Here is a 72,089-nt window from a genome sequence, read left to right on the forward strand (position 1 = left end):
TGCAAGTTTGTGGGGGTGGGGTGAGATGGGATGGGATGGGGTGCAGCATACTGAGTGGCCTCACTGTCCATCACTGAATGAAAGTGCCAGAGGACTGCAGTCCGGGCTGTAGTCAGGATTTCACTAAGGTCATGTGTCCAAAATCCTCCAGAACGAACCTGTCCACCTCAGAAATTGGACTTGCTCATTCAAAAAATAATTTTATTTTAATTTAACTGTTCACTGACGGTCACAGTAACTTTCATAGTCTAAACATCTCTTCTTTCTTTTTTTTTTACATTCGGTCCAGAAGGAGTTAGAGTCCCCTAAACCAAACATGTAAAATATATGTCTGATTGTGAACTGTAAACCCTCCATATTCCTATAAACTGTTCCACAAGAAATGATCTCAGTCCAACGTCCAGTTTGGTGCAGGAAGATGCACTGGTGGACAAATCTGCTTGAAATACTGTATGGCTTTGCTTTGAAACTTATATGATAATATGTTTATATATATTTATATACAACTAAATACGATTTTTATCAGTCTAAAATCCCAGCACCTGGCAGCAGACAAAATTAGAAATCAGGGAATTTGTTATTGAGAGTAGCAGCTAAAGAGCTAAATGTTCTCCTCAGGCGATAGGGAACAGTTTTTGTATGGTCTACCAATAATATATGTTGAAATTATGTTAATGTTTTCAGCTTGTTCCATCACTTCCAAGTGGCCGGAAACATATTCATGCTGATTTACATATAGGAAACCGAAACATTTTGGCTAAGATAAAGGTTGTGTTCTTCGGTAAAAGAAACCCGTGCTGACAGTTGGAGACGCGTTCTGAGGAGCCGTCTCTCATATCAGTCACACGCTTTGTATGGGATTTAGTGTCAAAGTTGTTTGTACCGTATGCCAAAGCATCCACCCCAGTGTACCTGTGACTTCTCTGCAAGATGAAACTTAGATTTAAAAAAAACAAAACGAAAATGCAAGTCAGTGACATTCAGCAGCTAAATATATTTAGCAAAGTAAATTATAGCGGCCTATACAGAGTTACTGTGTCGGAGACAGGGTTGGAGCCAAGGACACAGGTGGCAGTTATGTTTTACTGACGTTGCACAGGTATTGAAGTGGGCTTCATTTTAATAGCAGTGCTACAGCTAGTGCTAGCTGTCTCTCCCACCTGTTTGGTATGTTGGTGTTCAGTGCAGAGATGGCACAGAGCACACAGGTGGGAGGTGGTGCGAACAAGTGGGCGATTTATTCAAATCAAGCAAAGCAAGTTGCTGGTGTTTTGGAGGAAACTGAGTCTCTGCTGGAAATTTGGGGATCCTGTCAAAAAGGGCGAGCAAAACACTGAGAGGGAAAGCACCACAAGGTACCGAAAAGAGCCCAAAAATACATCTAAACAAGGAACAAATATTTAAAAAGACAATTTTGAATAAACACTCTGAATCCAGTAGATACATTTAGCATCACATTTAAATGTGTATCATACAGGATGTCAGCTGTGATCTGTGAAAACCTTCTTTAGTTCCTTAAATTACGTGAGAAATGATCTGTCCTGCTGCCCTGAGATGGCAGCAGGGATTCATCATATACGATAAACACAGCCTCCAGTTTGAGAAGTGTCATCACTCACGATGATCGACTGTGTTTACCTTGATGGAAATGACACCGGGCTGCACCTCTTCACAAACTGTTGGGTTTATGACTCAGTATTCTGCCAGTTTGTGTAGGAGATGCCAAACTCATTAATCCTGTGTGTTCACGGCCTTATTTTCAACCTTTCTGGCAAAAGTAGGTTTCTTGTTTTTTTCTTAAAATTCATTTGAATTTATGTGATTTATATATATGACATTATTAAATTTTTCTCCACAAACTCCATCTTTAGCTGCAGATATGTTCCAGCGTGCACTCAGGCCTTGAAGCTCTCCACCGTCCACACAACAATGCTTTCTCGAAAAGAGGCCTTCCTATTGGGTCAGCCACTGTGACTGGCAAAACTGTTCTAGTGGTATACGTTTAAGTTTATTTATCGTAGCTGCCATGTACAAAAAACATTCATCTCAAAAAGAGAGGAGATGCGCTGTACCAAAGTTAGCTACTAGCTAATTTCCATCTGCAGTCCCTAGTCAGTCCCCAGTATGAGACCAGTAATGTGACTGGCTAAGAGGTGAATGGCTAATCACCATGTCCTTCAATTCATATTGCAATTTACCACCCCTGGTGCATTCGTAGCTGCTTTGCATCCTCCAAAGTGTTGTGCTGAGATCTCAGAATGTGGCAACATCGCTAACAATACGTCCAACAAGGCCAAAAAAACACGAGCAGCCAGATAAAAAAAACCCGTTATAGAACGGTTATAGTTAAGACATGTTGACTCTCAGTTTAAAACAGAAAAACTAACAGCTGTAGCCAAGTCCAATGTTTTGTCGACCTCTTCCCTGTGTGGACTTACGCTACCTCCTTTGCTCCTGTTATATTTACTATGGCCACTAGAGGCTTCTGTCACAATAAAATGCAAATATATAAAATGTAAAGCGGATGTAGCTTCCTGGTCTGAAAAGAGAAGCCAGTACAGAAGCGCCTTAATGTGCAGTACCACTGAGGGCCAGTGGGGGCTGAGTCCAAAAAGCCTCCTGCTTCAATAAACTCCCATTACACCTTTTTCTTGAAATACAAAGCTAATAACGTTTGTTATCATACCGTCGCTGGCTTCTCAGTTAGATCCGCCCCTCACTCCTCCCCCATTCGTCCAAATATGGCAACGTCTGGCTCCGAGACACCACATCAGAAATGCAAAACTCCAGGCTTCAAAACGGCAGTTCACAAACCAATGGATTACATCACAGGGGGACCCCCCCAAAAAAACAAATTTTTCTTTAAAATGGGGCCTCAAAATGCAAGTAATCAGTGTGCCTGCATTAAACATACATCTTATTTCCCACCAGAGAATTACAAAGAAAGTGTAATGGATAACCTAAAAATGAGGCGGACTTGTGAAACGCAGATGTATTGAAGAGAAAACAAACACTCACATGGAGACTGCCTTGTTGGGCCGAGATAAATCCATGTTCCCTCAGTTGATGTGTGGACGTGCAATCCAGCATCGAGTTTGTAAGACTCTGAAATGAAGAAATGGAACTTAAAAATGATCAATCCTGAGTAAAATGATTTATTTATTGTTCAAAATAAACAAGCTCAATATTTTGATCAAAAGAAGAATCACTGGAGCTTCAGCAACCCCATTTTTTCAGCGTCTCCATGTGCCTCGTTCAGAACGGACAAACACTTCAGTACTTGTGTCCCAAACAGTAACGAGGAGTTTTAAGCACTACAATCTTCCTGTTTGTGCTCTTGAGGGAAGAATCTTTAGCCCAGAATTTACCCCGAGTGTTTTTCTTTTTTCTCCTGAAGTTTCTTTCATGGAGTCTTGGAGACAAACTTTTGGTTGTTTGGCTGCTTGAGTCGGACTATTACAGGTGCTCAAGAGCAAAAAAGGGGGACTTTAGAATAAAAATGGTAATTTCAGTGTGGTAAGTGGCATCCTGTTCTTCACTTAATATATGCAATTACCCTGAGTCATAACTGTATTGCTTATTAGAGTTTTTCATTTCCATTAGCAAGAGCATTAAAAAAAAAGATAACGTATGTCATTGGAAAAAGGACTTTTTAAAACAACAACTTATGACATTTCCATCAGCCACACTAAAGATGGTGAACACGGTAAATATTATACCTGCTTAACATTATGCTACACTCACGGCATATCACAAATTACATGTTTCAAACTTGAATGTAAATATCCAAGTTTTAGTTATGACTGGGAAACAGATTTTTGTGAAAACTCAATTATACCCGAGTTCCCACTTACTAATATGAAAGTGCCTGAAAATCTAACAAACACTGATGTTTCACATCAGTCAAAGACTGTTTTCATAAACAAGGTTTAGTATTGTCATTGCATTGTATTTTAATCCTCCCTCAACCCAGAACCATTTTCAAGTTGAAGACTCTTGTTCCTGTAAACGTTCCGACTACGTCCTTGTTTGTCTCGCTGTCAAACTCTCACTGACCGTCAGTTACTCGACAGTTCACTCCATAAAGTGTGCTCTACACCTCGCCTGCCGTGTTTCTCTATCACCTGTCCGCACACACACACCAACCCACCAGATGCTGTAGAGGATTTCTGCTCCTCTGTGGCAGGTGATAATTCTCCAAGCAGCAGAGAGGGGTTAATGAGGGGTCAAAGAGTTCAGATAAGAAACAGCAGTTTTACGGTGCCCACCGCAACCTGCAGCGCACTGATAGCTGTTTGAAGTGGCTGACCTTTGAACCCTGCTGGGTCAAGTGATCAACAAACCGAGTCGTTTAGATAGGTCAGATTGGAACATGTGAGGGATGTGTATGTCACGGCAAGATGTCGCGGAGGCCTAAATAAATTGTTCTTAATGATTATAACCCTCCTCAATTTGTTTTCAGAGCCATTAGATGGTTGTCAGTTATCAGACTGTTTAATGTGTGGGATACATTTAATTCACTTGTCAATGCATTGCGATTAAACATTTAGCTGATTGGATTCTTTACTAGTATGTGCATGCATATGTTTGTATTTATTAATTTGTGCATGTTTTCCCCGAAGACTGTATTTGTTTCATGACAACCATATCTTTAAAACCACAGAGTTCCATACATTCTGCTTCACTATTCTTTATTTATTGACTTTTGACATTTGATATCCCCACAAATCAATATCCTCTTGTTTGTCCATCTCCCTCTCTCTCTCTCTGTCTTTCTCTTCCAGCAAAGTGATCATCGTGGCTATCACCAGTGGACGTGGATCGCTGTGGAGGGACTGTGATTAACGGATAGCACCTCGTCTGTTCTACTGGCAGGGCATCATTATGTGGAGCACTGGGAGATGGGTGCTGTGGGCAAAAAGACCTTTTAGAAAATGTCAGTGACAGTCAGAGCCCTAAATTTCCTCCATTAACTCTTTCCCCTGTGATGCTACCTTCTCTAAACCCCTTAATTACACAAACCCTTTCTCCTCTAGCCCAGTGTTTTGTATCTAGTGATTTCAGCGCATGTGGATTTTGTTTTTTATTTTTATGTGGCTTACCTGAAGATTGGACATAACAAAAAAATAACAACCACAGCCCCATATTTCACCCACAAAAAAAGAAAAAAAACTGCAGTGCCTGCATCAGCTCTCCTTCCCCGGTCTCTTTCATTGGAGCCAGCTTAACTGTCTTAATACTCTTAGTCCCTCAGTTGGCATGTTTTCCAAGAACCCGCTGCATTTTCAGATTTGTAAAATCCGTTGAAATGCCTGTAATGAATATTTCTACAGCCTTGAGTGTGTTTAATGTGCTGTTTGACCGGCCCAACAGAAAACGTGTAAAGATCTGGCGCTAGGTCCAGAGAAATCAGTCGGAGCTTTATTGTCTGTCCCTGTTCGGCCACAGCTCTCCATCAGTGTGGTAACAGTGTGAAATTTCCATTTGAACACAAACCTCTGGCAGACTGTCTCTTATCAAGAGAAGCAGAGAGGATATAAACATTTCTTGTTTGGATATGCTTCTAGGTTCTAATTAACATCTTTCCTGTGCATGAGTGTACATGTCATGTAAATTTCTATTTAATTTCTTTTAAAAAAAAAACAAAAAAAAAAAAACAAACAAGAAACAACTGTCTTTAGAGTTTTTTGATGGATTAAATGTCATTTTGTGAGACAGGTCTTTGTTATGCACTCACATCTTAAAGTTTGTTGTTTTGTTTTACAGCTTTCGCTGAAAAAAAAAAAGGCACATTAAATAAACTCTTGCATCTTACTGCCTAAGAATAAAATATTGTCATTTATTTTCACATTCAATTATAAAGGTAAATTATTATTTTAAAGTGAGAAGTTACAGAAAAGTTTTAACATTTAAACAATGTATTAATTTCAAGGCCTAAAAGCGCCCTCAATTATTTTACCATTGCCCCTAAGTAATTGATTTTGTGTAGAGAAAAAGCGAGAGGTGCAGGGGTGATGTGTGTTGATGTGTGAAAATCACAAAGCCAATAAATGAAAAATAACTGACGTTGTAATTGCGTAATTGAGTTTTGTAACCTTGCTTTATTGATTTATTTATTTTTTTTTTTTTTCATCAAGGCATTTGGTTAACATCAAAGTTGAGCCCGTAATAACATAAATTGTTTCACTGCTTTCTGGAATAATTTATATATTTCTTTCTCTCACTTTAGCCTCTCGTTCAGGTGTGTGCCACCTGCCACACAATAACAAACACTTGAGACTCGTCCAGCGGTGTGTGCCGAGGTGCGGACTCTGAGCAGACAAAGACAGAACATGTACAGAGACTAGATAATGAGCATCTCAGGTGACTACATGCAGTGATTACCAGGTTGCTGGTGTTATATAGGACCTATATCACATAAACATACACTCCCACTCGCTGCACACGCGTTCAGACGCACACGTACTGTATACACACACACACACACACACACACACACACACACACACACACACACACACACACCAACACACACTCCTGAGAGATCCTTGGTTATCACACCCTTCCAGATTGTTCTGAACTACTTATGGAAAACACACACACGTCTCAAGATGTGGCCACTCTTGCCAATATGAGCCCAGTGTTAAGAACAGTTGTTGTCGTTGTCGTTGTGTGTTTTTTTTTAGCATCTCTAAATTCCTAGCGTTGCTAAGGTGCTTTGGGAGGGGATTAACAGAGGCTGGCGCCGATGAGCAAGCCTTGCAGATTTCCAACCAGCAGGAAAAAGACAAAGAAAGAGGGGAAAGACGGAGGGAAAAAAAACAGCAGAGGGTTAGACAACAGGGAAATGGCAGTAACAGCTTGTGTAAACATGATGACTTGAGAGAGGTAAAGAGGTAGAAACGATTCAGGGTAGACTAACAGAAAGTGAGACTAAATAATAAGTATCCTAAAGAGGAGGCCTCAACTTTCAAGTGGGAAGACGCTCTCCCTTTTCTTTTATTTTCTCCTCTGTCCTCTTTACCTCTGCACATCTACTGAATTTTTCTTTACCCCTGCTTGCATCTCCACACGCCGTGTTCACTCCTCTCTATTTCTTCCCGTCTCTTTATTCCCCCAAGGGCAACAGTCTCAGATCCAGACGCTTTTGTCTCTCTCTCTCTCCCTCTGTCACAACTTCAAACAGTGCCGGCGTTCAGGTCATACTGATGTGCCCGGAGCATCAGTGACTGTGCTGTCTCAGGTGAACGTCTCCCAGTGTGTCCTTGATGACACTCTCTCCCTTTCTCCCATCTCGCCGCTTTTAATTAGTGTAGTGAGCAGTGGCGGCAGCAAAGACAGCTGAGCCACATTTACCAATTATCGACCTGCTCGTTGGTACTTCTGCTTTTAATGATTCTACAGCTGAAAAAGAAGGACACTTGTGCATGAACAGACCTTCATTTTCACTAAATCTCTGGATGCATGCTCAGAGAAGAAATCCAAATGTGTTTTCTAAAAGTGAAATCTCCTTTAGCCAAAGAAGGTGCACCAAAGGGAGGGAGGTCCACAAGCTTTTCTTTGAATCCTCTCCTCAGGCTCAGCTTCTCGGGTAAAGTGTAACTGGATGCGGCCTGTTTGTGGAATACAAGGCACTTGACCAAGGGCCAGCACTGCTCCTCCCTCGCCTCCCATCCCCTCCCTCCGCTATCCTTCCCCGACCTGGGTCAGGTTACCCCTCAGCCCCAACCCCACCCCCTTCCTCCTCTCCTTTCCTTTCCTTGAGTGGTGGCAGGTAGTGTGTTTTGCAGCAGTGTCTGTGGATGTTGAAAAGCATGTGTCTGTCCGTTTGTACTCTGCCCAGACAGGTGTTTGTGACCGTGTTTGGGCTCGGCAGCTGGGCTCCTGTAACTGTGCCCGTCTCGGCCGCACTGGCTAATGTGACTGGGTTGGCTGAGGTGCGGAGGCGGCTGTCTTTCAACCACTGATCCCTCAGAACTACTCATCTGATCAGGCTGGATCTGCGCTTCACGGCTGCCGGGGTCACACAACCCAACCCCGGGGCCAACCAGCTAATTACAGACCCCTGTGTCCCCCCCGTCTCTGTCACCACCGGGGATATGGGGAAGGTGGGGCGAGAAGAAGGCTGAGTGGGGAAGAAAAGAAGAGAGAATATTGACATTTTTTGATCAAAAGGTCAACAGTGAGGATAACCAGGCTGTATGTTTCTCCCTCCTCTGAGAAAAGATGAGTGTGAGGCTCTGGTTTGCAGCATCTTGGTCACACCCTTCCCAGCCCTCAGGCAGAGACGGAAGCTTAGACCCATGAGACCAGAGCTGCGTCATTGTATTTATGTAACAGGCTCATAACTTTACATTCTCAGCTTGTGCCAGATTCTCTCTGTCTGTTTTCCTGTCTTTGTTTTCCAGATTTACTGTCGTGGCCCAGTATATTGCCCCTATCACAACTCCATGCCAAGAAAGACTCTATTGCTAAGGGGAGTCCATGTGTTGTGCGTGATTTCCTCTCACCTGACCTTTAGCTGTGACCATTGACTGAGCTGGGATTTAAAGGATGCTTTACACTGGTACCAAATACGAACACACATGCACACACATGCACGTGCACATTAAAAAAAAGAAAAGAAAGTATCAAACCACTATTATTTTATATTATATTAGGCTGCGGGTTCATTAATCACAAATGCGAGGACTTCTCAGCCAACGTAGGAAATTAATCAAAAAAGAGGACATTAATCACATGCATGAACAGCAGTACTTACACCTGTGACAATGCCATCTGATTTAAACGTGTTACTCCAGCCTGTGTTAATGATGCCACCCAGGGCCAGGCAAGGCAACCTCTCTGCCATCACTGAAACAATAATGCACTAACTATGAGGCAATTTTCCCACATGTAGTGAAGAGGTATGCTGATGCACATTGCACAGGGGTCAGTGGGTGTTGCAGCAATTACCAGGTGCAGTGTTTTCCTCACAGCTTGACCACTGGGTTTTTCACTCTGACTGTTGAAATGTCTGTTGAAATGATATTAGTCATACTTCTTTCTTTCTTTTTTTGGCCTTTTTTTTGGGGGGCCCTGACAAACAGATTATTTATTTGAAATTTTAAAAAAAGTTTCTAAAAGGTTTGATGAGCAAAGATTCAGAGTTGACTCAAAATATGTGTACATGATGTAGACATTGTAATATTGTTTATTTGAGAAAAAAAAGGCTGAAGAAATAATGGAAAGCATCCAGCAAACCCTGCATGTGTGGTTAGACTGCCCTCTTTTGAATGCACTGCAGTGTATCCCAGTAATCTGCTGCAGGGGTGGAAAATATAGAAAGTAGAAGTAGCGATGTAAAATTTATATTTTCTAAATCTCCCACAACTAAAGGTGATTTTAAAGACACAGAGCAAATGAACCCTTAAATGATCAAGTAAAAGCAAATATACAGTAGCTTGAATATTGCACCAAAACTATTACATGTTCACATACAAACATTTTTTTCAGGACAAAAAGGTTCCAAGGAAAATAAATCATCATCAATCACTAGTTTCTTCTCTATTTCTGGAAGGAACAAATGTAACTTCATGGATAACTTACTCTGGTTCTGAGTTCATTGCAGTAATATTCAGACTCTTCTGTCATAACTCCATACATTTAAAATAGGAAATTGAAGATGCAGTAGCTACTCCTAAACAAACACATAGATTCTGCAAACACTGACATTATGTTAAGTGTGAATTTTGTAATTTTCTTTTAACTGTCGGAAATTTTCATTGTATGTAAAACAGTGGAGATAAGAAAACCTCAGGACTTTCCTTCATTCAACCTTTATTTACATTTTCGGGAATAGATTTCAGGGTATAGCCCTCATTTACAATGATGACAAGATTAAATCAAACAAAAATAAAAGATTACATCAATAAAATATGTAGTAAGCATAATAGAACTTGACACTAAAACAAATTAGTCAGAATTAAAACTGTAATGAAAAAGTTTGGATTAAGGAAGTTTGTGATCATGGATTTTAATTGTCCATAAGGTGTGTAGAAGATTGTTCCAGGAAGAGGTGCATTAAAACAAAAGGTTTGTTTTGCCTATAGTTCAGACCGCTCGGGGGACTTGAAGCATGAGCGAGTCAACTGAGCAAGTTTGATGAGTTCCAAAGTTAAAATTTTGCAAGGATGTGATACAAGGTGGTGTTTTACCAAAAATGGCCTTATTATTTAACAGAGACCAACACTTGCTGTGCCTCTCTTCCAGGGATTTAATAATAAATATTTAATTCATTTTAATAATGTGTATTTAATACACACATCCCTCATTTGATTTACCTAATTTATTTAGCAATCTGCTAAAATAAAGAGACTTTAGGCTGCACATTTCTCAGAGTGTGTAATGGTATCAATGATTAGAATGACATCAACTCCAGCCATTAATAATGTATTAGGCTATAGATGTTTAAGTACATTACATTAATAAATGAAACTTCATGGATAACTTACTCTGGTTCTGAGTTCATTGCAGTAATATTCAGACTCTTCTGTCATAACTCCATACATTTAAAATAGGAAATTGAAGATGCACAGTGTAAAAGATGCACCAAGAAAAAAGAAAATAGTTAAGAAGACCTGTACTTTGACTTTCGTAAGAGAGGCCAACCTTTCAAGTATCTCTTTATTTATCATGTATCATTCAGAGGCTGCAGAATTAAAACGACCAATTAAACGAGAAGGAAAGTGTGGCTGAAGTGTTGATCAGATTATCATCTTTGTTTTATCTTACTGATCACACTGGAGGAGGTCATATGAAGACAGACATTATACTGTGTTGAGTGTCATGTGTCACGTTCAAATAGCACATGCTTCGAAAAGAAATGATGCAGATCAGTTGAGAGATACAAGATAATAAAGTTCACAGGGAGCCTCCTTCTTCTAAAGACATGTCGTCAACAGAAAATGCTCAGCACAAGGCTTTGCTTTGAAAATCTGTGGAAGCGTTTTTATTTTGTGTCACATTAAGCAAAGCATGAGATGACCTTTAACTTCCTTTAGTCAATTTCTGAGTTAAGTAAAAGGTCTAGTGGTGTTAATTTGCTGTTGTAATGGTGATAATAATTAAACTGCTGTAATATAATTTAGTTGTCCCATAAAGAATGTCTGTCTCCTGCTGAGGCCTTTGGAAAAGATCTCTGAACTAGAAAACAAAGTGCCTCAGATAGGATCTCTTTTAGTTCTGATCGGTTAGCTAAAGACATGCTTCTCTCTTATGGCTGCGTCTGCACCGAGGCTCAGGCTGCAAGTCTGGTCCACCGACACCGTTCTCTGACCCCTGCAGCCTGACAGGCAGCTCTGATAAACTCATATCACACATGGCAGGGAAACCGAAGACCTGGCCTAATTAGCAGGCGGGACAAGAAAAATGGAGAGAGAAGGGGGAGAGTGGGGAGGGAGGAGAAGATTGAAAATCAAAACGAGGAAGACTTTATTAACAGAGCTGGTGACCCCTGGTTATTTATTCATGGGATTACTAAAGAGGACTTTGGAACAGAGCGCCCTGCCAAGTCCCCAACAACCATGTTGTGCCTGCGTACTGTTGTGCTCCTGATCGGTTGCTAAGCATTACAAACTGCCCTCTCTATATTTCTATCTTTCTCTCCTTCTCTGCCTCTCATACAAACACATACATGCACTTGACACCTTGCTCAGTAGACTTACCTGTCCAGGTATTCCAGTAATCCAGGCCAAGCCTTGTCAGGTGGAAGAAAGTCTATCCCAGGGCGGAGACGGGAGGGAGGATGAGGAGGAGGAGGAGGAGGAGGGGGAAGAGGAGGAGGAGGAGGAGGAGGAGGGGGGAGTTGCAGTAAGTCTAGCCGGTGATGGGGTGGAGGAGGGAGGGTGAGGACCAGAGACAGGGGGCAGGTAAAGCGGATCATATTCAGGCTCCTGGGGACAGGAGGCTTGGCGTGGCACCGCACTGCCCACCCAACATCAACACTCTCAGGTTCCCTGGCTCAGATGGGCCAGATAATCACCCTCTCTCCACAGGGACCATCTGGAGGCAGGGAGGGAGGTGAGGGCCATATTTTATTTCCATAAAACATAAATTCACTCATCTGCTGGTGAGATTAATAATAATTTTTAAAAAAAAATTTAAAAACACGAACTCCTTTTTTGTTTTTTTATATACGCTCCCTGTACCTGACATCTGATTCACACAAAACATCCACACACGAGCGCAACGTGTAACACCCGGTCCGGAGAAAAACATCCCGCACGTGTTCACGCTCAAAGCAGTGCTCCCTCTCATCCCCGAGCGTCCCCAGTTTGATTGACGCTCCTATCCCTGTAGAGATCAGAGGACGGCCACTGTGATTATCATCTCACCGTGGTAACCGAGACACCCCTAATCCCATAATAATCCTTCACAGTCAGTCAACACAGGAGTATCCTGACCTCCTGCAAGGAACGCACATGCACACAAATACACATGCACACACACACACATACACACACACACACACACACTTACACGTTTCTAAAGAAAGCAAATACTAGACAACGCACACTGTTTCCAGTTCCACTTTAACTGGAGCTGCTGAAAAGTACAGACACAAGCCAACACCTCCCGAGTACTTTATCATTTACTGCATCATTTTGTCCCATACTTTTCTGATATCTGCAGACACATTAGTAAGAGGAACAAACTTTACTGAGACACACCTCCAAACAAGAAGTACAGCCTACCTCTGAAACAGACACTCGCCTGCTGCCTCTCATTTTCAGCGGCAGCGGCTGGTGTAGGTGTATTAGCTGGAAGGTTTGAAAACGTGTCAGAGATAATGTTGCACAGTTTGCAGAGAATTTAGCCACAGCCTGGAAATAACTTTACATTCTTGCAGATAAACATGAAGTTGTTAGTTTTAGCATAGTGCTGCTTTACCATTATTGGACTCAGTATTGACAGAATGTTTTAAGAATTATCAAAGTCAGTGTTACAAAACCAGAATATAATCTGTCTATATTCCGTACATTCCTCTTCCTGATCAAAATCTGGTATCTACAGTACATTACCCACAATGCAACTGAACCGCTGCGAGTTCAGTAAGAGATTCTCACGTTGTGCTCACAACGGCTAAAGTAACCTGAAGCTGCTGGCCAAGTCGAGGTAAACTCACTTAACTGCACCCTCCCAGACCTCTTCCATGTATAAATGTCCTCAGCCCTGACTCAAGTGACATCACTTGAGGCATTTCATTGGATTTTGAAAAGCTCCCTCTGGATTTCCCCTTTAAAACTTCTCCAATGTACAAATGGTATTTTGAAATTTCCTCTTGAATTGGGCTCGACACTGTAAGAAAATTGGAGAAAACTAATTTCTAAGATATTTATTTCTGGACAAAATAATAAAAAAAAATAGGCAGAGTAATTAATCAATATATAAACACCCACCGGACATATTGGTAGCTGTTGATAATAGTCAATAAACTGAAAGCTTGAAATTGCAGCAGTATCTCTCATCCTGTGAAAAGAGAGCTGACGTTGACGGGCATTTTTAAACGGCATGATAAACACCGATTACCCGATAAACTGATGCATACGAATTCTTGGTGATTCAGTTATTTGTGCAGGCATTTTAGGCTGCCACGGACATAGCAGGTTGCCATCTATCCAACTCCAACATCCTCCCTCACAGACTTTATCACACTTTACTTTCCAGGACCAGATGAGGCAAAGCACGACTGACACGCAAGTGTGAAGTTTGTATTTTCTCCCTGTGCCTGCATATGTTTCCTCCAGGTGCTCTGGCCTCCTCCCGCAGTTCGACGACATGCATGTTAGGTGAATCAGTGACTTGTTTAGGATGAAGTAGATGGATGGATATTCACAGGGTACACGCATACTCTGTGAGGCAGTTCGAGTCAGTCACTGTGCAGGAACTGCAGCCTTCCTGAGGACGTGGGGTGATAGCTGGTTTGTGCTCATGAAGCCCTGACTGCCGTTAGATGTACTCAGCAGGGGGTCTGTGAGTCAGAAGATGTCACTGCTGCTGCTACAGCACTGTCATATAGACGAGAAAAACTGCAGACAGGACAAAGAAACATTCAGACATGTGTTCCCCTTGAAGTTGCCAATATGGTTAGCAAGCTGAACAGGCACACACCCAATGCACACAGTAGGGAGTCCCGATTGTTCATTCTTACTCCTCACGGGAGGAAATTGGTTGCCCTCTTTAAATTTGTATTTTTTTGTCAGCAAAGTGACAAAACAGTGACATCTTCTGACTCACAGACCCCCTGCTGAGCACATTTGACTCAATGGACATCCAGATATACAAAATATCCTCCAATTACATCTGACCATTTGAATTTTACAATAGTTGAGAATCCTTTTTTTTTCTTCTTCTTCTTCTTTTTTTTTATCCCTGATAAACATGGGGAACAATTAACATAAGATTTTGTAGTATTTTATAATTTCCTGTACGAGGTTTATCTTATAGGTTAGAAAATGTTACTAAGATTAAAATGACTGAAGTGATCAACAATTTGTGAAATTTTCATCTATTCTTTTTCTTTTTCTAATTTTCAAGTTGCAATTCAAGTGCTACAGTGACTGAAATGGGCCAACGGTGCTAAATAATACCCTGGAGTAGTGACTTGAGGCGTAAATGTAGAAACACGACCAACCCGCCAAGCATTAAAGATGTCTCTAATAACAAACATTGAATTAATGTTCAGACCCAGTTGGCAGTCAGCTGGTTTTGATCACCCACCCAACCCAGTCGATAAAAACCAGTCCTATCCAAAACCCCGGGCGAGCCAAGCAGAAACACACGCGGATCACAGATTACATAGCGCACGTTGTCACATGACAGATTGTTTTGCAAAGCAAAACTTTTTTTGAGGCTTTGGAGAGATTTGTACCGACAATAACTGTTTGTGTGAGTTGCCTTTTAAAGGAGCAGTGTGTAGGATTTAGTGGCATCTCGCGGTGAGGCTGCAGGTTGCAACGAACTAACCCTCCCCTCACCCTCCTCTTCCAGTAGCGTAGGAGAACCAATGGTGGCCGCCAATCTCGCAAAACAAAATTGGAGTGCCAATGTTTGGTTTGTCTGTTCTGAGCTTCTGCAGAAACACGGCGGTGTAATGTGGCGTGCTCTGTAGAAGACGACCCGGTTTATGTAGATATGAAGAGCTCATTCTAAGGTGACGAAAAGACATCGCCTTTTAGTTTCAGGTGATTATACACTAATTAAAACATAATTCTGAATATTATATTCAATTTCTGCCAACAGCTCCCTCTAAATCCTGAACCTTTAAGTTTTAAACCAAACTTAGCTACAAATTAGATCAAACATTTTTTTTTTTTTGCTCCAAATGTTTTGAACTAAATGATAAATAAATAATTAATTCAGATTTATGAATGCATAAAGCATAAGGATCTATCAAAATCACTATATCCTTTTATTAGTGGCAGAAATCCTATTTGATTTAATGGACAGTTGGAAACCGTATCTTACCTTCACACTGTGAAACACCCACTTAAGATGAGGTTGTTGTCGTTTTTCATGTTTGGTTGAAATTCATGCCAGAATCGGCAATTCTTTAACGCTTTGAGCTGCTATTGACATTTTGAGACAGGTTTTTAAATGTTTTTGTTGGAACTGTATTGACGACTTTTCATCATTTTCCCTTCGTTGAATGGATGTTAAAGCACGTCCGTAATGTGTTCAGCGCTCCCTTTATTCTTCTTATTTTCTCTAAAATACTGAAGAAATGTCTGCAGCTCTATTGGTCTGGCCCAAGTGGCTTTTATCGGGCGATTTTCATCACATGCCGGCGTGTTCAGTTTTTGGTCAGATAATTTCACACTGTGGTGAGGCAATGCGAAACCTGTAGCTGTTCTGAAAACAGTAGCCCAAAATACGAAAGTATGTGACAGACAAGTGAAATGATGTACTGTCTGTCTGCTAGTTTAAAGGTGCTCAGTTAGCACACATTTATTTAGGCATTCTTCACATTTACTACACAAAGGAACATGTTTCAGAGTGACCCAGGACTCTACCAAAGACTAGACGTGTCATATTTGACAAATGCAACTGTCCACTGATAAATACTCTTCCAATCATTGTCTCTATATGAACAGACTGCTGACTCCCCTTTCTTCTTTCTGCGTCTCGGGTCCACACCGACACGCACATTTTGGGAAAAGAGTGCAAGAGGCTCACTGACACCACGGGATATCACATTTTTCTGACTGGTCTCAGTGGTGTAACTACAGCACACATCCATCTCTTCGGCATTAGCGTGATAGATGTATTTTTCATGCTGCCATTAAGGCTGAAGCAGTATGCTGTGCAAGGCTTGTGTATGCTAATGTGCCCTCTCACACCTGCAGTTTGCAATTACCCCTGAGGAATGGAGCCAAGACTCGGTTTGCAGCCACCAGCAATAATATGAGTAATGGCAAAATTGCAGAAGTCCTTTTGTAGAAAATTGAGGTGAAAAAAAAGGAGAGAGGGAAATCATTCAAGAAGGGGTTGGAGAGGGCATGGAACAAGAGGTGGGAAGAGGAAAGACGGGTGAAGGCAGGGAGAGAAACTTTGTTTTTTTTCCTGCCTTGAAATTTTAGTCACTATTGATTCCCCCACTTTAAACAACAGCTCAAGAGTGCTTTCAACTTCCAATGCTTCCCTCAGATCAGAATTGATCACTGTGTGAGATATAAACAAATGTGTGAGATGAGGTGGGAAAGGCCTTGAAGCGCTCTCTTAGATTTCATCTATCTTGCTCTCCTCAGTCATCTCAGCTCCTCAATCTTCATGTGCTCGGGTTCAAAACTGATTTTTGTTTCCTCCTTCTTGTTGGAGACAAACCCAGCCGACTCTGTTCTCCCCTGCTCTCCTGCTCTCTCTGCTCCATGCGCACAGCCAATTATGCTGATTAGATATTTGTTATGACCACGTGAGAGAAGGAGAGACAGAGAGAGACAGACAGATGATACTTGATAGGCCTATTTTCAGCGCATTTGAGCTGCTGATAGCGTGTGTGTGCGTGTGTGTTAGATAGGGTCCTTGTGGCTGTTGGCCTCGATAACAGGGGGCGGAAAATCAATCACCTTCTTTGACAGCCATGTGAGAAGCCCCGCCCCTTTACCCCCACCCCCCATCCCTCCCTCCTGTTTTTCCCTGCTTGTTGTCAGCCTCTGTCCTGTAACTTGTTGGAGTGAGCGCCACAGTGTGCATGCAGGAGAACCAAAGCGCAGACAGCCGTGTCATACTCCATGTAGGCTTGAACACACACACACACACACACACACACACACACACACACACACACACACACACACACACACACACACACACGGACTGACAGGCAGGAGGCACCTGGTAAAGCCCTGGCAGGATTAGAGAGTTGTATGAGTTGGTTATGGTGAGGAACACATGTTCAGGTCACTGTCTCTCTGACTGTACTCTGTTATTGCTCCAAACACTGTTTGTCTTATTATACTCCCCTCTCCGCTTCCCTTTTTTCTCCTCTTTGCATCCCCCCCTTCCCCTCTTACTCTCTCTCGTGTGTGTGTGTGTGCGTGCGTGCGCGCGCGCGCACAAACTGAATATGTTTAAAGGGTGAGGAGGGGGCCACCAAATCCGTAGAGAGGACTTGGCAGTTGCTTTTCTCCCTCTCGCTTCATTGCTTCGGTCCTTCCCAAATCCTATTTCACGGTGCCAAGCATCCGCTCCCTGGGATCTCACAGCTCCCATCTCCAGACGCAGGTTTAAGCCCCTCTCTTGGCACCCGGACTGGGCATGGAGAGAAGGCATGTGACGCACATCGGCACCGCCAGAGACACAAACACACCTATTATCTTTACTCGGAGAGGGACCGGCGTCCTGCAGTGTGTGCAGTGCTCACTCGCATCCTTAAGTCTCCCTAACACGTATTAGCCACGTTTACTAACCTCTGACACGAGTCAACAGGTCACACATGCACCCTGTAAACTGACGCTCTCAAACGCATTCACTCCTTCATCCACTAAATCACTCAAGCAATCACTCGCACACGAAACATACTCAAAAACTCATTCAGTCAAGTAACAACAAATCAGCCTAATGTAGCTGACACTGTTGAAGCGTCATGAATTAATAAACAGCGGACAAAGGACTATAATTGTCACCTTCTGTTAATTTCTTCTCCCATGATACAGGGTAAACTCGGGCTTTAACGGCTTAAAATTACAGCTAATCAAAGCAATTAATTAGCCACCAAATTACCTGAATCTGCACCAACAGCCATGGGGCAGATATGAGCATGTTGCATTTCGGGGACAGACAATGTGTTTTTGTACAACGACCACTAGATGGCACCACATACCTGTGTTTGCTGCACGATGAGTCTGTCTCTTTTCCCTTCCACATGATCAGTCATCAAAGCCTCTAGATTCTCCCAAATAACATATCATTTACCTTTCAGTGGATCTGTGACAAACTTATTGATTGACTGTCAAATTTCAGTTTGCTGAAATCAACTGACTGTACTGCAGCCATCAGTCTCTTTTCATAACTAGATTTAAACCCTCCTAGATGTCTTCACAGTGACATCAGCCATGTTAAGTAGATCCCGAGACACTGTTGAGATACAAAGCACCAAAAAGTATCAGCAGGGTCATAAAAGAAAATCTAATTTATCATTTGCAAAAAAAGGAATCTATGGAAAACGAGTACTGATATTTACCGAACAAATTTCCACTGAAGTCCATTTATATTTTCGAGTGAGGCCTGACAAAAAGTATCAGCTCTCCTTAAATTTCATAACACCAATGATAACTGTTATCATCTCTGTACTTAAAGGCTTACATATTTCAATAATCTTATCTGTATTTATTGATTGACAGCCTCTTCACTCCTCTGTGCAACATCTACAGATCTAGTAGCTCTTCGGGATCACTGCATGTCCAAAATAGATGCAGCTGTTTCTCACATATGTCAGCCCATTCCCCACCATATTCTTCATTTTCCACTGGTAGTGAGTTGATGCATGGATAATTCATATCTACAGCATAATAGGAACCGGTGGTTCTACTGACAGCAGTGCAGTGTCAGCAGCTCGCAGCGCAAAACGAGCTGAAACAATACATGGACAAATGAGACTAAAAATCTTTGACATAAATATTTGAGTAGTTTAGCTAATAAAGAACATATCAGCATATGGACATTGGTTGATTTACCCTATATTGTCTTCTGGTGTTTTTCTTACAATATCACGACGGCCCCAACAGCTAGAATCCAACCAGTACTGTGATGCTGGATTTATATAAAGCGGCCTGTGTGTCACATAGTTTGGGATAACTATTTAATTGAAGCATATATACTATGTGAGTGCTGTGTAAGCTAAGATAATAAAGGTTTGAAAACCTACATGGAAATACAGGAACTGTTTATAAGATAGTCGCAAGATTAGCAAATAATGCCGGTCCCACAATTGTTGATATTTTACTTCAGTGGTGCAAATTTCCTAGCAGACTTGTTGTTAATCAAATTACTAATTACGAAAAAAAACAAAAAAACAGAAGAAAACCCAGAAAAAAAAGGAAAAAAAAGACAGACAGTAAAGCTGGGACTTGTGAAGCCCTTGGGACTAAATCCATGTGCTGCAGTTCATGCCTGACTGCACCATTAATGAGCAGTAAATTATGACTAAACATGCAGACATGACAACTATTAGAGTATTATTGTATAAATATTAGAGAAGAATGCTGGCATGCCTCATATTTTCCATACTCTACCATAATCTGCAGTCACGAGTTTGCTCTTGAGCCTGTAGTGAATGTGATTTTCAAGAGGAATTTGACACATCTTAATTAATTATCTTATTGATGTGAAAAAAGGTAGCGTCCACATAAGTTTAAAGATTCTGCCCACAGTGACATGATGGCAACATGAGGAAATTAAACCCATTACCCCGCATGTAGCTCTGTCTCTGTCCCCCGTACACAAGACAGAAAGAAAGAAATGAACAATGACCCTGTTCCTCCGCTCAGATGGAACCGTAAACGTCAGTCAGCTATGTGATCATCTCAGCAACAGCAGTGGAAACATCAACCAATGCTGCAATTGAGCAGCAATTTTGTCCCAGTTTATCCGGAAATTAAGGCCAGCTACCCACAGAGGGAAAATAATCACATGCAGTCAGATTTGTTGACCGGTACAAGGTCAGATTTATTAGAAATTGAAATAGTCACAAGCTGGATGGTTAATTTCCAGGTTGCACTGTAGTCTGTGCACATGAACAAAGTCTTTTTATCAGACAGGATTTTAAAGAGTCCTCTGTTGGTCTTATTGTAGTATACTTTACAGTATATAATGTCCTAAACGTTTCATTACTACTGTAATTTTGTTGTAGGAAAAATTTATAAAAGAGACCTTATCTCCACAATATGACAATGACATGAAAATGTCTATATAATTGTCGCAGCCCATAAACAAAGAACATGTTGTAATCTGCTCACTGAGGCAGACTCATCATTAGACTTAAGTGCCCTGGGATCTTGAGGGAGGTAAACAGCCGCATCAAGCATTAGCAGGTCAGAGCTGAAAGCATTGGATCCCTATGCATTATTAATAGCGTATGTGCTAATTGAAAGTCATAACTCCGCAAATGAAACGTCTGGGGCAGACATCACGCCTTGCTGCCCTGCTGCCAGAGGATCTCCCTAGATGGAGATAAGGCTAAGTTTAGATTTTCTCTTGATCACAAATGCAGTGGTTTTGTTTTTTTAAGTTACACTGTGGGTCCAACAATGGCAGGACTGCTGTTGTGTAGCTGCAGTAAGAGGTTGTCATATAACAAAGACACTGAGCTGGGACTTCAGATTTTCTTTACCAAATTATTATTGTCTGTAAACCTGTAATTTTGTGTCATTTAGCATTTTTAGGTTTCAAGATTTGAGTATTTTTAAAAATTTTTTTTTTTTTTTTATTGTTTTCTAGGTGTCATCAAGTCACCTGAACTCCTGCATCTCGACTCTCTTTACATCTCAGTATCCTGCCTCAATGGAAATAACTGTTAGAAAAATAACAGTTAGACTGTATAGACCTTTTTCGCAGCCGACATTTTGAACTGTAATTAAATCACAGGTGTATTAATGGTGGCGGCATTCCGGGGAGGTTTTGCTTCTGTGCATGTTGGTTCCCTGCCTTTGATTCCTGGGATGCCTAATGGACCTGAGCCACCATTAATACACTTGTGAAACTACCAAATTTGATAAGTCAGAATATCTGCTATGAAAAAGATTTGATGTGTCATTCTTAACGTTTTGTATTTGTGTGTGATAAAATTTAGCTAAACCAAACTTCTGATCAGTGCATTAACAGCCTGTATGTAAAAGTCTTTCTTATGATTTTAATAAAGATTATGAATCAATAATCTGATGGATGAAATAATTAATATATGATTATTTCTTTACAGATCAAAATGAACAAGAACAACATTCATGAATACTCCTTTTGACTGGTTGAGCACTTATTTCAAAAAATTCAAAAGCTAACCTCTAATTAATACTTAGCTGAAGCCTTGATTATCAAAAGCTTAAATTAATAACTCCAACATGTAAAACAATAGATGTGATCATTAGAAACATTACGGTCACTTCTTAAAAGTGTGAGTGTCCATGAAAATGTGTGTCTACATGTTCTGTCAGTGGTATGTTGTGGAAACAGGCGGCTGGCATTTAGAGGCCATGTGAAATGCCTCTGCCTAAAAATACTTAGAGGTTAAATATACACTGAATTCAGTTAAAGAGGAACTTTTGCAATACAATTGGGCACAAAGTTATCGAGAACATGTCTTAAACAAACTCAGTCACAAATCTGAGATCGCCTACTTGGTCTCTATTTGAGTATTTTACTTGTTATCACTATATTTATCCGGTCGCTAGTTGCACTACAAATTCATATTTTAAAAACCTATTAGTATACTAAATTTGACATTTCTATACAGTAAATGCAACTACTGCTTGTATGTCAACACATTAGTAATAACAATCTAGAAATGGTACCGGCATGTGCCTGCATATGGCTTTGATGACTTTACTTAATGCATACACTTTGTTGATGATTTTGCTGTAATGTAATGTAATTTTCCACACATTGCTATTGCTTTTTCACTTAAGTAAAGAATCTGAGCAGTTCTTCCACCACTAGTTAGGCAGATATTTCAAACTGCCTGGCCTACAGTTGCCCAAACGTCTCATAACCTCCTCATAACAGAGGCACATCACCTCACGGTGACGTTTATTTGGTATCCTTGTGTTTTCAGTGTAATTTCTGGACATGAGCATGATTGTGGACTACTGTCGGTGTTCCTCTGCTCTGGATACGATCACTTCTTCTCGTGCAGTATTCAGACGTACTCCAGGAGATGAGATAAATATCAGTGCGCATGCGCAGCGTAGTCATCTGACGAGTGAGCGCTACATCGAGGGCCACCGCTGTTCACACAGAGCGGGACACAGACAGCCTCCATGAGGGACCAGCTCTTGCAAGACTAAAAAAAAAAAATTAAAAAAAAAAATAAATAAAAAGGATTCATCAAACGGAGAGTACCCAGCAAGACGACCCGCAGGTTTGGCGGTGCTTTGCAGGGCGGTGAAATTTCTCCTGAAATGTAGCGAGCAGCGTGAGAGTGTGGCTCGTTGTGATCGCTCGGTGGCTGCATGGCTCTTCCCAGGGATGCCATGAAAATCAGAGCAGCCGAGTGACTGAGAGACCGCCGATCCTCGCTATCACAGACACGGCGGCGGCGGCGGTGGTGAGCGATGGATACTGGTGGAAAGCTGCACATTAGGTAGCGTTTACGAAGATCCAGGGAGAGCCGAACGTCTTCTTTGGTCGCTGCCGGAGCTGTCTAAAGGATGGATTTCAGCCGGCTCCGGAATATCATCAGCAGATACGTAAGGGCCCCCCCCCCCCTGTCTGTCAACACTGTCACAACTGTAGCTCTGTGTCTGCAAGTGCAACAATATATAATGCATGTTTCTCTTTCTGCACCTAACCCTTTAGTGCACGTTGACTTTCCTGCCTTGCTCAGAGAAGGTCTGAGCGTGACCGTGCAGGATGATGATAAACACTTTGCTCATCTGCAATGATAAACACTTCAGTCAGGCTGCTTTGGCAGGCCGTTGGCTGTGGGCTTTACAATTTTTGTGTGGAGCTGAATGGAGAAAGTGCCAGTAGCTACAGATGCAGCAATGGCCGGTGAATGTGTAGAATAGAAATGAACTTGGCTGGCCTATTTAAGCGAGCCACAACAAGCGTGCATACTAAACTACCTCATGGCTTCCAGTTGCCCTGTTCTGCAGAGGAAATAAATCCCAATTATGTCTGAACTGAGAGGCCTCGTAGGCACTCATCACACTTTGCAGCAGTTGTGAATTTGTACCAGATACACAGACTTCTACTCACTTCCAGCTTGATAGTTGTCCAGGTTGAATTTGAGAGGTTGACACTAGCAGAACAACAGAAGAGAGGCCAGCGAGTCCGCATCATGATCTGTAATCAGTGATCAGATTTGCCTGTGTGCAGGAAACGTCCACATAATAATAATGACGATGGTGGGCTGTAACCATATTACTGCTCGGTCTGGTGTGAATGGGCCGGTGCCACCAGCAGCCTCTGATTATCTGGCAGGACAGGAAGCAGCTGCTTGGTGGGCGGCTGATTAAGAGAAAGTGTCTTCGAGGAGCCAACTCTGACAGGCTCTGTGATGTTCATCAGACTGAGCACCTGACACATCTGCTACAGTCTGCGACCCTTACACCTGACCTTAAAGCTGGCTCAGGTGTTGCGAAGATAACCAGCCGTGCGTGCGGTTTGATTGGGTGTTTTTGTACGCTTCTCCTTCTCAGGCTTGTTTTTATCCACACCGGTGTGTATGTGTGCGTGCAGCAGGCGAGTGACAGTGTGTACGGAGCATGACATGCTCCAGCAGGGCTAATATCAGGGGAAATCAGATCCACCAGTGAGGCGGGGGGGATGGGGGGGGGGACGGGTCACTGGACACGCCCATCACCTCTCACCCTTTTCTCTTTGCATCCTCATTCTGCAGCATCAGGAAGTAGGAAAGGAATGAATCACTAATTCAATTATCCACATATTGATTTAGAATTGGAGGGATGGATGAAGGGTATATCTGAGCCTCTATTACTTGTGCATCACCTTCTGCTAACCCTGCCGTATTCTGAGCAGCTGCTCCAGTAATTAGGCTATATAATGGAGCAAACGTTACATCATGCAAGGTGATGAACATGTGACACGTCCAGAGCCTTTTCTTTGAACTGAGAGAACAGCACTCTCCCATCAAGGTCACCAGCCCCCAATCCTTTCATAATTTAGTTTAAAAAAGAAACATAACACTAACACCGAATTAGTAAATTTTCTGCAGCCATTAAAAGATGCGGCTTCGTTTTACTCCACTGGGCAAGTTTATGAGCCTTTCACTTTTTATCTTGTTTCCTTATTATCACCCTGTCATTGACATATGACTTGTCCTTGATGCTTTTTTGGGTGAAGGAAAGAGAGAGTTTCTTTGCAGGCCAGACCCGCTCTGCCTTGCTTGCTTTTGCTCGTGTTTTAGGCAATATTGTAAAAATAATAATAAGAAATGATCAAGTCTTGGGACTTATTGCCACTGTTGTTCCTGGTGCTTATGCTGTCCAGCGACATCTAATAACACGGAGACGGTTATTCAATGTCTGACATTAAAAAGCAGGAAGTATAAAACTAGAAGATTAAATCACCAAAAAAAATATTATTAAGAAAGCAGACGACTTAAACAGTTTTATAGAAATCAAAAAAGAGCAGCTGTATGACAAAGTTCATGATTCTTTGCTGTGTTCAAACATGGATTTTGTTCCTTATATAATTTCAAGAGTTGAATGATTCCTAATCCTTCCCCTTGATCAGTAGTATGCAAACTGCCTGATATGCTTTAAAAGTTTACTATATACAGCGACTGTATTCACATCTATCCAGTAAAGCACTTTGTAATCAAATGGAAATTAAATTCTCTGAAGGCAGTGCACTCTGTCCTGCTTATAAGCCTGTTTTCTGACTGAAAAATTGCGGGTGAATTGAGGGTGTTCAGTAGAGCGGAGAGTTTTCGCAAAGAAAAATAAGGTGTCATGGTGTTTTGCAGTGCGTGAAGTTTAAATGGGACATTTGGTTGCGTAATAAGTCTGTTAAACGTTTTTCATCATGCTGGCATAAAAGAATGGCTCAGCGCAATAAGATATACGGTAAAATAGGTGTATGTGTGTGTGTGTGTGTGTGTGTGTGCGTGTGTGCGTGTGTGTGTGTCTCCTCAGTGCCTTTTTCTCATTTAGTAATAATAGCGATGGCGTGATGCCTCAGACTGGCGCAAACTGTGAGAACTGCATGAGGTCATGATCTAGATGACTAAGGGTGCTGGCATGTGTGGTATGTGTGGATGATGGTCATACTCGATACTAACACTTGATGCAATGTAAGAGCAGAAATATGTCCTCATATTTGTAAATGGTGCCTTTCAGATAACAGCCTCTTGTGGTCACAACATTTTGATGTATATCTGCATTACTGCCGCTGCTTTCTCCTGTATTCAGCGGTATTTACCCTCGTCCCCCTCTCTCCTGACCCTCCTCTATCTTATCTATGAATGTATAACTGTTACTCTCGTGAAGACCTCTCACAATCAGCAGATAAAAGAGAAAGGCCAGCGCTGTCTCCCTTTGATCAAATTGGTGCCAGCAGGTTCCAGCTTGCTGAAGGGCTTAGGAAAGGTCTCTCGCAACTTTACAGCTCTTTGAGTCCCCTGGCTGGTGTTGAAAGGCAGAACACAGCCTGCTAGATCACTGTTTGCCACATTAGTTCTCACCACTACAAACGGTTAAGGGCAGTCTATTCCTGTCCGCTGCCCCCCCTTGGAGATGAGGCCCGAGCGGAGAGACAGCGGCTGTAGGTGACAAAACACACACAAGATTTGTGTTTGGGCTGAGCTTTGCCCGCTGGCCTGAGTGTAGATATCAGAGAAAGCAGCCGTGCATCTGCATTCTGGCTCCCGAGAAAGATTTTTGGATTCCCACAGCATTGCCCGAAGACCCAAGTTTTCATTATCTAGACGCAGTTACAAGCCTGTATTCGCATGTCGGCATTAAATGCAGGCAAAACGAGTGTTTTTCAGGATGCAGACTGCGGTGGCAGGAGGAAAAGGAGAGGAGTGAGGGAGGGGAGAGGAGAAGTAGCACAGCTGGATTAAAGACTTATGTAACTGTTGGATCACAGCGAGTCAAGAGGGAGAGGAAGCTGGGACAACAACAGAATACAAATTATGTTATTTTAAAGTAATCTTCTCATATCTATCATTTGATTGTGTTGCAGGTATATAGTTATTTACGTCATCAGGCTTCTGGTGTCTTTTTTCACGAGCGGGTGATGCATCATGAGCAGGCTGAAGGTCAAACATAGATATTGTTAAATCTGTATTTGGGTTTGTACCTGTGTAATTTACCCCCAGTATTTTTCTCTACTAAATAATTATGGCAGTCAAAGAAACTTCGTTTTTCTATTAGCGACGTTCCCTCTCCTTATTTCATCAGCTTCTTCTTCGCTGCTGCTTTTGATGTTTTCTCTTTCATTCTGCTTTGCTCCAAAAAAAAGGGATTTTCCACAGAGAACAGAGTCTAAGAAGTCTCATTTGAACCATATAAAAGCATCAAGACGATCTTGAGGATATTGTTCTTTGAGCCTCATCATGTCTTGTCAAATCCAGTTGCAGAGCATGGAGCTAAGGAGAAAATCGTACCCATTCGATCTTCAGTCTATGTATAATAAAGCCCTCGTGTGGTGCTGTATCTTCCCTGATGAACCTGCAGACAAAGCGAAGCAGTCTGTTGCTGCATACTGTGTTCCTATGGTGATTAATGACTAATGAGTAGCAGTGGGGTGCATCTTGAACAAGCCTCCTTCCCTTTTTTGCTGATCAAGGTCTTAAGACTCCTTTGATCTCTGTTCAATGCTACGACAAACTGCACAGCTTCAGTTTAATAAATTGTTGCATTTCTTTTAATATTCTCACCCCAAATTTAAGCAGAGAAGCTTTATTGAGTAGCTGTGCTTTTTTTTTGTAGTGTAAAACAAATAGTGTCCGTAGGAGCAGTAAAGCCTTGCTAATAACATGGCTGCGTCATCAAAATACAATAAAACCAGACTTAAATTAACTAGACTACTTTATTGAAATCAATTGCACCAATAAGATTTAAGAAATGACATAGACATTATGGATTTTTGCAATGTGTAAATGAAAAGCAGTCGGTTATGTAAACAGGAAGTCACTGTAGCGTCACAAACGGTAACAAAACTCTAAAAAAATAAAAGTTTTAAAGGGGTTTAGTGATATATTCAGTTTAACTGACAATACTTTATGGATATAGGTAAAACATTGTTTCATTTATATGTACATAGAGAAGTATGTGTTAAAGAGTTAGTAGTATAAAGCAGTTTAAAATGAGCTAGAAATACATATCCAATGCTATATAATCATATAACACTCATCTGACTGTATTAGCATAATATTTTATTTTTGTGAAATGTAATTTGAAATATGTCTTCACTCTAAATGGGTTATACGTTAGCTTTTTAAGTTAGCGGAGTTAGCTAAGCAACAGATACTGCTGGAAGTTAGTGGGTGCAAATATTTAGTCATGATCAGTTTTTATGCTCTACTAGTTTGTGCAGTGAAACACATTTTGATTTAATGATGTGTCTCTCTTTTTTTTTTTTTCTTTTTTTTTTTTAAATGCTTTGGAGAATTTTTCTTTCCAATTATTGTTTTTAAATGGGCTAAATTCTGTCACCTTTATATTCTATATTGGCTAAACTGCCACATTGACTGCTAAATGAGTGAGCTAACCTCAGCCTATGCCTATAGGCCTACTGCCTATGGATGTTGCGTGACCATGTTTCCACGTCCCTTGTTAACATGGGGAGTTCATTAAGGTAGCGCTCTTGTAGGAGGAATTTGATCGGATGGGGTTAATGAGCGATCGCTGCTCAACATGCCGTGTGCTTCTGCTGCGCAAAAGTAAAAGACATGACCATTTTAATCAGGCCAGTTAATGGTGTATATCTTATATTTTACCTGTGTGGTTGAAAGGAGCTGCATCGTGGAGACGGTATTGATAAATCACTGCTAGGGTCAGGGGTTGCGATTCCATAATGAAAATATATACGTCTTGTTAAGTGCTATGGAGCGAAGCATCTGCAAAAGGTAAGCACTAAAATAGAGAATGCTAAAACTCGAAATACTTGTGGCTTCTTAAAGCGGCACTTCAAATTTAAGAAACAGCAGACCTGCATCTGTTCTCTTGTGAATCCAGAGTTCAAACAGAAAACTATCTACCCAAGAGAGTACACCACAGTGCAGTGAGAAACATAAAAGGAGAAGTTGCAGTGGTGGGATGTTTTGCTGTTATCAAATCCATCCTGTCATTGTGGATGATTGATGGTGATGTAAGACCAGCCTCTCTGCTCGGAGGCTGTTGTTAATAGAGACAAAGCCTCGGTGTCCTGCAACCGACCAGCAAGCCACTTTGTCTGATGGAGCAGTAGAGTGTAGAGGGAACTGAGGGACGAGGGTTGATACGGATCAGTGAGGATTAATGATCAGATAACTACAAACCACAATGCAATCTCTCTGTGTCTTTCTCCATCGCTCTCCCACACACACACACTGTCATAGTGTGACACTCGCTGCCGGGAGATGGAGGGAACAAAAGGAGAAAACAGTGCAGAAATATGATGGGATGAGTGGTGAATTTAGAGGGAAAATGTTTGAAGAGAGGTAGAAGTAAGAATTGATAGATAGTAGATATGCTGATATTAAATGATTGGCCAGCCCAAATGTAAATATGTTTTTTTTTCCTGTGAGAGCGTTTGTTTCAAGTTCATCTTTGATTTTTTAATTTCTGTTTTTTTTAATTTAACCAAGCTCCATAATATGACGTGGCATTTGTTATTGACTTACAGTGCACAGTAAAAACAAAAAAAAAAGGTAGGTGTGTGTGTGTGTGTGTGTGTGTGTGTGTGTGTGTGTGTGTCTCTGTGTGTGCGTGTGTGTGCGTGTGTGCGTGCGTGCGCCTGTCTGTGTGTGTGTGTGTGTGTGTGTGTGTGTGTGTGTGTGTGTGTCTTTCCAGTTAATCAAACCTGTCTTATCTGGAGCTGTTGTCAGAGTAATAAATGGCCCGAACATCAAACCTTCAGAGGTCTGTTCAGTTAGCCGGACTATGACGAACATGCTTTAAGGTCATGAAGTCGTGTAAAGATAGTAATGGCTCCTTTCATTAGAGACACCATTAGAGAGAGGATCATTATTATGATTTTACATGAGGATATTAAAATTCCTTAACAAATATTTATTTGTCAGATTTTTTACAGTAAAATTAAAGACTCAGATTAACTTGCTAGATTGGTTAATATTATCAGGATAACTGTTTGATTAGATTCCATGATAACCTATATATGTCCTTTTTCTTATACACACATTTTCTGCTTCCTCCTTGTTGGCTTTTTTCCTGTGTAATTATGTCACACTGTGTTCATTTCACTCTGGTGTACCCCTCCGTCTCCTGCCTCTTGGCTCTCCACCTCACTTTCCATCTCTCCCTCTCTTTCCATTTCACAGTATCTCTCTGGGTCAAGTTGCCCCCTAATGTTTTGGAGGGGTCTCAAGTCGACTGACACTGTTGGCTCCATGTCTATTTTTATCTCAGTGCCAAGCGCCTGTTGATTGCAGTGGATGAGTTTAGATCTGTGACGGTGCATTTTGTTATTGCGTTGTGCTATTTTGACCCAGATGTTGCAGTTTGCTGATTTCAGCAACAACGTTGCCTGAGGCTTTATTTGATCTTGTGTCCAAACTTATACTTATTGAAACTTGTCAAAATGTGTTAACTAAAAAAACATTTAACAGGATCGTAGTGGTAAATTTACATCATATGGACCGAGCACAAATGTATTAAAAGTTTTGTCACTGGCAGTAATGTGCTACACCTCTGCCAAACTGTGGAGGACATTTAAAGCAGTGAAGCGCTGCTTCCACTGAAGTGCTTGTTCCAGAACTTTTCTGTTAATGGTCACCACTTCTGCTTTGAGCTGTGTCAGGCGGGCTGCTTTGCCAAAGGCTAAGCTCACACTGCCCACTCAGGCCAAAGCTTTAGGAGCCACGTAGGAAGCCGGGAGGAAACAAACAGCAGAATGCTGTGGTCTTGGGACTCTTGTTTTTTCATGGAGAGCTCTCCACCCACAGTACTGTTTAATGAAGGACACCTTGGAGAAATATGTGCTGCGCTTAACTCCCAGAATGCACTCTGTCAGTCTCTGGAGAGCTACTTTGATACGATATACCGTAGATGAGAAATGAACTTACATGCACAGGATCAAATCTATATTTGATTTTTTTTCAGTCAAGGCATTGAATCAATTGTAAATCGTAAAACCACCAAAATACCTCTTGTTTTGGAGCTGAAGTATCAAAGGATGGAGCGGAGTGAGAAGAAGTGAGAAGATAAATGACAAATCCACACCAGTGTGACTCAGAGCAGATCCTTCCTACACACATCACCAAACATATACTCATCCTTCAGTCGGGCCTGTCTTGTCTGCAAAGTTGTTTGTTAAAATAAGTCTGTTTGCTGATTGCACTGTTTATTCCAGGACAGTTCGGCCGGAGTTTTCTTGGGGCAGATAAAAATAAAAAAGATGTACCATTTCCTTTTTTATTATAATTTAGATAAAGTTTCCTGCATACACAATTCGGTTTTGTTCAGTGATGCAACTTACTGTTATTAAAAGTATAGGTTCATCTGTTGATTATTTTGTCCAAAAATTGTTCAGTGTGTATTTATTAATATATTGTGTATAAAAAAAAGTGACAAGGCCATCCCAAGTTTCATTTGAAAATTACATTTGAGAAGGTAAAACTATGGTGAGTCTTTGGTATTTTTACCCCATAAGTGAGTTAAAGTTGATTGCTTCTCAAACTTATTGACAATTCATTTTCTGCCAAATCCATTAATTATTCTTTAAGTGTGTCAGCATGAGTGTTGTTGGTATAAAATAGCAAACTATACATCTGGTCAGATTTGGCATAGGCCCGTGGTGGAAAAGCAGCAGCAGCAGCATAATAAGCAGTTAATAACTGCTAAGCCATAGCTGTAAATACCAACAGTGGAACATGTGTAACCCACATAGTGTGCGTTACAGATGCGTGCACTGTGCACGTAGTAAAAATGACAGTTTTCAGGAGATTTTGGACTGAAAGAAAGGTGTTGGTGGCTGTTAATGACCAAATTTGGCCATCAGCTGAGGGACACCAGGTGAGCAGTGTGATTTAACCCCATTTTTCTCCTCTGCCTGTATTGCCTTTTATTTTGTTGTGTATATTATCTCGTTCTTCATCAGTGTGTGGGGGAGGAGAACTGGGTGGACAGTCGGACGGTGTATATCGGGCATAAAGAACCCCCTCCGGGAGCTGAGGCCTACATCCCTCAGCGTTACCCCGACAACCGCATTGTCTCCTCCAAGGTGAGCGAGCCTGCAGCCCATGAGTCAGTGCCGTAACGCTGTTTATCATCCCGCTACTCTTTTGTTTCATATTCAGACAACCATGTAATCTCCTTTGTGGTCATGTTTTTAAGGATGACACACTTCACTTTTCTTGTGTTCGTCAAGCCGTGCATCACCGTTTCTCTTGCCAGGAGGACTGTTATGATGCGCCATTGTCTCCCTTTCTGTTGTTTATACGTCTCGGTAGTAATTTTGCTGTCACTCTGTCCCACAGTACACCTTCTGGAACTTCATCCCCAAGAACCTGTTTGAGCAGTTCAGACGAATCGCTAACTTCTACTTCTTGGTTATATTTTTGGTTCAGGTGAGATTTTCATGGAATTTATAAGCCGCAACTGTTTTTCTGTGTTTACAATGCAAATGTAGCATGGTTTTGCATCTCAATATATTTACGGACTAGTTGTGAGGTTTTACAGCTCAACTGACTTATTTTTCATACATAAGTAACAATATTGTGTAAATTAGGTGCTTGGTGATAATTCAAAAATTAGGGTTTTTCAGTGTTTTGAAGCAAGTTTAACATTTATGTGGGACTGTTGTCAAAGTCCTTAAACTCACAATCATGTCAGGTTATCCAATGTTAGAGGGTCTGACTCCTAACTAAATCTGTATCGCCACGGAAACTTGATTAAAAATAAATTAACACAACAAATGATTTTGTGAAATTGTTCCACTTGACTTTACATAGAACAAAGGCTGTCTGTATGTTTCAGAAGTCAGTGTGTTTACCTTGATTAACTTATTTTATGGTTTCCCATTGAATGTAGGTGTATGAACCTGTAAAAAAACAAAAACAACAATTTTTTTTTTTTTTTTTTGAAGGTTTTGAAAGTTCATTGATTCAATCTGAGCATTCGATCACATTTAACCTGCCATACTTTAAATGTTTTTCTTTACATTTTGGCATTTATTAGGGGCATTAAATTAACTCATATTAACTCTTGGCAAAGAGGGGCTGTCTCTTTAAGGGGTCGTGTGTGCTTGTCAGTCATGTGTGTGCTGATTGCTGTGAAGCCTCAGCTCTCATTGTTCCCTTATTTCAAAATAAAAGCAATTATCCAAAGATTAACAGTTAAATCCTCTACCCGCATCCTGTTTGAAGCTACCTGGACGAGAGTCACCAACATGATATGAATTTACTAACAACATATTATCCTGAACAAATGAGTGTTTATGACTGCTCAGTGACTCCCTAAATGATAAGCTGTTTTTTGTTTTTTTTTCCACAATATTGCATCAAACGTTGAATAATCGTACAAGGACAAACTCCTCATAGGAGAGGAGAAGCTGCTTCCTGGTCTGTTGAGGACATTTCTTTAGTCGCAGTTGTCTTAATGTAATTAATACTCTACAGCCACAGCTTAGGTGTTTGTGTGCTGTATGCTTTATCAGTAACATGTGAAATACAACATCCTCTTAATGGCACCAAGTGGACATGCCCCACCACACCAGTGTTTGTACTCCCTTAGCCAAAAAGAACCTTCCTACGCTGCATGTACATATCTCTAAAAATGCAGGGATATTAAGATTTAAAAAAATAAACCCATCTGTGGATCATAACTACCCCAGTTTACTAGACCGGTGGTTTATTTCTTATTTTTAAAAGCTTGTCCCTGCCGCACTTCCAAACTCAGCGTTGCATTACTCAACATCCTCACTCCCCCCTCCCCTCTTACTCTGCGCTGTTCCTTTCCCTTGCAGCTTATCATCGACACCCCCACCAGCCCGGTCACCAGCGGCCTGCCCCTCTTCTTTGTTATCACTGTCACCGCCATAAAACAGGTAGGACACACACAAACATGCTCACGTTTCCTGGAAAATATTGCCCACAACGAGCCTCCACACACACACCAGCTCCCGGCCCTCAAATACACACACTCTCTTCCAATCGGGCGCTCTATTATCTGTATATACACATTCCTCTCCAAGCGAAAAGGACATGCCATTGAATATGTCTGGTGATGTGAGAAATATGATAATGAATGGTGTCCTCTGTTAATCACTCTCGCCGAGGATCCCATGCCCCTGGGAGATGCATCCTCTCCACGGTGTCCCGCCACTGAGAGATGGGGTACTATCAGTGATAGATGGAGCTGTTCTAGCTAAGGAACCTAAGCTTCACTGGGACATAAATCTAAAACATGACATGTTAGTTAGAAATCCAGGAAACAGGTCACTAAGCTTAGGGAGCACAATGCTAATTAATTACAGACTATGACTTTCACCTCTCCCCCTCTCTCGCTCATGCTATGCTCTGGCCCCACTTCTCTTTGCACAATAATCTATATTCTCTTTTTTAGCCAACAAACACATCCACTTTCTACGCCTCTTCCCTCACAATCTTGTTTTTCACTGCAACCCTCTCGCTGCATCTCTCTCAGGGCTACGAGGACTGGCTCAGACACAAAGCTGACTGCTCTATAAACGAGTGTCCGGTGGACGTGGTGCAGCAGGGGAAAGGGGTGAGGACGCAGAGTCACAAGCTACGGGTAAGAATGGCCTCATTAGAGCAGTGTAGCACCTGAGGCCACAAAGCAACACTGCTGTGCTGCTGCATAGCTCACCTTTTCTATAACTCCCCCTTTCCTTCCCTCTGTGCAGTCCTCTCCAACTTTGTTTCCTGGCTCTCTTGCTCTTTCTTGACTTTCACAACAATTAATTGCCCCGAAACTGTAGTAAACTGTCCCCTGGCGCAGCACACAAGTGTCCCTCGGAGGATGAGCAGGATTGATGTATTTCATAAATTAAGATATTCCTGGCGTCTTCCGCTAATCGTCACTCTGAAGCAACAGTGAATCACTGTTTGGTAGTGAGGCTCAGTCTGTCTTTCTGATGTCCAGTTCAAAAACACAGGATTTCATGTATCGCTGACGTTTAATCATGAGGTTTACCAGTTTTACCATTTCAGATAAACCTGCTGACTGCTCTCTTAAGTCTTATCTATTGAAATATGACTTGTGGAAAAATCTCAGCCCCTAATTTGTCTTTCTTTATTGAAACCCAATTCAATAATTAAGTTGTTCTTCTTTTTACCCTTACAGAAAAAACACATCAATTTCACACATGCAAAAACTCACATACACACGTGACTGTGCACATGTAGAACATGTGGTTTTGGAACATTTTCATGGTGTAATGTGTGAAGCCCATGTAGATTCCCATATGAAAACTTTTTCACATATGTTCCCCATGTTATCATATGTTGCAACATGTGGTAAACATTTAATACATGTGATCACATGGTTCCCATGTGGAAAACATGGGAAGCTGTTTTTTTCTGTAAGAGTAATTTCTTTGCACAAAATAATAATGTAAATCAGGCTCCGGGCTAATACTTGTTAGCAGAAGTGAACATTATTGATCTATTTATATATAAAACTATACAGTACAATCACCACACTCATCCTATACAAATTTTAATATTTAATGTTTTCAGGTTAATGTTTATGCTTCATGTTGCTCAAAATTGAATACCAAAACAAGACAACACAAACAGTAATTGTTCTAAATGTTAACCAATCAGAAGTTGGAGATGTTTAAAGTCACGACTGGTTTATATAAATGATTCTTCAATGAAAATAAACGACTCCAGCAGTGTAAAGTGCTCAGCGCAACACAGCGGTCAGAATGGTAAAGAGGTGATAAAGTAGAGAAAATCAGACTCTCGTGAAGTTTGTTTTGTTTTGGATGCAGTCCTTCAGGTGGCAGATGCATGCAGGAGCGAATGTCAAAATTTCTGTGGAAAAACATGGAGTAGTTCTACTAATGGCATGCTGCTCTGCAGAAACCTCTCCTATATCACCTGTTCATAAGAGTGAATGAAAACAGTGTCCTACTGCATAATGTTTGTGTCCCGCTCATCGCCACCTATATAGATCCGTAGATACTGGATACTGTAGCGCAGTCTTGTTTCATTATTGTGCCGGGAGGTTTGTAATGGGTGCTGGTACATCAAGTTTCTGCTGTGTCTGCTGCTCTGGTTGAGTTTGCAGAGACTGTGTGGGATGTTGAGGGTCGGCTCAGAATATAGTTTCAGTACAGCTGCCAAACCTTAAAGGCTGCAGAGCACTGTAGTTTGTGCTACCGTAGCAGCAGCCTTCCCTGAAATTCATTGGATGAGAAGAGACGTTTTACATCCACGTGTCTCCGTCTCTTTCCCGTCCTCTCTCTCTTTGTCCCTTCTCTCCACCTCTTCTCTCGCCGTCTGTCTCTGTTGTCATGCGGTGTTTTTTTGTACCAAGGTTTCTCACTACCGCAGATCAAACAGCAAGGATTACAGTGTGAATCGGGAGCAGGAATAATGATGAATACATTAATCATGCAAAATCAGAGAGCGTGTGTCATGTGTATGGTCACCGTAGAGATGGGATTTATCAGAGTTTAAGCTGCTCTGCTCGCATAATCCGTTATGCAACTTCTCAATCCCTTGAATAAAAAAAAGGAATGGTAAAGGATGAGCATATGATTACCCGCAGGTCTGTCTTATGTTAAAAAAAAAAATCTTCTCATCTATTATTGATATGAACGCCACTATGGGATGTCTCTGTTCTCCTCTGTCAGGTGGGGGATATCGTCATGGTGAGGGAGGACGAGACGTTCCCCTGTGACCTCATCCTCCTCTCCTCCAGCCGCCATGATGGGACCTGCTACGTTACCACCGCCAGCCTGGATGGGGAGTCCAGTCACAAGGTGCCAGAACTTTTAATCTTACTTCTTTTTAGCTTGGTTTTAAATTTACTGTCTTTGATCACAAAATAAGGCGAAGTTTACATGGGTCATTAAGAGTCTGGGAAATTAATCAGCTAGATTCAAGGCCTCCAATAGCACTAAAATAGCGCATAATCCCTTTTTGAAACCAAACAATGCATGCTGCTCACACAGAACAACACTGGTTATGTAATAGTATAATAGTATTACAAGCTGGGTTTTTTTTTTTAACACTGAGATTTTATTCGAAACATCTGTTTACTCAGTAACAACAAAAGAAAACCACAACACTGTTTCCAGCCATTATAATCACAAACATGATGTGTTGTTGACAGCAAATCTTCATGTGTGTGATCATCTGTGGTCAGTAAAGGATATAAAATATGAAAAGATAAGTAAGCTGTGTTCTTGATTCCAAAAAATTGGAATGTGAGAAAAAAAAATGTCTTTATGAGATAAAGAAAAAAATTTTTTTTTGTGACAATTACCAAATTTTAGTAACTCACATTATGATCATTTAAAAACAGATTGTCCTTGAGGTTGTGTAACAGTTTTCAAAATAATTTTAAATAAAGTTATACACAATAATTAAAAAGGCAGAAAAATGTATTCATCAATTAATAGATAATTAATTTGCAACTATTTTGACATTTGATCAATCATTTGGCTCCTCTTTTAAGCAAAAATACAACATATTTTTGTTCCAGCTGCTAAAATTAGGAGTATTTGATGCTTATCTTTTTCAAATGTGGTAGTAAACCACATTTCTTTACAATTCTGACTTAATCAGACAAATCAAACTATTTGAAAAATTAATCTTAAGATAAGGAGACAGCAATGCTTTTTTTTCTCTATTTCCAAACAACAATTAATCAAGAAAAACAGCTGATCAATTAAATAACTAAAATAGTCATCTGCTGCAGCCCAACACACACACACTTGCTTCCTATTGAATAATGATATAGGTTTTATATATATATATACATATACATACGCATGGCTGAGCAGACACACTGTGACAACTACGACCCACGCCATTATTCTATCTACTTCTTTTATAGCCAGTGTTGCCAACGTAGTGACTTTGTTACTAAGTTTAGCGACTTCTTAGACCCCTGTTGCAATATTTTTTTCAAAGAGCATGTAATTTTTTTGGACAAACCTGAGCTACTTTCCATAGAAGAGAATCCTCAGACCACCTCTGTCTGCTGTTCAGTGAGTGGCAGCAAGGTTGTGTGCTGTGTGAAGAAAAAAAAGAAAAAGACTGTTCCGTTTAACTGTCTTCCTGAGTGACCATTTTACATGTAGATATCACAAACAACTTTACTGGCAATTCAGCTGCATTAAAATTCAGTTCTGTAGATATGAGCACAGACTGTAGCAGAGAAGCAACCAGATGTTAAGGGCTGACACCATTTGACACTCGGCAGAGGGAAAATACAATAAGATGACGTCATGAATGTGCTAATTAACACATGATGTTGTTTAGCAACATCCAGCTACTTTTCGCAAAGGCTTTTGGTCATTTCCATTAAAAGTAAGCAACACTGGATTTCCCTGGATTCTTCGACTTTGATCTGGGAGTAAAAACCATTAAGACACAAGTCTGTTTGTATTTAAGAGGGAAAAAAGCCTTTCCAAAGTCAGGCTTCTCTCAAGGACGAAGACGTGGGAGAGCTATAGAGTACCCGTTTGACTGATACGTCAGAACAGAACTGGGCTGTGCCTTTATTGAAGGGAAAACACAAAATGAAATGTTGACTTGGAGTGTCTTCTGTGTATTTTTGAGACTGTGGTTTGAGTTTAAATATACATGGTTGTTGACCCCTCCCCCCCCTCCTCCCCCGATGTGCTCACCATCCCTTGCTGACCCAGGCATCACCAGCAGCCTCATCTCCCTCCCTCCACATTTCTCCCAGTCATTTAGAAGACCTGCTGAGGCTAAAGGTGTCAAATGAACCCTGTTCTCATTAGTGACTGTGGGGGACATTTTTCTCTGTTGTCCTCCTCCTCTTCTTCTTCCCCCGTCCTTCACCTTTCTATCAGACCTATTATGCTGTACCAGATACCATGGCCTTTAGAACAGAGCGGGAGGTGGATTCGCTACACGCCACTATTGAATGTGAACAACCGCAGCCTGACCTCTATAAGTGAGCGTGACACTGATGCATCTGTATACACTGAGCTGTTACAAGATCTAACCTTACTGCTGTGTGCATCTTGATTTAATTTTGCTGTGACTTTTTCCAGATTTGTGGGACGCATTAATACTTACAAGGACAAAGAGCCTGTGGCAAGGTGGGTGTACTTTCTACGTGTGCATGTGCTTCCTTACATACATTTTGTCTATTTTCCTCAGATTAATGATCTGTTTTATTCTTGCAGACCACTGGGGGCGGAGAACCTGCTCCTTAGAGGAGCCACACTGAAGAACACACAACATATTTATGGTGGTACAATTTTTAGTCTGTTTAATGTCTCCTGAATGTTGTAATGTTTAACATTAGGTTGAGGAAAGGCTGCTATCATTTTTCTCACTGTAGCTCTGTGTCTTTTCTCCCTCCAGCTGTTGCAGTCTACACTGGCATGGAGACTAAGATGGCACTTAACTACCAGTCTAAATCTCAGAAGCGCTCTGCTGTGGAAAAGTAAGACTAACTTCTGTGATTTAGTGTTGATTTTTAGAGATGGGTTCATTTCCTGACCCATCTCTCCCCTCTCTCTGCAGGTCGATGAATGCCTTCCTGATAGTGTATCTGTGCATCTTGATCAGTAAAGCGGTGATCAACACTGTTCTGAAATACGCTTGGCAGTGGTACCCCGACCGAGACGAACCCTGGTACAATCACAGGACCGAGAACGAGCGCCAGCGCCACGTGGTCCGTTCACGATTCTCTACGTTCAAAACAAAATCTTAACGCCCACCTCTTAATATAATTTTCCTTAAAAACGTCTTCGTTGTTGTTTGTCTATCTCCTTGCTTCAGGTCATCCGAGCATTCACAGACTTCTTGGCCTTTATGGTCTTGTTTAATTACATCATCCCGGTGTCTATGTACGTAACGGTGGAGATGCAGAAGTTTCTCGGCTCCTATTTCATCACCTGGGACGAGGAGATGTTTGACGAAGAGCTGGGAGAGGGAGCTCAGGTGAACACCTCCGACCTGAACGAAGAGCTGGGACAGGTACATCAGCACACACACACACACACATTTGCATACACTATCTGAATGTAAACTTTGTGCAGACATGCCCTTACTGTACCCTTCCCCTTCCTCCCTCCCAGGTGGAGTATGTGTTTACTGATAAGACAGGAACTCTGACGGAGAACAACATGGAGTTTATCGAATGCTGCGTTGACGGGAACGTCTACATCCCGCATGCGATCTGCAATGGCCAAATCCTCAGCGCTGCCTCCAGCATAGACATGATAGACTCCTCACCTGGAGGATACAGGAGAGTAAGTGCTTTTATATCCAGCTTCAGTACAGAGTTGGCTTTGCTGACTCTGCTACCAAAAAAGGTGGCGATAAAAGGAAAACTTATAACCACAGCAGGGATGCAGACCAGGTCATGAAGACTTCACTGTTTTCTTTTTTAAAGTGTTTGCTTTGTCTTAAATGGGAAAAAGGTCCTCTGGTATGCAGAAAAGTGATGAGCCTTGCATTTATGGCTGTGGCAACCAAGATTAGTTTAGATTTAATAAAAGAAAAACACCGTAGTCAGCAGGAGCAGCAGAAGCCACCACAGATGACTAGAGAGAGAGAGGAGTGTTCACTGCCAAAACTCAAATGTGCGGAAAAAATGTTCTGCTTTATTGCTGTTTTTTTTTTTTTAGCAGAGTAGTAAAAAAAATACATCAGCAACGACTACACAGAATCAATCATGTCCAAAAAATTCGCTTGAGGTTTAGTTTTTCACTTTTATTGTTTTGAACTGAACTTACCTGTTACCTGCATTAAATAAATAGAGTCATTTCATGTGTCTGTAGGAACACGAGGATCTATTTTTCCGGGCGCTTTGTCTGTGCCACACGGTGCAGGTGAAGGAGGAGGAGACAGTGGATGGCATTAAGAGGGGCATCCACCAGGGCAGGCCCACCTCCTTCTACATCTCCTCCTCACCGGATGAGGTGGCTTTGGTGGAGGGAATGAAAAGGTACACACACTAAAACACATAATTAGTTAACTTACTTTGGAGTCTCAAAGTAATAAGGCAGGGAATGGCTTTCTTTGTGTTGGTGCTGCACTCTGTCACATTGGATCTGGGAAGTAAAAGGTTCTGATTTTGTGCATCAGCTTGAGGCCGTTAACATTCACATCAGATGGACCGTGTATGAATTGTAGCTCTTTATATTCATTGGCCCAATTTTTTAAAGGACTGGATTAAATTATACTTCATTGGCGTCATATTTAATAATTGTTTGTAAACATAAATAGTAAGTAGTAATATGTTGTGCTGCCGGAGCACATTGGTACAATGCATCTTTTTTCTCCAAGTAAGGAAATAAATTGTTGACAGTTCTATTGATTCTCATTAAATTCATTGACATTTTTTAAGTAACTGTAGGTCCAATCATCTCTAAAACATATGTCATGCAAGAAAGACAATAAAGACTAATGGAATTGTCAAAGTTGTCATATTGACATTTAAGGTGTATTAAGCATCCTAATATTAGGGAAGTTTGTTTAGCAAGAGAAACTAGTCTTACTGTGTTCAACCAGTATGGACATGAAAACCCTCAAATCCATTGTGATGGAAAGTCAGCAGTACACTGATGGTGGGTTCAGACTCCCATTAGTTCTGTGTTAGAAAAAACAGCCCTCCTCATGGATTCCAATCAGACCACCACAATGGCGCAACAGCGGATTCTGGTGCCGGCAAAAAAAGGCAAGGTCATCGAACAAAATAGTTGGTCCTGACTCAACTTTGGCTGTAGTGCAATCCAGCAAAGCAAATTTGTTGGCCAGTCAAAGCGGCACATTCTTGGTAGAAAGAATTTAAAACATCAGCGCCACAGGCTGACTTGATTACTGCTGTGAAAATTTCAGAGTTGTATAATCCTTCCCGAATCATAGCCGGACTTCCCGCATTATGTTTATTCTTTTTTACTTGTGCTTGAAGCAACATATTGGTAACAAAACAGAGCCTTTCTTCTTGTTTTAACAGTGTGATATTTTCAGTCTCAACGTTGCCTTAGACACACGTAACAAACATCAAACATGCAGCGTCACAGTATGTTGCCCTCATATATTGCTTTCACAGATACAAGTACAAGTACTGTCTGTGAGCTCAGGTTACGTTAAATGCGTCAGAAGAAACTGCAGCCTTTCCAAGTGTGACATAACCGAGTAATAGTATTTGTGGACACTTCCTGTCTGTGAGTTTAAATCTTTTTTCCGTTCCTTCTGGTTGCCAGGCTGGGTTACACCTATCTGAGGCTGAAAGACAATTACATGGAGATCCTCAACAAAGATGACGAGATTGAAAGGTTAGTCTACTAAGTGTCTAAGTAAGTGCCTGTTGTGATTACTGCACAGGAGATAAAGTGGGAGTAGTTGGTGGAGGTGTGGTCATACCGCAGCTGACTGGAGGGAAACAGCTCCCAGCTTGTGTTTCAAGTTCAGCAGAGGTTACAAAAAACAACAACCACAAAAGAGTGGGCTGAGCACGGCCTGTTTTTAGAAGCAAACTGCTCCAGCTGATCAGTGACAATGGAGGCAGCAAGACTCCATTAGAGAGTGGTTTTGTGGAAAGGGACTAATGTTTTGATCCGTAGGATGTGTTCGTGTAACCGCTCTCTCTCTCTCTCCATCGCTCACCGCAGTGGCCTGTCAATAGTGAGCTATTTTAAGGAAGCAGGGTAGCTTGAGAGGGGTGGGGGATGTGGGAGGGCAGCCTGCAGTTGTGGAGAGTTTGGAGGAAAAAGGATCTAGTGGATTCTTACACTGTTTTTACCCATCATAAGGAATCACATTTTTATGGCCCTCAGCACAAACTACCAAACAATTTAATCAAAAATGTTATTACTTTATTTATCTTCTGAGAACAAGTAATCAAAAAGAGAGACATTCAATTAGAAGACACAGTAAGAGTCAGTAGATGCAAGTTACTAATCTTAAAAATTATACAAAGTATAAAGTTAAATGAAACTGTGAATAAAACACTTTCAAACGTCATTGTGCTGCAGATGAATAATCAGGATGTCATTTGAAGTCATTATTTGTCAAACGGGCACCTTTGAAAAGCCTGATCAAACCATGTAATACCTGTTTTGCTTTTTGGTCACCTCACTCACTCAAACACAAATGAGACTTTTAAACAGATAGAAACAGAAAATAAAGTGTGTACTTACCAAAATTAATTTGTTATGGTCCACTTATAAAACAACAATGTTGTACAAATGATCCTTCATTTGCGAGACTTTGGAAAAACCCACAAAGGATGATTAATGTATTTACGAATTGGAAAGTTAACTACCCCTTTTATGTCTCTCCTTCAGATTTGAGCTGCTCCATGTCCTGAACTTTGACTCTGTCAGGAGGAGAATGAGTGTCATCGTCAAGTCCAGCTCAGGTAAGACATTCTCACACGCAGGGCTATGTTAATACTTTTTATAGATTCATGATCAGATACTAGCATGTTCTTGCAGTTTGCTTTAAGTGTGTTTGGTTTGTGTGTGTTTGGGACCTCTCAGGAGAGTACCTGCTGTTCTGTAAGGGTGCAGACTCGTCCATTTTCCCGCGGGTGGTGTCTGGAAAGGTGGAACAAGTGAAAGCCCGGGTGGAACAGAATGCTGTAGTAAGTGGACAGTTTGACCAGCGCAGATACTTTGCACTGTAAAATGGGTGTGATGACACATTGCATGAAGCCAGTTTTGGTATAACTATTGTTCAGTGCTATCTTTCATAGCTTTAGGGCCATGATATATCCTTAGCTACTAATTCATAAAAAAGAATTTCATAAATATAAAAAATAAAAGGTTCAAACAAGAGGTTCAGTCAACCATAATGACTTAAATACTACTGGCAAGAAAGAGACAATTTTTAGGGGGAAATTATATAAAATTTGCTCTATCTGCAACTTAAAGATAATCAATAATTTGATGTTAGCAATTAATGCAATTTCTTTTTTTTATGTGAAAGCATTAACGGTATTTTTAACACAGAATTATCGGACAACTCTGCCTGAGCACTATGGACTATTTTAGTATCTTTCAGCTTATTGTTTTGTTTTTTACCAACTACTACGTTACTGTCTTGTCCACCTAGTTCCCAACTAATGCAGACCACTATTTCAGTAGAAAATCTCTGGAAACCCCACTACAGGCTCCACCACACCAAAAGAACTGGCAGGAAACGTTAACATCGAATTGATGAAGTGGAGCATGTTGCAGTTAAAGAGGCAGATATTCCCTTCAGGAGTTTTGGGTCCAAAACAGCTAAACAGAAAGTGAATATTGGACTTATATTGATCTGATGGGCACAAACGTGACGACAAATAAATGCTAATGCTGCTCTTTCTTTGCTGGATGTGGTTAGAAAACTATTTTTGTTTGTGACAACCTTATCATGTGATAATATACCAGTGTTGTTGGCTTGTTTTATTGAACTAAAGTAGCAACATATAAAGGTATTGGTACTGTCCTTCCGAAGCCCATATTGATCTAACTTGAACAAACCCCCTCAGGGTCCCATGATAGCGGATAGCATCTACAGTGGCTGCATATTAAGTCACAAATTGAATAACCTCTATCCATCTCTCTTCACTTTAACACCAGGAGGGGCTGCGGACGCTGTGCGTCGCCTATCGAAGGTTGTCAGAGTCCGAATACGTGGAAGCGTGTCATCACCTGACTGAAGCCAAGCTGGCCCTGCAGGACAGGGAGCAGAGGCTGGCGCAGGCCTATGACATCATCGAGAAGGACTTTGTCCTTTTGGGCGCCACAGCAGTGGAGGACAGGTTGGTCGATGGAGAGGTAGACCTAGAGAGAGAGGAACAGAGAGATTTAAAAACAGCACAGCAGCATGGGGACAAGAGGGGAAGAATAATACATTATTATGTGGTCTTCAAAGTATTTTCATGACTCAAGAGTGCAAAAAAGATTCCGCCTAAGTTTAATATGTGACTTACTATTAATACTGGCGTGCCTTCTGTTTCTTTTTCTCTCCTTTTTTCTTCTACTGTGTGATAATATGAGATGTTTTTGTGGTCTGCTAAAGTCCTAACTGATTGATCAATTGAGTGACGGTTTCATTTCGTAATAGATAAACTGCTAATGGACAGGGACAGGGGTGGTCATGCATTGATAAGTTATCACCAGTTGGTACTGGATTGATTGAATCTTTGATGGATGCTTCAACCTACCCCGATGGAGGCTGAAACACTTATTGACTTATTGATGTGCAGGCTCCAAGAGAAAGCTGCAGACACCATTGAGTCACTGCACAAGGCTGGGATGAAAGTTTGGGTCCTGACAGGGGACAAGATGGAGACGGCGGCGGCCACCTGCTACGCCAGCAAGTTGTTCCGTCGCAGCACCCAGATCCTGGAGCTGACCAAGAAACGCACAGAGGAGCAGAGTCTGCACGACGTGCTGTTCGAACTAAACAGGACCGTTCTCAGACAACGCTCGATATCTGGGTATGAGATAATGCACTTGTATATCCATAGCATGTACTGCACAACCTAGTGAATGCTCTCCATCCACATACAACATATCTGGTCCTTTGGTTGTGTAGATAAATCTCCCTGTCGATCGATCTGTGATATGTTGTTTCAGGTTGTCAGTGGACTGCCTAGACTTTGGTCTGATCATCGACGGAGCCACTCTTTCTGCAGTATTAAAGCCCAACCAGGAGTGTGCTGGCCACGGCAACTACAGAGAGATCTTTCTAGAGATTTGTCGCAACTGTAGCGCTGTGCTCTGCTGTCGCATGGCACCACTGCAGAAAGCACAGGTGACAGAGCTGCACTTCCTCTTGCAGATACACTCTTGATGCCTTCTTAAATGAGACAGTCACGGTGGTACTAATTGTAATGTGTTGTCTGTTTCTGCAGATTGTGAAGCTAATTAAAGCTTCCAAGGAGCACCCCATAACCCTCGCAATTGGCGATGGAGCCAACGATGTCAGCATGATCTTGGAGGCACATGTGGGCATTGGTGAGTTCATTTTACGACCATAATTAGTGGCTAATTTGCTAAATCATCCATACACTGTTGGTGTTAGTGCCCAAGTTGCTTTATAAAGCCCATACTGACAGTTATATTTGCGAATATTACAAATCTGATCAAGCTGCCCTTATCAAATTCATTGAAAATGTTTTTTTTACCTCAAATTTCTAACATTTGGTGCTGACTTGGGATAGCTCTTTACTGAGGATGTTTGTGTGTAAAATTTTAGATAAATTCAAAGAAGATCATTGATTCTCTAAATATAATAGTCATTTTTGAGTTATTGTGGTTACATCCCTGCTCAGATAGTAATTAACCCTCTTCTGTTTCCTCAGGCATCATGGGTAAAGAAGGCCGACAGGCAGCAAGAAACAGTGACTATGCCATCCCCAAATTCAAACACCTGAAGAAGATGCTACTTGTTCACGGCCACTATTACTACATCCGAATCGCTGAGCTTGTTCAGTACTTCTTCTACAAGGTACTAGACGAATGCCTGCCGCGCTCCAGTGGCTCACACATTTTAATCACTTTACCGTCATTCCCAGTGAAGCACTGAGTTACAAAGAACCAGATTTTGCAGCTACTCTGACAGATTACCGGATTCATGAATCCCTGGTGCAACATTCTCCTGGATTCATGGCCACGAATGATCAGTGTGGGCGGCTTCCACATCGAGCAGTGCCTTGCCAACTGATTCATTTTTTTTTTTTTCTTCCTTTTTGGCAGGCCACCTCTTGCGGCCCACTCAGAGAGCTTATAGCACACAATCTCTGCATAAACAGAAATGTGTAGATAGTAGCATTTTTAGATTCTTCAAATCTCTTCACTTGTACTTGTCACAAGCTTATCACTTTCTCCGCTTGTTGTTTTTTTCTCTCTTAAATCTTTCCAGAATGTATGCTTCATCTTTCCTCAGTTCCTGTATCAGTTCTTCTGTGGGTTCTCCCAGCAGGTGGGTACTTTGTACTTTGTACTCTGTCAGAGTCACAGTATTCAAGCACACAGCGTACTATGTACATTCATTACTTATTCTCACAGTAGCTTTATATAGTAAATAATTAATATCTATCTGTCTAATATTGGATATATTTTGTTAGGAAAAGCACACAGCTCCAAATTAATGTTAGAGGTCCCACATTGTATAAATCTTAATTACCTTTTAGATGATAAAGCAGGTCTAGGTGCTGTATAAATACTGTGAAAGTGTCAAAACGCTCAGTCCACAGAGAAATGCACACAGCCCGTATCCAGCCACTGTGCTGTTTGGACCTCCGTAGGTTTGTTATGTCACTCACGCTCATGTCATATGTATACCCTCAGCTCGGTCCACTGTTGTAATAATAATAATAATAATAATAATAATAATAACCTCTGTTGAGATTTTGTGCTATATAAATAAAACTGAATTGAATTGAATTGAAACTGTCCAACATTTTATGTGAAAGAAAATACATAACTGTCATCCTGTTGCAGATCCAGAAAGCTACAAAACGGAAAAAAACCTATGATGTGCGTCACTCAGAAAAGAGTCAGCCGATTAAAACGGAGGGTCATTTATATCAATGTGCTTTAATAACAAAGACACAAAACAGGCTGTTCTTGGTAGAGCTCTAGAAAGAAGCTTAAAACAAGATGTAAAATGATATTTTTTGGTACTGTAAAAAAAATGTACTTAAAAAATTAAGACTGCAAATAAAACTATTTATTAACAATTAATTTATTTGTGCTAGATGTGTAAATAGGCAACTTTTTGCAAACACATTTTCAACTTTGCAAGGTGGCAATTTTTTAGATATTTTCTTACCTCATTCTGCTTATTTCCCAAGTGGCCACATTTTTTTCTTTTTATCAACACAGCTTTAAATTTTAAGATTTCTTTCAGTTCAGGATGTCTAATGTCGTCTGTATTGCGTTCCCTCTGCAGCCTCTGTACGACACCGCATATTTGACACTGTACAACATCAGCTTCACCTCACTCCCCATCCTCCTGTACAGCCTGGTTGAGCAGCACGTCACCATGGAGACCCTGAAGAGAGAGCCCTCCTTATACAGGTGAGGTCAGATGTAACTGTCTGATCCCTAAATGTTGTCTGTATATAAATATAATTTCTACGTTGTTTATGACTGTTGTGATTGAAGCTGTCATGATCCTGAAATTTTTGAAAACAAACAATTTTTCATACAACCAATTGTAATTCATGTTTTGTCTTTTTTGGTTCATTTGAAACAATTGTTATAGCTTAAGCTTAATCATAGTTTGATAATGCACTTTTGTAAGTTATTGCCACTGAACATCAGAACATGTAAATCAAAATTGTTTGTGTGCTTTCTGAACAGGAATTCCACATACAAAGACTTATACTAAAATATTTAAAGAAATGTGTGCCAATGAGGGTACAAACAGTCGACTGCATCTGTCTTTCCAAGTTGGGCGAATTGGGTGGGAAATCGCTTCCTCTCCTTTTTCATTTGGCCCAAAATCAAAATGTGCCCACAGCAGTGCTGTCGTGTTTGGCTTTCCAACTAATGCCATGATGTTAATGTCAATAGATGCTCATCAAAATGTGGTCAGTCGAAAATGAGAAGTTAAGGGCCTCGAGATAACATCAACCGGTCGTGCTAATTCTCCACTTGTGCTTTTATGCCACGGCAGAAGAGGAAGTGAAACGACCCGATGTCATGAAAAGAAGAGTCAGAACTCGAATCTTTGAGAAGATATCGTGGAAATAGTGACGTAAATCTGACATCTCTTAGTCTCATGCAGCTGCTTTTATGCAAATGAAGAGAAACAATTCTAACGATTATGCAAAATGATTTGTGATCATTTCAAATAATTGTGTGTTAATTGTGACAGGCTCAGTTGTGATGAAATCTTTCACTCAGCTGTTCCTTTTTTCTGCCCGTTTCTCTCAGGGACATTGCAAAGAACTCCCTCCTCCGCTGGCCTGTCTTCCTGTACTGGACGTGCCTGGGTGTCTTTGACGCTGTTATCTTCTTCTTTGGTGCCTACTTCCTGTTCGACAACACCACCTTCACCAGCAATGGCCAGGTGAGCCTCTGTCTCTGTGTACATAGAAGCAGAGAGAACTGTTGAGTAGAAACAGAGCAGTTAAGTCATTTAGTGTGGTGTCCGGGTGTCATTTAGCGAATTGAAGAGGATATCAAGTCTTTTCTGTCTTTAGGAACACTCGCTCATCTCCATTGGATTCTCATTAGAGAGGAGTTAAGTGCAGTGGCTTGACTTTCTGGTCCTGTTTTTGTTATTATGGATCTGTAACAGTGATGTTTCTGGGCCCCCCATAGGTCAGCAACATTGGATCTCCATTCATATCGACAACGCAATAGCATCTTTCTCTGTATTGTTAATTTGTATCATGTCAACTGTTTTTGATTGCCTTTGGTCCTGTTTTTTAAGTTGAAACATCCTGAAATTCATTTTACCCTTTGTCCTGATTCTTTTCTCTTTTTCTTCCCCCCTCCTTCTCTCTGCTTCCTCTCTCTTTATTTTGCTCCTCTTTTCTTCTTCCTCTTCTTCTTCTTCAGCTTATGACCACCAACACACAGATGGTAAGCCTGTCTCCCTCCCTGTCAGCTCTCTCTGTCTTTCACGCTCTTTTAGTTCCTGTCGTACCGTTTACGCTTTCAGTTTGACCGTTTCATCCGGTTTCATCCTTTCTCACTTCACGTCATCCATGCACTTTCATTTGAATGTGTAGTTTTTCTAGTCCTCCATTATTTCCCTAATCTCTGTAAAGCCCTGAATCCTGCACAGTACCTGATATTAACAACTCCACCGACTCCCTAGAAACCTCAGATGCTTCCCTACATTATCCTTGTGTTTCCTTGTGGTAGTAAATAGATTAATACTAATATGTGCTCCAGATTGAAGAGCCAACATCTGTTTGTTTTTTCTGTCTACTGTGTTTGTGCATTTGTGTGTGTATTGTGTGTCCATGTATTTGTGCCAGAAGCTCTTGTGGTTGGTTTGTGGTTTCACTGCTCCAGAAGGTTTAAAATGGAAAGGAATAATGGATGAGGGAATTCTAGTAAAGCTAGGTGTACTGGCACCAACAACCAGCTGTTGTTATTACATAAGTTCTCCACTGTCTGTGCCTTGATCTCCCTATCCCTTCACCCTCCTCCCTCTCCATTCTCTCATTCCATCTGCACCGTCATGATGTCTGCTCAAACCTTTTTAGGATTTCAGCAGGTAGAAAAATGTGGATGCTGAGACAGGAAGTGAAAATATCTCCAGTTTATTAGCCACAAACCTTTATAAGAAAGTCAAGGGATTGCTCTCTTTTTTTTTAAACAGATGATCTCTTACTACAGCAGATAGGATGTGAGGGCTGCTCTTCTCTCCTTTTTTTCGTGCTCTCAGATGTACTGTAAAACCACAGGATGTTCACTAATCCGTGAGCAGGGGGATCGAGGTGTGCGACTGATGCCGCCACTAACCTTCGTCTTCCTCTCTTCCCTCACAGATGTTTGGGAACTGGACGTTTGGGACCCTCGTCTTTACTGTGCTGGTGTTCACCGTTACGCTCAAGGTGTGTGAGCACGTGTCTTTATAAATGAAATGAGGGAAAGCCACTCGTCACTATTGTGTTACATAATCCAGCCATTTCAATAAGGTTACTAACAGTGTGCGTGTTCCTCATCGTATACGTGAACGCGCTTGCGGCACACATGTTAACTATTATGTTACATAAATGATTGACTACACTGGCTGCTTAGTTTGCACAGCACTGAAGCCTAAAGACAAAGCCATCAACTTCATTGACTAGTTTAGTGTTTACTATGTATTTATTCTGTTTGTTCCAGCTTGCCTTGGACACACACCACTGGACCTGGATCAATCACTTTGTCATCTGGGGCTCACTGCTTTTCTATGTTATTTTCTCTCTTCTCTGGGGCGGTATCATTTGGTATGATATGCTTTGATTTAACTTGTATCTGTAAAGTGTATGTTAATCAGTGGATTTGGGGAAATTTATTCCTTTTCATCCTCTCCTGTTGCTGCTCAGGCCCTTCCTGAACTACCAGAGGATGTACTACGTGTTTATGCAGATGCTGTCCAGTGGTCCGGCCTGGCTCAGCATCATCCTCCTTATTACCGTCAGCTTGCTGCCAGATGTCATCAAGAAAGTCCTCTGCAGGGCCATGTGTCCCACAGCCACCGAACGTGCACAGGTAGGAGGATGTTGGCACCAACTGCACAATGAAACTGGATCTTTAAATAGTCTTGATCCCAAATTAGGTGGTAGTTTTTTCCCCCATAGTTATTTCTTATTGTATTAACTAAATGCTTCGCTAAAGCCATTAACCAATGACTAATTAATGCTTTTCCTTATTCTAAAAAAAAAGAAAAACAACTGTTAAATGGTACCTTTTGGCAGTTCACAAACTAAAATGACCTCATATACTAAATAGAATTTCCATAGGAATAAGCTGCGAATCTATTCCACTCTATTAATCATCCAGGAAGACCATTAGGATCCCTAATAGCTTTGAGCATCAGCGGGATTTACTATGACTTCCTGTTCCCCGTGGCTTAGCTTTACCTTCCTGTGAAGCAAGCTTCACCATGAATGGAAAAATGAGTGAAAGGTCTGACAGATTTTTTTTCCTCCTGTGCTTTTTCTCCTCTTTTCTCCTTTCTCACTGCACCCTAATGGATCACCGTAATAAACATTCACACCGTACCCCGTTGCTCCTTTCTCCCTTTTCTCATTTCATTCACCGTGTTATGCTTTATCCTTACCACTGTCATGCTCCCTCTTTTCCTCTCTCTTCCTCCCTCTTCATTACTGTCTCCTCTCTTTTCCCATCTCTTGTTTCCTGCTCCTGTGTGGTTGTGACTCTGCCCTTGAACTCGCACGCTCTTTCGTGGTAACTGCAGTCCACCCGTCGATGCCTTACTGTGGAGCCGTCCACCATCTTCATGCTTTCTCAGTCCTCCAGCAGAATGAGTTTCTGATTGGCCCAGAGAGACGAGAGAGGAGCAGGAAGAGGAGGTGACTCTCTCTTTTAAGCCCTCATCTCTGTATGCATGGTGGCATGTTGTCCCAGTGTGAACCACTTAGCACTGTCTCCACACCTTGCCTAATGTGAAACTAACTGCTATTGAACATGCCTCAAGGTCTGGTTTGTAAACCAGGTTATATTTGTAGTGTCCTTTTCCTCCCATTGAAGTCATCTTTTCATTGTTTATTTCATGTGTTTTGTATCCTTATTTTGTGTTTAAGAAATGTAGGTTGCATGCACAATACCATGTATTTTATGTTGTCATTTTGTTGTGTTTTTTTGTTTTTTTTAAATGATGGTCATGGATGGTACGAAGTTATCATGTCAGGTTTTCCTGGAGCTGTTTGACAGGAATAGTTTAGGCCTACAGCTGGGTTTGCAGATCGTCTTCCATACAAAATACCAGCATATTGTTTGTTTTATTTATTGGAGTTAAAATAATCAATAAGTCAATCTGCAAAAAAATTATTATCAATGGTTGAGAAAGTAAAAATGCAAAATATTCTCTGGTTCTAGCTCACTTTCAACTAAATACATGGTTTTTAGAATAATAGTTGTCCAAAACATATCTGATAATGTCACCTTATGCTCAGGGAAATTATACAGAACATTTCTGCTATTTTTTGACATTTTACAATGAATAGATTCTGATCATGAAAATAATTATTAGCTCCAACCCAAATTTATTGTCTTTGTTAAACCACCGCAGCCTACATAGAAACTATCTGTCAACCTAAATATGATTTAGCGAAAAGATTTGCAAACTGTGGCGTAACGACCTAGTTTTGTGAAGGTCCATGGCATTCACAGCTTTTCATTTTTGTCTCTTAAATAATGTGTGTTGTCTGGTCAAATCACAACTGAACTCTGTTAAATACACAGAAAACACACCGGGATCATTCAATGACTAGATGTAGTACAGTAAACATATTCTAAATATGTCCTCGTTGCACTGAAAGGCTGCTGAGTGTGAAGAGAAGCTCTAATGCAAAATTTGCTCCAGCTTATTGGATTAGGCAAAAGAAAGAAAAAAAAAACAGGACAATGTTTTGAATGTTTTGATCCATAACCAAAGTAAAATACCAAAGAGGCACAGCAGTCCTCCTCTGTTGCTGATTGGATGAGTCCAAGTGTATAATGTGCACTCATCCGTGCAATCATTTTAACAGGGCTTACACTTTTCCCACAAAGTAAAGAACTGATCATGTGTCGGCACTCAAAACTCAACACTGCTTGAAGTAAATCTCGACTCTATCTGGATATTACTACTCTAGATACAAGACATAAAGTGTGATCAGATTCCATTATCACCTCCTCTACTTTGACGTCATCCACAGAAGGTAAGGACAGTGGGGGCCCTGGAGGGCTGTATGGCTCCTGGCACTGCTTATGAAGGCAATGAGAGGGACCCGCTCTACTCTGCTAGGACCTATGACTCCATGATGTCACACAGCCACAGCACCCCGCTCAGCAAAACCTAAAGCCCCCCACGCCCTCCTTTCCCTTCTCCTAGGAAGGGCTAGGGTCACCATGGTAACAGCACACAGAGGGTGTTGACAGTGAGGTGTCGGGTTCTTAATGCTGCTGCCATGATGCTTCCTGCTGCTCTGCACTGCATGCGGCCTGGAGTCCTGCTGGGCCTCAGGCTGAGGCGGGCTCAGCCAATATAAGTGTGCTTCCTTCTGTCAAACCTTCTTTCAGGAAGCACAACCCCCAATTAACAGTGCATTGCTGGTTTCAAAGCGTGCCGTGCTTCTCACTGCATGTGGGTTGGGAATTAACTTGATCTGGGTTGCAACCAAATTAGAAATTTCATCCTGTCTTTATTAGACCCAGGCTACTTAAAATTCATTGCTACTTGTCATGTGGGCTTCAACTAGTAGTAGGCTTTTTTTTTTTTGGTCCAGGACTGTAACTCAAGAGGTCCTCGAACTGAAGGTTACGAGGTTATGTTGTGGCTTATGAGAGGATGCTTTAGAAGTTAATACAGGTTAGATAAATATTTAGTTTGTAACTCAACCAAAGCCACTTGAAAGTTACCTAGTGTGACACTGATGTCACAGACTAAACTAATGTGGACAAATATTTACCCAGTTGCAGTTTGGCAAACCATAGAGTGTATCTAAAATTTACCAGGAACTTTGGTGACATCTGGTGTTGGAAGATGGGATTGCGTGTGAATTTTGTCTTCATTTCATGAGCATGCTGAATCTAACATGACTGTCAGTCCGAATGGGGATTTTCAGAGGGTTTCTCGTTATTGATCAGTCCAGTTTGTTTTGTACGTTTGATTCAAGGTTCCGTGACATGTTGTCATTCGTCTTTGAAACTAAACGGGGGGATATCTCAAGAAAAGTGTTAAACCCTCCGAAAATCTGCTGTTTGTCTCTATGTGTCAAACCTTCTCATGTATGTTGTCATTCACAAGTTATGTTGTTTGATCCTCTTCTCTGTTTTGAATTTCCTCATGATGGTGCCTCTCTGTAGGATCATGAGAAGCTGTTGCCGGGTGGCGTGGCTGAGTTGACGCCACTGTCCTTCCGTCGACCCTACAAAGGCATGAGCACGGACTCCTCTCACCTCCACCTCGGCGCTGCGGAGACTCTGTCGCTCTGCAGGTCCGATCCTCTTCCCCAGAAACTCCTGGCCCACTTGGCAGAAGGGGCGGGGGCAGACTTGTGCTCTCTCAGCCCCTACATGCTCCGTCTCTCAGGGGCAGGATTCGCCTACTGCGCTCCAGGGCCGGAGACCTCCGTGTGAACACAAAGGCAGTCTCTGAAACTATGTGTATCTCATGGGCTAAAACATACAGCTCGTCCCAAGATGTAGGACCAAGATCTGCATCTCAAGGGTCAAGGAATCACAGAACAAAACATGTTCACACACATCAGAAGCATGGGCATACCATGCTGACCTCACCATGTGCATTCTCTGGGCTACACCTGAGTGGACAACCCTTCAGATAGTATTGCTCCTCATTCTCATACCTTTTTCATACTTTTTCGTTTCAGTGTAGCCTCTGTCTATGTCTCATCTAAGTTCCTGTTCAAACTCTTACTTGAAAAAGTCTAAGAAGAAAAGGGGAACCATTTGCGAAGGTGTTTCTTGCACTGTGGAACTGTCCTGTTTGAACATGTCTACAGTCCAGCCTTTTTTTTTTTTTTTTTTTTGTACTCTTTGTTTAACATTCTTGCCTGTTCCTCCACTCCCGTGTCCTTTTTGCTTCTTTGTAAATGTTTGTCGAGAAAACATTTATGTACAGTACGTGGTCTGGCCAAGTAAGGGGTAGCCGTGAAGCTCAGCCCTTTAGGTGTGCGTGCGTGTGCATGTGCGCGAGAGTACGCATGTATTTGCCTGTTATTGTATGTTTGTACTGTATGTGACACACCTTTGCCTTACAGGTAACCACACAGCAGCAGCAGGCTAGGAGCCAAAGGAGAAAGGTGTAAAGAAAAGAAAAAAGACAAAAAAACAAAAAGAAGAAGTGGTTTATTACAAAGCCTTACACACACACACACACACCCATCAGCTATAAAGGAGAGAGATGGAGGAAATCTAAAAAAGGGGATGTGCAGTATTTTAGCCACCCTGCCTTAATTCATAAATACCCATTTTCAGTGTATTATATTTCGAGGTCATTTCAAACATGGTTGTGAGAGTACAAGGAGGTGCAGAGGGCATATATGTCTGGTACAGTGTGTCTGCTATTCCTCTTCCTACTTTCTTTTACCCTCACGATCGTGTCGAGCTTTGTTTCCCTTCTTATCTGTCAGTGTAGCATGTCGGATCTCTCTCTGCATGCTGATCTATTCTTCTCTCGGTTGTTCCTTATCCTCCTTTGTCCCAGAACATCATTCATCACCAAACATAGCATGGCACTTTTTTTTGTCTTCCTCAGTGAACAGTGGACCCTCTGCTGCCACCATGTGGCCGTGTCGGGTCACAGCAGCAACCTGGGAATGACGAGGTTTTTTTTAATTTTTTATTTATGGATGTCCTAAAGTGACTTGCTATTTCTCACTGTTGCATTGTGCTTGTGTGTTTGCTGCCATGCTCTGTGTTATGCAAGCGTTTAATGTCAGAATGCTAATGTCATGCTGTCATGTTATACGGGGATGTCTCTGTTGCATTAATCCATGAGTTTTTTCTGTATTGTTCTAAAATTATTGATGTCAGTCACTGTTTGTGTATGGATGTAACTTAAAAACTGTTTGCTATATATTGTAGTGAGAAGGGGTGTTAAAGTTATATAAGTATAGTTTGTTGTGAGTAGGCGGGAGACTTGAATCGGCGATGTCACAATCAAATCAATGAGAATGTTGAACTGATTTGTCCATCATGTCCTCCAGCTGAAGATTGTAGCTCATTATGGATGAACCTCTTTTCTGCATTTCTAACATCTAAAAGTCCTCTTTTTTTTCCAAAGCATATCTGTCGGGTTACATAGCAAGTGACTGACTCTGGAAGTCTTGAATGTGAGATTCTGAAGCATTTTTGTATGTTTATACAGTTTATTTTCATACACATCACCATCTGCCAACATGTATAGATTTAATAACAGGTGTTCAGTATTTTTTTACCGGGACACAGATGATTTATCTGTCTGCTGGGAGGTCTGGATTTGTCCCTTTCAGTTTTCAAAGCCCTCAAAGCCTCCACAAAGTGTTTTTAACACAGGGGCTCCAACATCCTGACCTCAATTTGTTTTAAAGGAAAGACCTTGGTGCTTGTAGCGCAGTGTCCCACCTCACTGTGCCATTGTCATAATCTATCCAGACATATTCTACATGTCACACACAAATCCTATTACAATAATGCTGTAAAGGTCTATTTAACTTCCATGATGTGATGGGGATTTTTTTTTTTGTAGTCATTCTTCAAACATTATTTTAATAGCTGAGTCCTCCACAGCTCACATTTTCACAACTTTTATTTTTTGTGGTCATTTTTCTGTTTTTCATTGTGAATATTTCTTTTGCTACTTTTGTATCTCAGAGAAGACTATATTTTAACTCTGTTAGAATGTGTGTTCAAGTTTGTAACCAAAATGAGAGCAAAATATACATTATATGATTCATTAGAGATTTACCAATAGTTGTACACACTGCACTTTGTTTTACAACAGATCCGTTTTACTCTAAAAACAAGGTCTATTGTCTGTCAACTGGGGGTTTATAGTTCACTCTTCCTCACAAGTTATTTTTCTAAGAAGATTGTGGTGGGTGAGATTTAAAAAAAAAAAAAAAAAAAAAAAAAAAAAGAAGTGACCAAATAACTTGACTAGGAATGAACTGTCTGTAAAGTGTCAGCCTCTGTCTCAATGGGTTTATCACACCAGCCTTCTTCTGCTGATCAGAATGTCAAACTGCTTTTTCGAAGTCCATCAGCACAACAGCAGGTGCTCATCCTGTCACTCCTGAGCTTGGCAAAGGTCTGAAATGTTGACTTCTGTGCTCTGAGCAGCACGCCTCATATCATAACTTTAGTATGGCACTGTTTGTATTACTAAACAGGTTTTGAGAAATTACTTTATTTCCTTTTTGGATTACAATTTTCAAAAAGTTCACTTGTTGACTTTTTGCCAGCCTGTCTGTAGCAAATGAGGGCAAAGCACTGTATTGTCATTCTGCTTGTAATAAAGAAAGTGAAAACACTTGTTCTCTGTTAGTGCTACATATTATCAATCAATCCAACTTTATTTGTATAGCACTTTTCATACAAATAAAAGGCTTACAGTAAAAGCAATAATACAATTTAATTATTATTATTATTATTATTATTTTTTTTTTTTAACATACACCCACACACACCTCAAACCATCCACACTCAATGCAATTAATAAATATATTGTTGAGCACAAACTCAGTAAAATCTGTAGCAAAGGAACTCGGGGAAACCTGAAAATCTGTCACAGATATGCAATGAGGAAACACCAGAGGAGTTCAATATAATATGAAAATAAAGCACCTATACAACTATGTCAGCTAATAAAACAAACTAAAATAAATAATTAATTAATTAATCAACACAATTCACAGAAAAAGCTAAATAAAATACTGAAATAGAGTTAACAACTCTTTATAAAATAAATTTAAATCTAATAAAAAAAAATCTAATATAATAACAGGTAAAATGTTTAAATAGATAATTTAATAAACACATTAAATAGACCTAAATGATATTCAAGTAAAGGCCAGACTAAAAAGGTAGGTCTCGATTTTACGCTTCAGAATATCCACACTTTTTACGATCCTCAAACCATAGAACATTTTTCCTGCCACATGCTGCGCCTGTCCTGTCATTTCAGAACCTGTCATTCCCTGCCTGTCCAGCAGAGGTCCTCAGTCCACCATCCACCAGGTGAACCCCGCCGACCAGTTAGCACACCTGCCCCTTAATCAGTAAGCAACCTCTCCATCTCTTTACCGAGCCAACAAAAACTCCAATTCGGCCATAATTTCCTGTCTTCACACGTTTATCATTCCAGTCTTATACATAGACTATAACACTGTCGGGACTCATGTTGGACAGTTAATGCAGCAGAACCAGATATATATCACGTTTTTATTTCACGTCCTTTTCTCCCTGTCAAACGCCTATATTACCCACAATGCAACACCACCACAGGCGATTCCTCTGGAGATAGATAGGCATGGAGATAGATAGGCATGGAGATAGATAGGCAAGCAGCAAGACGACAGCAGTAAAGGAGGAGCCTCTAAATCATTTAAGACCAAATGAGGAGCGGGCCTCAAAGGCCAGGTAAGCTCACTTCTTTACAGCTGCTCATCTCCAAGGTTTTTGTTTTATACTTTGAGTATCTCAAGTGACATCACTTTAAACAATTTACCAGAGTTTCTACAGCTTCATCAGACCTGTAAAGAGTCTTAATGTGTAAAAAAAAAAAAAAAAAAAAAAAAAAAAAAAAGGGGGAGCTTTTTTGGTTGTTGTTGATACGTCACAGTAGGAAAAACACAGGTGTAAGGCTGCTGAATTTCATTCAGCTACTTCAGTTTCAGGGTCGTGGTCCTGATATTGCGCATGCTGCCTCAGTATCATAATGGCATGGCTCACTGCTGCAACACTTTAACACAGCAGAGCCATTTCGATACTAGTTGCTAACACCTATGCTTTTTGAGCTGTGACAATTCAAAATGCTTTTTTTTTTTTTTTTTTTTCTCCAAGACTGACCTTGCAAAGGTTGTTGGATGTAGTCTGAAAAATTGGGTTGGATTTTTAGCCTGCAGTAGAAGGTAGACGGAGGCTCTGCTGTCCTGACTTTATTGGGATCTGACGAACAGCCATCGTGTTATCTGAGTGATGAGACAGACGGGGCCTAAACATTTGAAGGCAGGGCACCTGGTTGAGCTCCTGAATCACTCCCACGTTCCTCACCATCTGAACTGGCATCACTAATTTTGTCCTTTTTTGCCACAGACAGGACTTAATTGGGGGACCCTTCACTGGTGGTGTCAACATCCATTCATTAATCAAGCAGCAATGCATTCCTCCACCTAAGTGTCAGACAGGTGTAGTGAAAAGAAAAGTTTGTTGTCGTCAGCATTTCAGCCCGATAAATGAAGCACCACGAGGCTCAGTCTTCAGCCATCTCCGATTCTCCCTGTGGCTCAAGCTGCTGATTTTCTTTGAGGCCTGGTCGGAGTGACCCATCGGGAAGAGGCAGACAAAGGGAGTGCAGGGCCTGAGACACCCAATCCTTTAGGTGTGGAGAGGACCTCCCTGCCCTACAGCTCTATCAGTGTTAGAGATTAAGTGTACATCTGACAGAGGAGCATAGGTGTCTGGATATGGAGGAGAGCATGGAAACATAAGCTTAGATAAATCACCTGTTCTGTGGGACTGGAAATAGTTTGAAAGGTGAGGTTGCTGGAGTCCGGCTCCCTGGGTGAGCTGCAATGTCTCCCAAGCAGAGTACACCACAGGGTTAAGCAACAGGCACATTGTACTCACTTAGAAGATGGTTGCTTTAGTTCCTGTATCTGTCCTGTCTGCACTGCTTTTTGCTGACCTCAGCTCTGAGTACTGACTCGGTAAACTTTACTTTTGTTTTTTTACTTCTGCCCATAAATACCAAAATTGACGTAGTCTCGGGGTCTGAAAAAAGAAGCTTATGCGACAGCTCCGTAAAGTACAATACCACCGACGGCCACAAGGGGCTGGCTCCAATAGACACTATTCAAAAAGGATTGTGAAATACAAAGTCAATAATAGTGCCATTTGCTAAATTCACTCCTTCTAATCAATGTTCTGGTGGTCCCTCAGAAAATATTTCCATAATTAATTCAATATTAATTATCAAAAAAAGACACCCAGTGAGCAGTCAGGTTTCTGCTATAGGTGGGCGGGGCATATTGTTTTCAAGCTAAATGCCTAACTGAAGGCTTCAAAGCAGCAGTTCACATACATAGCAAAAAAACATGACAACTGATGCAGTATAACCTTTTTAGACCATTTTAAATGCATAAAAAAGTCAATAACAACTTAAGTGTTGAAAATGTTTTATCCAGATTTCAGATGGAGTTAACATTAAAAAAAAAAAAAAATTATTTGAACTTTGAGCTCTTGAAAAAGTGCAAGACATAACATCAGACAACTCTATTTCATGTTTTTCTGTCAAGATTGAAAGGCAGCGCTTCCTGGCATCCTCCTTTCCTGTTCTGGAAAATAAATGTAGTTTGTCGAACTGTATACAAGTGCTGCTCTAATATGTTGAGTGATGCCCGTTTAGTTTACAGTTTAAATTTTATGCAGGGATATATATTTACCAATAGGACTGTAAAACCAGCATCTGTTTGATGTCAGTGTATTGCTGCAACTTGAATGTACCCTACCCAACATATTTGTGTCATAACCACGTGTTGTCACATGGTGGCAATGCAGCATGATCAACGATGCATGACCAGCAGCAGTGCTGTGTGTCTGCGGAGCAGAGGCTTTCATGACACAGCTGTTATACCCTTCCTTCACACTGGATGTCACTATTGGATCAGCTGTTTGTGTGAAACTGCTCTGTTGACCTTCACTTCCCCTCCCCCCATCTGTGTGCCAGGTCTGCACAGGTTTGCACCATCATGTGTTCTGACACCGAGGCATGCATGTGTGATTGAGGCTGCTACACCACCTCCTCCCTATCTCCGCTGCTGTCGTCATTCGCTCTGCATCCCTCTGTGGAGGACTCGTTGCTGTAGCCGGGGCTTTCACAACCGTAGCAGCTTCAGCATCATTTCCTCATCCTTCTCTGCAGCATCCTCTCTATCCTCATTTTTAACAAGTATCCTTGCGCACACCCCCTTTTGTCTCGGATCTCCTTCCTCCAGAATTTGTGAGCCGAATGAACCAGCTAGGCAGTCACATCCTGAGCTAGTTCACCCAGCTGCATCTCCCTCTTCCCTTCTGCTCGGCTGGGCTTGTCACCGCTACAGTCCCCCTCTCCCGTCCTCTTCACCATCATCCCCTCTCTCCGAAGCATCGTTCAGCAAAAAGCAGGCAAGCTGTCTCGCCTTCCCGTGAGAGTGTCTTTTGCCTGGGCAGCTGGTCTTCCACTGTCCCTCTGGAAGATGATCCTGTGGATGAAGACAGAGGAGATGGCCATCGGGGAGTTGCTGGAGAGACTAAGGACCGTCACCAGAAGCATTGGTAGGTGACAACAACACAGTCAAAACCAACCACAGCCCCTGGTCATTGTATTCTTGATTGTTGACGAGCGTGCATGTTTGTCTTAAACATGGATACACAGCTGATGAAATACTCTGCTAATCTGTATATGGGCACAATAAGAGACAATATTGTTCCTCTGGCTTGGTTAAATATAGACCATATGAAAGGCTAAACAAATTGGTTTATGAAGAAAAAGGTCAGATCAGTGTCGGCTACAAACCTTTTGTTTCTGTATGAAACGACACTGCATTTAATGTGATAGTGTTCGTGATGTTTCTGCCTCAAGCTAGGCTGGTATTTGGCCAGCAAGCTTTGCTTTTGTTTTACGAGACCCACATATACTTTACAGTTTATGCTTGCTGTGGAAGAATATGATATTGACCCACATTATTTGATCCTGTAAGATACGTGCTGTTGTGAAACAAGACCTGAAACTATTTATCACACAATTATGTTGAACAGTTTTCATACGCAACACTCTCTTTTTATATATATATATATAAAAAGAGAGTGTTGCGTATGAAAACTGTATGTATATATATATATATATATATATATATATGTGTGTATATATATACACACACACCAGGTTTCACGTTAAACAGCCTGTAATCTGTACAATGATGTCTGTGAAATATGAAGAAATACAGGCTGTATTATGACACAGTAGCCCACTGGCCTACTCTTTTTCAGTTAATTACCCTCTATGTGGTGTCCTGATGCGGCTCCTCTAGTCTCTTGATTTGTTGCCACTGATTAAAGGACGTATATTTCTCCTTGGCCAAGCTAATGCCACTAATAAGATTTTTCATGTTTGCTTCTGTTTGATTTTGATCCATTTATAGAGATCTCCGTTAATCCACTCACAGCCAGCACACACTCACTCTCACAAACATAAATGCGCACACGCGCATACCTCACACTTGGACAGCAAACATTTCGTTTCACGTTGATATCGTTTCATTTGGCGTCTGTGAAACCTCATTTAGAGAAATGTGTAACATCTCAGCTGTTGGTACATTATTTGTTTTTAGAGCTGTGGATGTAAAACTATGGGAGCTAAGTGAGGAGAAACAAGGTTTAGTGGTTGATTTTCTAGTAATTTTTCCCTTTGGGTGACTGATTTTTATATCTTCTAAGGTGATGAGGCTCTTGTTGGATTTTTTTTTTTTTTTTTTTTTTTTTTTAATACAGCACAGTAGGCTGTAGTTGCCTCCTCTTCTCCTTAGCACCAGAGATGGTGAAAGCATGGCAGTAGTGAGTGAGTGAGTGGGTGGACTTGGAAGGAGGAGGAGGAGGGGAACATGGCTCTGTCCAAGCTAGAGGAATGAAAATGCACAAATTTGAGCTCTGAAGATGAATTACAATGTGCGTTATTACTATGCTGAAATAAAAGTGAAAAATAGGTCATACTGTCACAATTTTCTGTTTTCATGTGCAGCTATTGAGTGTGAAACGTCAAACTTAAACAGTTGCAGAAACCCTGTCAGTGGCAGCACTCTGTTTGTTATGAGGAAATGTGACAGGAATGTGCTCTGGCAGGAGGACGGGAGTGGTAATCGGCTCAGAGAGGAGAGTCTAACACTGATCACAGAAGACAGCAGACAGGAAGGGAGAGTGAGGAAAAGAGAGATCCAGGGAAATGAAGTCAATTGAGGATGAAAAGGATTTAGCATTGTATAATCTGGCAAACTGTTCTCTTCCCCTGCACTGAAAAGGAAGCGTTGTGTTGTACAAAACGGAGTATCATTCCTTTTCCCCGGAGACGAAGTTACAAACAAACTGCTTGTGTCTCTTTTAGCTTGTCGTTTCTGACTGTCTGTGCTGTTAACATGAGTGCATATAAAATGTGCGTCCCAACCTGTGGCTCGCGTTCATTTTCTGTTGCACTGACGCAGTCCGTCCTTCAGTGCAGTCAGTGAGTGGGCAGAGCTATTTTTGAACAGCTTTTTGGAGACAGAAATAATTCATGGAGAAATAAGTCTAGCAAAAAAAAAAAAAAAAAGTATAATGTCAACCCTGCTCACCTTGCTAATTAACATTTAAAACATAAGGATTTTGGGAATTACACTTTTACAGATGTTTGATTTTAACATAAACTAAAGTATTAAATATATTAAAATATTCTTTCTGGATGAGAAAGGATTACCGAAGTGAAGTGAAGTGAGTGTCTTTCTGCAGTTGTGATCAATTTTTTTATATATTAAAAAAAAACAAAAAAAAAAAAAAACATTTATGTGGACAAACGCACATTGTGAGGACATTTAGGGTGGTCCTGACAACTTAAAATTGCAATTAGAGAGTTAAGACTTGTTTTTTTGATTATGGTTGAGGTTAGACACTAAATTGTGATTGTTTAAGTTAGGGTAAGAGACTAAGGAATACAATATGGCAATGAGAGTCCTCACAAAGTGAGTTTGTACAAACCTTCATGACAATCCATCCAATAGTTGAGACATTTCACTCAAAACCTCACAAGGTCACACTTGTTATGGTGCTTGAGGAAAGCGAGAGAATCTAAATATTCTTTTAAATATAAAATACACTTTATATAGGATTATTGAAAGATAAACATAGTTGATTACATCAGTTATGAATACCATTGTTAATTGTAGCCTCTCCTGGACTCTCTAACTGGGCGTTTGACCTACTTCCAGTTGATTTAAAGGGACTCGTACAGTTCAGTGAGTCACAGGTTTTCCAGCAGGAAAGTGTTCATCTGCAGCTGATGATGCCGGCGGCCTGTTGTTATTTATTGTGCGGTAAAAGAGACATATTATTGTTTGGGTTGTGGAGTTTTTTTTTCAGCTGATATGGCGAGTATGTGTTCACGCCTCTCTGCTCATGCGAGACTGTTTAGTTAATTCTTGCAGTTTAGCTGAGCCAAGAAGTCATTTGTATTGATTAAATGCCCCTCTGTTGTTATGTTTGAACAGAAAGCTCAACAAGGAGGCTGATGGATCAGATATGAATGTCAGACTTTTTTGTTAACACATTGCGAGTGTAAGGTTTCTTTTTACTAAGAGGTCAAAGGTTAATTTAACCTAGATGAGCTGTGCTGTTCATCCCTAAAGCCAGATGAATCAAGAAGGCCACTATTGGTGTCCAGCTTGTCAGTCATGGCCAGAAAGATTCAAGTAGCCACAGCCGAGGAGAGTGCTGCAGTAATATATAGCATTCTCCGTTTGTTTGTTTACTAGTCACTATGTATTTGACTTTTCTGTCAAACAAAATCTAACTTCTGTATCTTTTAAGAGGAATTTGAAAACTTAATGTCAAATGTTTTGTTTATCTACTCTATCTTTATATTTGTTTTTATCATATTTGTAAAGACAAATTCATGTATTTATACATAATAGTGATACTGATAAATGAATAACATCAGGCTTCTAGCCATACTAATGGCATGGCTGTATGGATGGCTGTATTTGTTTGTCTGCCATTGAATCCTAATGATTTTTCCTCTGTACAATATCACCCATACAAGGTAGACATCTGTGGTTTTTAGTAAAATGTTCTGACAGCTTTTGGACGCGCTGCGATGATTAATAATTCATTTTCCTGGCTTTTCCTCTCGCTCAGACATTGGATCAAATTGTCTAATACTTCGGTTTATAACCAAATACCTGCCAACTCGTGACATTTCCATCAACCTTAGTTTAGTGCTGATTTAGCAAATTTTAGCATCCTGAATTTAGCATGGCCTCTATTTTACGTAACCATGGTGATATTTGTGATGATCACATAAACCAGTCAATTTTGCACTATTACTTTGTAGTAAACATGTTAGCATTATCACTGTGAACATGATAACATGCTGACATTAGCCTATAGCTTAAAGCCCCGTTATGAATGAGTACAACCTCACAGAGCATCTCGCACTGCTGAAGACTCTCGTTATTTCATGTTTTTTTGTTGGTCTTTGTGGATTTTAGTGGCCTCTGTCATTGTGGGGAACAGAGGAAAGGCTGGTTGTGTGACCCTTTGTGCACTTGTTTATTTTTGTGTTCCCCACATGCAGTATATGCAAGTGTGATGTCAATGAGGGGGCAAACATGGATGAGGGGCCACAGACAAGGTAGCACACAGGAGGTGAGAGATGCCTTAAAGGAGGGATCAGACCTCATTGTTAATAAGATAGAGGAAAGATGGAGAGCTGGCAGAAAAGAGTGGATGTCACTGAATAGGGAGCCGGTGTTGTGGGTCCTGTCCCCTGCAGTCCCCTCATCAGTATGTGAGAGAGTGCAGCTCCTCTCTCATCTCTATTCTAAGCCTATAAACTGCAAACTGTTTTTTGCTTGCCAACTCTAACTGCACAACACAGCCAAACACTCACACAAAACACGCATATAAACTTAAAAGCCTGCCAGAAAATAGTCCCCTCTTCTCTCCCATCAAAGGGGACCCACTGTGTTTGCTTCTCATTTAGTGGCTACATATGACAAGCAACAGACCCTAAGCTGTTTGTGTCCACCATAAAGTTTTATGTGCTGGCCTATTTTTTTTTTTTTTTTCTGCAGCTGATTGGTTTCGGTGCAATTGTCATGCTTCTCTCCTGGTTCACCAGGAATTTAAATGCATGGAAGAATCTGAGGAGATAGAAAGAGGGAAAGAAAAGGCAGATTAGTAAAGGAGTGGCGGAATATAATTAGATTGAGCAGCAGAAGGGGATTTGTGCTCCACCGGCTGCCCTCTGCTTCTGCTCCACTCCACCCTCCTCCCCTCTCGCCCTGCCTTGGAGACCTATGCTACTCTGAGCTGTCAATAGATGCACCGGCAGCGAAGTTAGTGTGTGCATCCGACTGTGAGTGTGTGCGTTTGTGAGGCCAGACGTGGGCCCGTTCTCACCTCCGTTTGTTTCAGAGGTTGTGCAGACAGTGACTCAGCTCTTTCCGATTCTGCAGTGTGCTATTTCCTTGAGTCCCCAATGTGGCTCTGCAGAGGACAGTGAGCTTACCCTGTTTGTAGCCACTGCAGACGTCTCATCACAGGATGCACGCGAGAGCATGTCATTGTGGTCCTGAGTGACCCGGCACAGTACCACAAAGAAGGATCTTTCCCATGTCTGCTTTTGGGGGGCTGCACTTTGGGGTCTATTGGAGTGAGCAGCAGAGGTTTGACAGTGCAGCGAGAGGTCTCACTGGATGACAGAGTTCGTTTGAGTGTGTGAGACCAGCAGCCGGCTCTCATGTCTCTGCACGAGTTTCTGCGGGAGGGCGGTGAGACGTCGCACCGCATCATGAACCGGCTCAGTCATCTGATCCAGAACTTGGACATCTCTGGTCTGGGCTCTCCTTTCCCTTTCAACCCTGCCAGCCGCAAGAACTCCTGGAGAGACTGGGATGGTAAGATTGACCGAGGAAGAGCGACTGTATTGCGTGTGTCTGTGAGTGTTCATGTTTGCTTTCATACTTTATTTCCAACTTTCTTGCAGTGGAAAGTTGCACATGAGATGACTCATCTCTGCGCATGTACATACACACACGTGTGTGTTCATAATATATTGCTCTCTGATGCTCTGGCCAGAGTTGTGGAGGGCATCACGCCCAGAGCCTCACACAGAGTTTCCTGTGGGCTTCCCTTGCTCCCCACTGCACGGTTTCTGGGTCCTTGTGTGTGCAACATTTCGTGTATGTGTGAGTACGTGACTACGCAGCTCAAACAACCCCTCCAGTTTCCAACATACAGATCTGGGCAGCTGCACTGACACTTTTCCGTAGCGGTAACAGATTCTTCAGCAAATGCAGAAATTGCATTGCGCAGCACCTTACCACCAGATGAGCTGGTGCAAAGGAATGGGAACTGCTGATTAAAGCTGCTGAGTTTTCAGTTTGCTGTGCTGTCAGCCAGGTTGTGGTCACTTTGAGACTTCGGTTTCTGGTGCTTGTTTCAAAAAGGACTACTAACACGCAGTGAGAGAAGGATGGTGAGGACAACCAGGAGGAACACTTCTCAATGGGATAGTGGGATGCCAATGGTCCCGCTTAAGCCACGTGAGTCAGGTGACATATGGATGCTATTTTTGTGCGTCTTTGTGCATTTTTTTTTTCATCTAGGAAAAACTATTTTTCTGTTTTTATAGGGGTTTTTTGTAAGCTATTTTTTTTTTTACAGCATGCTGACACAGTGCATATCTTAAAACCTTTCATATTCTTCAAACGTTCACATCTTTGTTCCCGATGTAACCTTAGTTTTTGTGAGGCAGCCTCACCTCTCACCAAGGTCGTACTCAGATATTTCTGTATGCGCCGTTCCTTGATCAATGTCACTGAGTGTTCGAAGCTCTTATTTACTTACCTGGTACTTAAAGATTGTACGGTATGTGTTTGCAGATACAGGATGTGCATATATTTTGGTGTGCATGAACTAGATATATAATGCGCACATCTTGTCAGCTTTGTTTATCTGTACCTGAAGCTACGAGGTCTCAGAGGAAGATTTTCGTTTCCTTTCCTCTCTCTTCTGGTAGAGTCATTAGCCATGAATAGAATTCAAGAGAGGGATTGCTGATTTCTTTAGTTGTTTGGTTTTGTAGACTGAGGCCATTTAACGACCAGATCCTATAGTCTATAGTGTTTTGTGTGATTACTTGCATTTGTATGGTTCTCTCCCAAGAAATGAATCACAACCTCCTGGTTAACCAAAATGCAAGTGAAAAGGTGACCTGAAATGTAGGTGCTTTAAAGAAAAGAACTCCTTCCTCTAAACCGCCAACTCTTCACAGCATTTCGGACAGTGGCTTTACATTCAACTGTATGCCTGTTTGTCCTGGAAGATGTTTTCAGGAAAACACTTGAACAATTAAAACAAACATTTTGGACAGTGTATTTGGATGGGGACCCAGTAAGAGATGATGTCCTTGCTGTGGTTGTTTTTTTGGAGTTGTTATTGGCAAGGACTGCAGTGCTGAGGGAATTTTGCCATACCACAATGGGAGAAAAAGATATATCCATTTCTTGCATCTTCTTAGTGTTCATCCATCTTTTACTTGCATTTTGTGCAGACAGCAGCCAAATTCCTGATGGATACATCTGAGACAGAGAAAGTCTGTTTAATAGACTAGCTGCTTCAGGGTCACTCTTCACTTACTGGTTTTATGTGAATTGATGTCTCTAAATTATATTGTGAGTTTATGTATTAGTCAGTCCCTTTGTTTGATCGTCATGCTCACCTTAAGTTGTGTAATTCTCTAGTCTAATGGCTTCGGCTTTTATCGCTGAAGGTTTATGACACTGATGACCTCATGCATGCCTTAGGTCGTAGAGCAAACACACGGGAAACACCCCGCAAACACTTGCAACTCACCCACACTCATGCACACACATGCAGATGCAGGCGTTCACACATTTTACATAAACACGTCTTGCTCAACCCTTCTAGCACCACTGGATGTCTTGACTGAAAGTGTATCTTTCACACAGCTCATTGAAATGGAATCTAAATTGCCACATTCTGTTAAGAAACAGTGTCTCTCTTTGAGAGGTCTCGTTAGAATAAAGTCTTTCAGTAAGTTTGTAAGAATGGGGTCTTTTGAGTGGAGTAAACAAGAAAAGAGGCTTTCAATGGATACAGTCAGTGAATGGTTAAATGGGGATGCAGGCAGTGTTTGAATGGCTGGTCAGAATGGAGGCTTTGTACTTTGGGTCCACATCTCCTGAGATAAGGCAGACGAGGATCCCGGTTTTGTTGGACCAGGTAAATGAGTGCTGGGACCTGCAGTACCTACATGACACAACATACTGCAGCATAACATCACGTATCCTGCACAACTTTTTCCTCTTCCTGATTTACGACTGGATTCTTTTTAGAGTTCAGACTCATTTATCAGCCAGGTGGAGGCATTGTTTCTGAGCTGGTGGCACTCGGGTAATTGCCCTTTTAGGGGAGTTGGTCAAGGAGGGAGGGTGGGGTCGAGCACTACACTGTGGCTTTTGTACACAGGGAAGGTAACCCGAGTTTGCAATGGGAAGTCCTCTCAGTTACTGACTGATGTCCGCAGGCTGTGGAGCACCTGCAGCCTGACAGGGAGCGAGGAGGCTGAATGTAGAGTTCGCAGGAAAGGTGGAGTCAGAATGAGAGGGAAATTGTTTCTGCGATACCTTTTGCAAAGCTACATGGAACAAATGTTGCAGAAGAGGAGTGAAAGAGATGACTGGGACAGGAGGGTGGGAGGAGAGGAGATGGCAGATTCAGGCTCCTTGATGGAGGAGGATGTTGAGGTTGAGCTCGGATCTGGGTTTTGCATGAAAACAGACTCGGAGGTGACTCTGGCAGGACAGCTGGTTGTACATTCAGACGAATGCCCCGACAGAGAGGAGTTGGACAGGTTTGTGATTACAGGACACACAGATATTCTGCTTGATAGTAAGGAGCAAAGAGAAGAGAGCAAAGGAGGAGATCGAGGGAGTCAAACTCAAGAGGAAGGTGAGATAGAGGCTAATTCAGGGCCAGTAGAGAATGATGAGGATGAATCGGAGATGAAAGTAGAGATGGCTGATCAGACTGAGGAGAGTGAGGACGAAGAGATGGAGGGAGCATTGGAAATGTGTTTGGGGCCAGGAGAGGAGAGAGGGGTTCATGTACGGATCGCTCTTGAGGAGGTGGAAAGTTACTACAGATTTTCCCGCCGCTGCCACTGGCTGTGTGGTAGGTGTCAGATGTTCTTTCTCTGATGGTTTTTTTTTTTTTTTTTACAGCTTATTCCTGTATCACATTAATTCAAGCAGAGGTTCTGTTATCTTGCCACCACACCTTCCACTTTTCAACATCCGTTTCAGTTCACCTTTCACAGTTTCGCACAATGAATATGTTTGTTATTTTAAAATCTATTACGAGAAGAGAAATAAAAGATAAACTTGGTAAATCACAGAGGAATCAGATGCTATATGTCCATTTGTGTCCTGTGTTGTGCATACATGTGGGATGTGGCAATAACATCAGCAGTGATGCATTACTTAACCGTGGATAAATGAATTAATGTCCTTGATGAGCAGAGGTGGAGCAGAGAAGCCTGTAAACTGTTTTTGATGGACTGTTTTAGAGGCATTATAATATTTTGCACATGCGTTTTTTTATTCATTTCTACAGAAGGATTACATATTTTCTACTTCTATCCAGTTGTGTTCAGGCTGCATCTTAGTTCTTTAATTATTTGTTCAATCAGCACAATTGCCAATCACCACCCTCACCCTGTTCATCTGAAACCTCTGACCTTTTGGCTTCCTTCATATTACACAGACTTATCTGTCACTGGTCAGACATTTGCTTTATCTCTGCTTCTCTCACTATAAGCCCCTTATTCCCCTTTGGTGCCCTCCCCCACCTCTGTGCCCTGCCCATTCCCCCCCAAATCTGGACGGTTTATTTAGATATTTTTATAGTAATTTTACATTCATTTTAAGAGAAACAAAGAAGGGCAGGAAGCACACAGAGAAAAGACTTAAATATTAGATGTGAAAAAACAAAAATAATTGACTGTTTTGTTGTTTATAGTTTTGTTTTTTGGGGGTTTTGTTTACCTTTGTGGTGAACAAGGATTTCAGTCCTCTGGTCTAGTCCTGTTTAATCCGTGTCAGTAGTGATAGGTGGTTCAGGTGTGTGACTGTGACCCACTAACATTTGACTCGTCACACACGAGCGTGAGTGGACACTAATCTCAGTCGTTAAGCCTTTTAAAGAACATTACTGCCTCAACCAGCATACGCGGGTGTGTGTTTACGAGGGAGTAATGTTTGTTTAGGTTGTGTATTTTCTAAATAATAAGAGTTTATCTATCACAAAATAGCAGAAAAAGTGTTTTAATAATGTCAAAGTCCAATTGTCGTTTTCAGTACAAGATTTCAGCAGCAACTATTTCAGTATTTTCTATTTATCTATCACGTCGTGCAATGTCAAAATAAACATCAAAAATAGTTTGAACTTTCATCGTCGGTGAGCTTCATCATTTTTGTTTTCATGTTGCGGGGATGTGTAAGACATTTCTGGTCTGTTACTTTCACAGTACTTTTACACGGTTTCACAGTCTTTTGTGAGAAATACAGTAGTATATGATACTGGCCTACATTCAGGTGGCCCGGAGGGCTTTTACAGTTGTATTATTGGAAACACTGAGTGTAAGTATGAAAGGGAATGAAGAAGTGAAGAATACTAAGAATATCTTGTGGATATTATGTATACAGTCAAGCCAAGTCTTATTTATATCTCTAATTTAAACACATCATACGTGCTGCCCAAACGAATTAAAACAAATTACGTCATCAAATAAGAAAATAGTTATTCCGAACAAAATCAAAATACATTTAAAGACAAAAATTTTAAGAAATTTGATGAAACCCAAAGAACACAAGTAAGTATACACAAGCAGTCATTAATACTGTGAAAAATTAAAATTGGGGCTACTTTGGAAAGGCCAGTGAGAAGAGGTTAAGAGTATAAAAACAAAAAAAGTTACAGTAAAAGAGGGTTGAAGCTCAAATGGGGCTTTCAGGAGGGGATTTTTCAGTAACAGAATAGCCTCACTCTGGAAACAAAGTGGAGCTATTGCTGGGCTAGGTGGGGGGTTGGTTTTGATTTGATATGTGTGGGAGTTTCAGAGGGCAGGGTGTGGCTGGCAGAGTGAGTGAGGCCGGGTCGGAAAAGTGGAAACTGTCAAAGGTTTCTGTGTGAACTTGAGTACATAAGGAGCGTGTGAGCAGCTGGGAGCGCTTTGCAGTTGGCTAGACGGCCACGTTGCTTTGTGTCCAAACACCTCAGGGCAGCGCTGGCCATTATCAACTCACCAGCTCGGCTTTACCAAGTTACAAACATCACAGATGCTCATTTATCTGGTCTCATTTCCTCTTGCCTGCCTTCTGTTG

At 41.3% G+C, this 72,089-nt stretch overlaps 3 protein-coding genes across 12 annotated transcripts in view; all 3 read left to right on the forward strand.

Annotated features, from left to right (window-relative positions):
• Nucleotides 1-6,066, forward strand: part of sox1a (SRY-box transcription factor 1a) — a 74,422-nt gene extending 68,356 nt beyond the window's left edge. For all 4 annotated transcript variants that reach the window (XR_011178454.1, XR_011178455.1, XR_011178459.1 and 1 more), the window contains one exon: nt 4,785-6,066. The gene's annotated coding sequence lies outside the window, so the exon portion shown is untranslated. The remainder of the gene's footprint in view (nt 1-4,784) is intronic.
• A 16,406-nt stretch (nt 6,067-22,472) lies between these two features.
• On the forward strand, nt 22,473-57,255 carry LOC138201054 (phospholipid-transporting ATPase IH-like). 4 transcript variants are annotated; one of them, XM_069154158.1, is made up of 31 exons: nt 22,473-22,937; nt 31,480-31,602; nt 31,859-31,948; nt 33,346-33,426; nt 34,026-34,133; nt 36,205-36,333; nt 38,398-38,501; nt 38,602-38,649; nt 38,737-38,801; nt 38,918-38,999; nt 39,080-39,230; nt 39,338-39,535; nt 39,637-39,810; nt 40,342-40,508; nt 41,770-41,841; nt 42,853-42,926; nt 43,048-43,151; nt 44,131-44,312; nt 44,760-44,993; nt 45,133-45,310; nt 45,411-45,513; nt 45,861-46,006; nt 46,421-46,480; nt 47,453-47,580; nt 48,442-48,577; nt 49,072-49,095; nt 50,013-50,078; nt 50,353-50,456; nt 50,556-50,721; nt 51,431-51,545; nt 54,043-54,131. In XM_069154158.1, exons 1-30 carry the CDS (start codon nt 22,899-22,901, stop codon nt 51,506-51,508), a joined length of 3,414 nt encoding a protein of 1,137 aa, XP_069010259.1. In that variant the 5' UTR covers nt 22,473-22,898; the 3' UTR covers nt 51,509-51,545; nt 54,043-54,131. The 4 variants fall into 4 exon arrangements, with proteins under 4 accessions (XP_069010259.1, XP_069010262.1, XP_069010258.1 ...); XM_069154161.1 differs by lacking the exon at nt 51,431-51,545 and adding an exon at nt 52,830-52,895; XM_069154157.1 differs by lacking the exon at nt 51,431-51,545 and having other exon boundaries at nt 54,043-57,255.
• An 8,768-nt stretch (nt 57,256-66,023) lies between these two features.
• mcf2lb (mcf.2 cell line derived transforming sequence-like b) overlaps nt 66,024-72,089 on the forward strand; it is a 30,115-nt gene continuing 24,049 nt past the window's right edge. The window contains exon 1 of one of the 4 annotated variants that reach the window (XM_069154163.1): nt 66,024-66,578. In XM_069154163.1, the coding sequence (XP_069010264.1) occupies nt 66,422-66,578 (157 nt within the window). In that variant the 5' untranslated portion in view covers nt 66,024-66,421. Of the gene's footprint in view, nt 66,579-69,412; nt 69,880-72,089 lie in introns of those variants that run through there. The other 3 variants (XM_069154166.1, XM_069154162.1, XM_069154164.1) reach the window with 3 other exon arrangements.

This window comes from Embiotoca jacksoni, unplaced genomic scaffold (assembly GCF_022577435.1).
Source record: "Embiotoca jacksoni isolate LCO1_2020_lvr unplaced genomic scaffold, fEmbJac1.0.p SCAF_2, whole genome shotgun sequence".
Taxonomy (NCBI): domain Eukaryota; kingdom Metazoa; phylum Chordata; class Actinopteri; family Embiotocidae; genus Embiotoca; species Embiotoca jacksoni.

What these genes read in the sequence shown, in the direction of transcription:
- LOC138201054 (XM_069154157.1), top strand. Translation starts at nt 22,899, where the DNA reads ATGGATTTCAGCCGGCTCCGGAATATCATCAGCAGATAC. An exon ending in AGACAACGCTCGATATCTGG is followed by an intron (nt 44,994 to 45,132) that starts GTATGAGATAAT and finishes ATGTTGTTTCAG; the next exon opens with GTTGTCAGTGGACTGCCTAG. An exon ending in TCTGTGGGTTCTCCCAGCAG is followed by an intron (nt 46,481 to 47,452) that starts GTGGGTACTTTG and finishes TTCCCTCTGCAG; the next exon opens with CCTCTGTACGACACCGCATA.